Source organism: Rattus norvegicus, chromosome 4 (assembly GCF_036323735.1).
Source record: "Rattus norvegicus strain BN/NHsdMcwi chromosome 4, GRCr8, whole genome shotgun sequence".
NCBI classification, from domain to species: domain Eukaryota; kingdom Metazoa; phylum Chordata; class Mammalia; order Rodentia; family Muridae; genus Rattus; species Rattus norvegicus.
Genome location: NC_086022.1, coordinates 146,621,180 through 146,693,268, shown reverse-complemented (window position 1 = coordinate 146,693,268; position 72,089 = coordinate 146,621,180). Strand labels below are relative to the sequence as shown.

At 39.6% G+C, this 72,089-nt stretch overlaps 1 long non-coding RNA gene and 1 pseudogene across 1 annotated transcript; one reads left to right on the top strand and one right to left on the bottom strand.

Moving 5' to 3' along the window:
* Positions 1–5,234: 5,234 nt before the first annotated feature.
* On the bottom strand, positions 5,235–7,059 carry Eef1a1-ps16 (eukaryotic translation elongation factor 1 alpha 1, pseudogene 16; annotated as a pseudogene).
* A 17,989-nt stretch (positions 7,060–25,048) lies between these two features.
* Positions 25,049–64,248, top strand: LOC134486832 (uncharacterized). Its single transcript, XR_010066254.1, has 3 exons — positions 25,049–25,134; positions 25,288–25,435; positions 59,676–64,248. It is a non-coding gene; the product is annotated as an uncharacterized LOC134486832 (long non-coding RNA).
* Positions 64,249–72,089: the final 7,841 nt, after the last annotated feature.

Below are 72,089 nucleotides of genomic sequence, written 5' to 3'. Positions count from 1 at the left end.
ACCTGGTATCTTTCTTTCTGTCTGTTGTTCTCAGCTACTTCTCAAGCATCTTCTCTTATGTGGCATCTTTCCTACCATTCACAGTAATGGACTAAACCTCGGAAACTGTAAGCAAGATCCCAGTTAAATGTTTTCTTTAATAAGAATTGTACTGGTCATGGTGTCTTTTCACAGCAATACAACAACGATTAACACACCTAGGCTGTTTGATATTTTTAATCATAATGTAATATTTGACCTTTATTGTGAAGTAGGTTGCATGACTTCTCTGAGATCCCATTCTTGTGGCAAGCCAGCATAAGAATGACCAAATTAACTTTCTCTGATTCCAAGTCTGAAGATCTTTTCTGTGTGAAGTGTTTTGCAGAGGTGTCTGAAGCCCTAAAAGTAATTGTTTAATCTGTTCAACATACACTGGTGATTCTGGCAATAAAGAGGGCTCATCGTTCCTCTTCTCTCTTGTGAAGAGCAACTCTGGTCCTCCTCATATAGGTGAATGAAAATTGTGTGTGAAAAATGAGAAGGTTTCAATTGGGTTGGTCTGCTATCCCCAAAGTACTCTTGAGCTTTTTATGTCTCATTGGAATTGACAGCTTGCTTCCATCAGTATTCTAACATGCTCAGGATTTTACATCCTATAGCGTTACCCTCACTCTTCTCCATCTTCCTCCTATCATCGTCATCTGGATCATTGTCATCTTTGTCAATTGTCATCTTCATCCCCACCTCCATTATCTCCTTGTCATTATCCTTACTGTAATCTCTGTGTCTCTCTGCTATATTGATCATCTCAGTCTCTCCCATCACTATTTTCTCCATTCTAACCATCTCTACCCTGTTATCCCTGTCATATGCACTCTATCCTCTTTATCATCTCCATCATGTCATCTCAATCTCTGTTATCTCTGCTACCTCCTCTTTATCGCTAACATTCCTTTCGCCTTCATCTCTGACACATCTCTCCATCATGTTTATCATCCCCAGCTCTTTCTCTACTCTTTCAATAATCTCAATCCACATCCCAATTTCTCCATCCATTCTTCATCTCAGGCCCTTCATCAGATTTTATCACATTGTTTTCTGTCCCTCTTTATAGAAAAACTTAATAATTGTCCAGAAGTGTCTATTTCTATTACCTCCTATATACCAATCCTATACTCCTATCCCATCAATTCTAACTTCATTTCCATATTCCGTGGGTCTTTGGGGAAAATCTATGTGTAGACTGAGTCTCCTGTCTCTGAAACATACTTTACTCTAAAGGTTTGATTCATGGGTAATGGTCTAAATATAAGAACTCTCTATTCATTCATAATTTCTGAGAGTCTCCAAGCACTCCACAACCCCTTAGAATTCCTATGACTGCAACATTATGACAATTCATTCATAAGAGTTGTATTACAAATCTCAAGACAGAGCTGTTGTGGTTGCAGAAGTCCAAATAATAGAAAAAGACAAATAGTAGTGTTACACAAAGTAGCATAGTGGATGCTCCACCTGTCCTTCAAGACCTAAAGACTCAAACCCTAGCTATTGTGAGCCCTGCTGGCCAACAACCTTTGATTATTAACCCTCTCCAAGAACTGACTATGCTTGGAGCCAGCTCTCTCACTGTCATATCTGTTTCCCACAGCACTCCTTTCACACTTATTGGTCTGAAACTTCAACATGAAGAACCATCCCCCTGCAGTCCTGGAAACATTGTCTGAGACTTTAGCTGACACTGAAGCAGCATAGCTATTTCCTCTGCCCTGTTGTTTCCTCTATGTTCATTACTTAGGCAATGGTTGCAAAGAACTTAGTACTCATCACAGAGCCTGCTTCTGGGAGAACTTAACCTGACACTGTTGGCTATGAAGAGACCCTCTAATAAAAGAACTCATGGTCTTGTTGCAGAAAGGGATGTGTATGCAGCCATGAGTGCTACAAATGCTAGTGGATGCTCAAGTTGTTGAGGGAGTTATGGACTCAACTGCTGCATTCCAATGGGAATAACAACTCCAGCTAGGAAATAAGCAAAGTGGAAAACAAATAAGCAAAGTGATTCTGCTCTTTTCATCCCTTCTCTAGAGGAGGAAACCTGAGCCCTGTCCAAAATCACAGTAGAGATAAGAATTAAGGGACATTTTACCTCAACAGGATGGGAAAGATGCTCCAAGTTTCTCTTATTCATTTCTCATTTCTTTTTCACATCTTTTTCTTTTTCTTTAATCACCATCCCCCGCCCCGTCCTTTACACTTGCATAATGACTGGATTCTCATATCAAATAATGGATAGGCTCACAACAACTGCCGGGGAGACATTACCCATTCTATAATGGAGTTAAAGGGCAAATCTCAAGTTGTGGGTTTTAGGAAATCAATAGCCAAGTTGCTTCCAGACTTGCTGAAGCAGGTTTTACATTTATAATGTGAAAAACAGCAGGTTCAAAGAAAGAAGAGAGTTCATCTAAGTGTAGCTGGATTCCACCGTTAAACCTTTAATTAACCTGATGGCTTCAAGGAAAGAAAATCAATGGAGGCTTCTTACTTGTAGGAGAGAATAAATTAATATTTTATACATAAATGTTTGTCCTTTAAAAAATTAGTGTGGAGTTTCTTTTGTGAGTTCCCATGGCTAATTTTCTTCTAAGATTGTAAAATTGCATACTTTCTCAGGCAAAAATTGAAAATGTGCTAAGCGTATGTGGAAATTTTCAAAAGAATTCAGAATAAATATGTACGTGTGAGTGTATTTCTGTCCATACATATACACATCCATAGGCAGATATATGCATCAATCTAGCCTTCCACCCACTCATCCATAAATTATCTATCTTTATCATCTATCTATCTATCTATCTATCTATCTATCTATCTATCTATCTATCACCTATCTATCTATCAAACTACCAATCAGTCATCTATCTTCTTCTCCTTCTTCTTCTGCCCCTCCTCCTTCTCTTCCTCCTCCTTTTTTATCACCATCATCTATTTTATTACTTCACAAGAAAATTCCCAATGATTTATTTAAAAACTTTCATGTGTGTGGACTGAAGTAAAGAATGTGACAGCCTTTTTACCTGGACATAATTAGGTTCAGATTTATTCTATTGAGAGATGAGGATTTTTTCTGAATAGTTTATTTCATTGGGTACTACATATACAGTGAAATAGTATATGAAGTATTCTGGAAGAACACAAAGGAAATGCTTCCTTCTTTCTTGCTTATTTAACTCATACTTACCTGATGCTCAGTTAGTTGTGAATGCCATAGCATATTGAGCATCCATGGAGCAAACAAGTCTTTTATATTGTACAAGTTGTAAGTAAGCAGCATGGAGGTAACCCTACTGACGCCACAGCCACCTTATGAGCCTTCCCTTTCCCTCTGTACTTAGTACTAGAGACTGGATAAGGACTGTCTGTCTTAATGGAAGGCAGAATATGCAGTTTTCTTTTGTACTTTCCTTAGATCCAGCTTTATGACTGTAGCAGTTAGTGTGAAGAAAGAATTTCTGACTGGCTTTGAATTGTGTGGGGTTTGGTTTTAAGAACTAAGATTTGTTCTGTCTTGACTGTACATGCATTTGGAGAATTTAATGTTTACAGCATCGCTGAAAACTTTGGTGGTTCGGCACTAAGACTGGCTTCCAGGCGTGATTCCCAGGGTTCTGAAGACATTACAGAGTATTTTGAAGAGTCAAAGAGAAGAGCCAGTCATTCAGCAGGGCTTTGTCTCTGATATGAATCTTCTGGAGAGGCTGTAAAAAAGTCAATAACCTGATAAACATGAAAAATTATTCATATTTGTTTCAAAGGTTTGAGGTTCATTATCAAGGTGTTGAGGGATCTAGGGTCTGGTGAGGGCTTACACCTTGCTCATAACTGATGACTTCTTGTGTCTTCATATGATAGATGAGATGAAAAGACTCTTTTCAAGCTATGCTGTCATAACCTGATCACTTTATAAAGGCTTTAATATATCAGTACCATCATCATTTATATATCAATATCATCAATGGGATGAAGCAAGATTTTGGCACAAAAATTTTGGGTGGTGCAGGTATTCAGATTACAAAATTCTTCAATAGTTAATGGAAAAAAGAGATAAATGAGAACATTTCAATATTAATGATTTTTGTTCCAAAAGAAAATGAAGCAGGAAAATATGTGGTCCAGTTGGCTATAATTCTACCACTGTCTTTTTGAGACAGGTTCTCATGTAGTCTAGACTGATGACCTTGAACATCTGGTCCTTGTGTCTCCAATTAAATGCTTGCAGTAGACAACTACCTGAGTAATAGCTTCTGATAGGTTATTTGTTACCTAAATGTAAATCTTACAGTGACAGCATATGGAAGGTGCCTCTGGCCTGCTCAAAATTACTGAAGCATTTTAGCATAGCATGTTTGTCTCTAAAGTCATATATGATGACACCTAACCTTAGTTTAAGGTTGTCCTTTAGGAACGAAGTCAAGATAGAATCCTCATGAATGGGATGACTGCCTTTTCTCAAAGAGATTTTATGCAGCTCTTTCATCTCCTAGTCGTCAGGATTGTGTGAAATCAATTTCAATATTTAGGAGAGACTCAGTATATGGGACAGTTTTTATACAAGTTAGATATGACTAAGACAGTTTCTAAGAGAGATCTATAGTTGGTATGGTGTTGCATACCTGAAATCCCACCTCTTGGTGAGCTAAAGCAGGAGAGTTTTGAGGGCACGGCCAGCTCTGGGATACATATGTGGCACTGAATCAGTAAATATATAGAGCAGAATTAATATATATGTTAAGGTACAAATAATGAGTAGAATTAACCCAGGAAAAGGAAAAGGAGAATGGAGAAGAAGAGGCATGTATCAAGTGTATGGAGTAGAGGGAACACTATTTAGAATGCTTCTTGACAATGTGTTCTGACAGACCTTTGCAGACCTTCTCAGGAACTTTCTGAAATAAATGTTTATACTTGTCTCTGATGTAAATTTATTTGGGGAGATAGAGATTTTGTGATGTCTCAAAAGATGGTCTCAAAAAAGGGTAACGATTCCTCCTGGAGCTAGACTTATGTTCTCTTTTTGATGAAAGTTTATCTTTTTTCTCATTAAACTTGTTTTAATGGGTCTCAAAATTCTGTGACAGATTTTTGATCAAGTTGTTTCCATTAAAAAGTACTGATTTTGAAAACTAATAACTTAAAACTGCCACACACACACACACACACACACACACACACACACACACACACACACACACAAATAATGGTCCACAAAACCTTCTTTCCTTCTGAAGGTTTTACAATGCATTGTTATCATTAACCAGTCTTTTACTATTAAACTTAAATGGCCAATTGAGTCAAACAGTTCTGAGACCATTCTTCCCCCACTGATTAAGACTGGGGTGGCAGGTGTTAGGGATAATATTCATTTAGCTTTCTGAGCTTTCTGGGCAGACTTGGTGACTTTGCCAGTTCCTGCAGCCTTCTTGTCCACAGCTTTAATGACACTCACAGCAACTGCCTGCCTCATGTCACAAACAGCAAAACGACCAAGTGGAGGATAGTCAGAGAAGCTCTCAGCACACATGGGCTTGCCAGGGGCCATATCAACAATGGCAGCATCACCAGACCTCAAGAATTTGGGGTCATCTTCCAGATTCTTACCAGAACGACTATCTATCTATCTATCTATCTATCTATCTATCTATCTATCTATCTATCTATCTATCTATCATCTATCTATCTATCTATCTATCTATCTATCTATCTATCTATCTATCTATCTATCTATCTTTTCTTTAAGCTCGGTATGTGGGCTGTGTGACAATTCAGAACAGGAGCATAGCCAGCACTAATTTGGCCTGGATAGTTTGGGATAATCACCTGAGCAGTGAGGCCAGCTGCTTCCATCCTGGGTAATTTTTGCTGTCATCAGCAACATTGCCATGTCTAACATCTTTGACAGACACGTTCTTTATATCGAAGCCCACATTTTCCCCAGGAAAGCTTCACTCAAAGCTTCATGGTGCATTTCAACAGACTTGACAACTTCAGTTTAGACTTATGTTCTTAACCATTGAGCCATCTAAGTTCTAGAACCTCTAACTCTTCCTTCCTGTCCTAATTTGCCCTTCTATTGATTTCATAAAAACACTTGCTCAAACTGACTTGAGGAGGAAATGAGATATTTGACTGAAGGTTAAAGTCTGCTATCTAAGAAAACCTTGGAAAGAGCTCAAAGCAGGAATATGGAGGCAGAAACTAAAGCAGGGACCATGGAGGAATGCTACTTATTGGATTAATTCTCCTGGATTTCTCAGCCCATTTTCATATCATCCAGATCACCTACCAAGGAGTGATACCATGTACAGTGGACTGGACCCTTGCACATCATTAATCAAGGGGATGCCCCACAGACACCGCTAGAGGCTAGTCTAATAGAGGCTTTCTCAACTGACGTTCTATCTTCCCAGCTGACTTTGGTGTATGTCAAGTTGACAAAATTAACCCAATCTTCTATTTTATTAATAGACTCCTGCATTAAATAATTTTTTATTAAAATAAGTTTTCTTATACCCTGTATTTTTAGTTGAGCACATGGTCACTGATAATAATAATGTGTGTGCCTGCCTGCATACCTTCACACTAAATAAATAAATTTCTGTTGGTAATTAGAAGAGGAATACATTGGTGTGCCCATCACTATTCAGTTCAATTTCTCTAAAATAAATGTTATTTGGCACATTTTTACTGATTCACTTGCGACCTGCATACCACAGTTGGAGAGGTGTGTATTAATATCTTTCAAGTTTATCAGCATTTCCAATGGTATCACTTTGCATGTTGTTGTGATTTTTTGTGTGGTTATACCATTGCTAAGCCATGGATATATGAGACAACTTCAAAAAGCTGAGCTAAATTAGAATTTGTGCTAAAAGGAGACATTTTGGAGTTTGATGGTCTGAGAAAACATGTGATCCAGTTAGTTTGGGGATCCATAGGTAAAGCAGACAGAGGGGGAATTTAGAAGACACTTAGAAGGATCTCTCACTGGTTACGACACCTTCGCTTATGCTCCATTTTTGTTTTCCCTCATGGTGTTTATGCTCCTATTTGGGAAATCACCATCCACAGATTCTAATGTCCAGGAAATCCATTCTGGGAGTGTATTGTTTTAAGTGGAGGCCTAAGCATCTCTAAAATTTGAGTCCTCACTCGGGAGCTCTCCAGAACTCAGATAATTAGTGTGAGCCAAGGACTGGCTGTATTTTCATATTGCTATACTTGAGTGTTTTTTCCTCTTACTCAGTTCTCACTTGATGGATTGACTTGCTTCAACTCTGACAGGACTACTCAGGCTCCTTGGCAAGGATGAAGCTGTGCCTCTGTCTAGCACATAGTTTGGGTAGCAAAGCAGACTTGGCGTGCCATTCCACTGCAACTTGTAAACAATAATTAAGTGAACTGATGCCTCCTAATTCTGCTGTTTCACTTCCTTCTTTCAAAAATACATAAAAGAGTTTTATCTCTGAGTAATGAATGACAAGAATCCCAGCTCTCTGCATTTAAACCAAATGAGCTCAATGAAGCTGTACAGTTCCCACAATTGTCATTTTACTGTTTTGCATATATGCACAATAGAAGGAGAAAACAAGGAGGCTAGGGATTCTTGTGTATGCTGAAATCAGGGTGCTCAGAAAGGGATGTTTGGGGACCTCTGGATGACAGGATCTTTGAAGCCCAGTACCAGTTTACAAGGCCTTTGACTGGTTCTAAGACTGCTCCTTGCCCCAACAGTGAAGTGCTCATGTGACTAGGCATTATTATCTCTGTCATAAGAGGCGGGTGATAGCTTGTAGATGCAAGGTGTACAGCCAGTGATATGTTCAAAGGCACAGTCGGGAGCTGGCAGTGAGGTACTTCTGAGACTAGTACTGACTCTGTTGAGCCACTAGGGGATGCCTCTGTGCAAACTGAACAAAGTCTGGCAGCTCAGTTTGAAAATCTGATTTCTGTACATTGAAGTTTCCTTTCCAATTGGAATGATTCCAAGGATATGCTCTTTCAAGAAAATAGTGGCTATTAGAACAAAAAATAAAGATGTGCAAGAATATAAACAGCTTTAGTGGCAGTATTTAAGGGCAGCACACTAAATATCTATCTTTGTTATTATCACACCTCATATTCAATTGGATTTGTGGTAATTCAGAAATGTTATGTCTGGGGAGAAAATTCAGTTCTGTTTTTATATTTGCCTTGATTGTCATAGAAATATGGGAGTCTCTTTTAATAATTCATGGCCAGGATAGCACATTTACATGCCCTGTTTGCTGTTGTTTCTTGCCGAAGGTGTAGGAAGCAGAAATGATGTACACATCACAGACGGGGCTGGAGAAGCCTTGGAGAGTAATGACTTTTTTTATTCTAATGAAAAAACAAAAAGGAAGCAGATAGAGCAATTTATACTGTCTTTTAATACTCATGGTGACTTGAACTTGCCACATGTGGCCATTCCTGAGGCCAGTATTGAGAAGCTGAAGTCTTTTCTTGTCTGGTTAATAGTAATAAGACATACTGGGTGGAATTACCCATCAAAGGAGGCTGACTCAGGCAAGGTTTAAGAGACAAGGAAGGCTAGGAAAGATTCATTGAGGTGACCCAAGTTTCTCAGGACATAAACATAACAACTGTGTACTGGTTAATGTTTTGTTGACCCGACACAATCTATGGTCATCTTGGAAGAAGGAACCTCAATTGAGAAAATGTGTCAATTTGATTGGCTTGTAGGCAAGCCAGTGGGGCATTGTTTTGGTTAATAGTTGTTTGTTGGCCAGGCTACTGTGGATGGTGCTATGCTTGGGTATGTGGGTCTGAGCTGTATGAAAAAATCAGGCTGAGCAAGCCATGGAAAGAAAGCCAGTAAGCACTATTCCTTTGTGACTTCCACTTCCATTCCTGGCTCCAGGTTCTGGAGTCTACCTAGAGTTCCTGATGTCACTTGCCTCAATGATAGAGCGTGGCCTGAGAGTTATCAGATAAAGTAAACCCTTTCCTCCCCAAGCTGGTTTTGGTTAATGTTTTGTCACAGCAACAGAGAAACTAACAAAAAACAATTCTATGAAATAAGATGAACCAACTATGTATCAGTTTTAAAAGATGAAAAGAGGGAAATGATTATGCTAAAAGTGGGATGTAAGACCAAGTAAGGAATATGCAATGTGTGGATAATACTTTATGATGAGTTTAATGATAATCGTCACACAGATTCCTTCCCTTTGCTCTGGTATAAACTTCCCCAGTGTTTCCATATGTGCCACTACTACTAAGGGATCTTGGCCAACAACCTCTTTGCTAGAATCTATGGATTCTCTTTTCTACTTATGGCATTGTCAACAGCGAAGATAACTATCCAATTACCCATCTCTCTGTGGCTTTACAGGTGGGACAAGGGCCTGCTATTGATTTTGTTTGGGAAACCATAAAGATCTGTCAGCTGATTCCTTGAAGGGGAGAGGGTCCTAATTCTCAGGGGAGGCTGATTTGACATCCTTTTTCCTTGTGAGGCCAGAAGATTCATTGGTTCAAAGTTATTATTGCTAAAAATGATGTTGTCAATAATACCTGATGCTTATTTGAGCAAAAGTGGATGGTGATAAAACAAGATCCTAATGAATTTTAGGGTAGCATTGTTTATCATCAGTAATTGTCAACTGAAGAAGAATCAGTGTAAATAAGGCAAGCAGCAAAATCAGACAGAGACAAATTAGAATGGCGAATGGGCAGCAACTACATAAACTTTGACTTCCAGAGATGCTTCAAAAGTAGGCAGCGAGGAGGAACTGTTGACTTTGATGTCTGTCATGCAGGCATTTCTTTTTTTTTATTATTATTAACTTGAGTATTTCTTATATACATTTCGAGTGTTATTCCCTTTCCCAGTTTCCGGGCAAACATCCCCCTCCCCCCTCCCCTTTCTTATCGGTGTTCCCCTCCCTACCCTCCCCCCATTGTCCCCCTCCCCCCAACAGTCTAGTTCACTGGGGGTTCAGTCTTAGCAGGACCCAGGGCTTCCCCTTCCACTGGTGCTCTTACTAGGATATTCATTGCTACCTATGAGGTCAGAGTCCAGGGTCAGTCCATGTATAGTCTTTAGGTAGTGGCTTAGTCCCTGGAAGCTCTGGTTGCTTGGCATTGTTGTACATATGGGGTCTTAGTTGACTGGTTGACGTTGAGTCTTGGTGAACTTTTCCTAGTGCTTATTTTACTAGGTGTTTCTTGTTCTTGTTTCTCTGGTCAGTGGCTAACTTGGGAAAATCCCTGACCAAGATTGCTTCATAATTTCTTCTTTCCCTTTTCAATTATAGTTCTATGACCGCTTTATAAACCACCATGGTTCCTAGATATTTGGCCATGTTCGCTTTTTTTAAATTATGTTTTTTCTTCACATTTGAATTTGGGAAATATTTATTGACCACTTGAAAATTGCAGGTCCTTCTCAGAGGCATGCTCAGCATGTAGATGAACACAACAAAGGCCTGCCTGCCTACCTGCTTGCCTGCTTCTCTGCTTGCCTGCTTTGTTTCTTTGCTCCTTTCTTTTCTTTTTAATAACATCTCAGATATTCTTTGACCCTTAAAGTTTACATCTCTATGCTTCTATTACATGCCTCTTATTTCTCATAGAAATCTACTCAACTCTGAATTAATGCTCAGAACATGAACAGGTATAATGGAACTTGATGAAGTTACTTTACTTCTGTGTTTTAGATTTGAGTCACTGCTTTGCCCCCGTAGATCATGATTTGGCTTACATTCCTTAACTTTCCCATTATCATAAATTTAACTCATCCTCTAATAAAGGGAACACATGTACATCCAGCCCTACCAAGTTAAATTCTACTATGGAAAAAATATGTTGTGGAAAGTTCATATTCTTGCTCTAACACCACATTCTTCATGTATGAAGGCAGTAGGCTAGAGATACAGACTCATTAAATTTAAAGAATAATTTTTCTGTCTGTGTTTTTAGTATGTTCTTACGTGTAGTAATTTCATAGACTTGATTCTCTGTGAATCAAGCAATTGATTTTGATTGCAAGCAATACATTTGAGAAATGGCCAGAAATCTAAACTATACTTGAGGTTCCATGGATGTGATAAAAAATAAACAAATGAACAAAAAACAACCCCTCCCCCAAATTCCCCTCTCACAAAGCTTCAGTTGACTGGCCCATTGACTCATAATGTTTAAGGCAATCTTCTAAATTTTCTGTTTTGGTCTTCCCCTTAGATAAGGGGATATTGGAAATGAAATGTGTGTGTGTGTGCGCACACACATGCATGGGTGTGGTGGGTGTATGTTAGCTCATGTATGTGAGAATACATATTCTGAACAGCATAATAACATTATTTACACATTATTTTACTCCCCCTTTTATATTCCTATTGGGCTTCAAAGAACTTCGTTGATGTCTCAATACAATTTTCCTTAAGTCTGACTGCCTAGCACCTCAGAAAGATTCATGAAGTATTAGAGATGACCTTACCTTTCCTGAATATCACTGAGAAACGTAGAAATAATAGTCTTTACTTTAGCAAGTACTAATTATATTATGGAGTCCTGTAATTCATCATTTAAATGGGGATATGTTTACCAAATAATCATTTCAGAACAAAAGGGTTAAACAAACTTTCTTCAATGTAACATTTCCCCCACTTTGATATTTAATGAAACACTTAACCTGTTCTTCCTACTGACTTTTTTAGAACAGGGATGTGTATCCATTTTTTGCTGAGCCTTTTTTGTGCCATACTTATCTCATTTAATCCTTCCTCATCTCCATGTTATAAATGAGTCAACCAAGGCTAGATAAATTTAGTAACTTTCCCAAAATTATATCTGTAGATTAAGAGTTTTGGTCCTAGATTTAGAGTACTGAGGTCTAAATCTCAAATATAAAGTGGTGAAAATATTTGAAAAGTATCACAAGCATCCCGTAGACACTATATTTGTGTGATTTGGCCATTCATAAGTGACTTCAATAAGAGGTGCATACCAATATGTGGTTCTTTGCAGGAATGAATGATAGGTGCTAGACAGGAAAGCTGACCTGTGCCTAGGGAAATTTAGCAAAGACAGTCTAGACCTACATTCAGTGATCACAAGTAAACAAGCAGTAAGGTGTAAGTGTATGGATGCTTGAGTTTAAGAAAATTTTTATTTTCACCAATGAGTCATTACTAAGTGTGGCCAATGGACACCCTTCATAAAGAAACTATCATCAACCAGATACAATAAGGGAGTTAGTGAGTATTTCCTAGGGAAAAGTCAGGTGGGTGTATATTCCCTTACTAAAAAGTTTATGATCTGTATATTTTAGTAATAACAGGTAGAAATGGGATCATATTTTACACTCCAGACTTGGCTGCTTTGCACTGCATCTAGTAAAGCTTTGTGACATCTAGTGGGACATGGGACCTAATCTCAAAACAAACCAAACTCATAACCTTGTTTACTTTCTCAGCATCCCCAAAGCCCTGCTTTTTCATTTCTTGGTATATTTGATTTTACTTTGAATGAACAGAGTTTGGTCATCATATACTGTTGCGTTGAGTTATATAGGTGGTTGTGAGCTCCCATGTGGGTTTTTAGAATTGAGCTTCAGTCCTCTACAAGAGACATGAGTCTTCTTGGCCTCTGATTCATCTCCCCAGCCTATATAACATGCTGAAAGGCAACATTTTAGAAACAAAGGGTAGATAGGTAGTTGTTAAGGGTAAAAGGTGTAAGTGCCAGGGCTTTGGAATGGGGAGTTGAAGATGTGACGGGTAAAATAAGATTCCTCACAGTAGTATATATCTTTGATCCCAGCATTTGGGAGTCAGAACCAGGCAGATCTTTGCAAGTTTATTGGCCCATTTTGTGAGTTTGAGGCCAACTGAGACTATATAGTGAGGACCTATCTCAGAGATAGAGCCATGTTGGGAAGGAGAAGAGGGAGAGACGGAAAAGAGGAGAGAGGAAGAGGGAGAAGGAGAGAGAGAGAGAGAGAGAGAGAGAGAGAGAGAGAGAGAGAGAGAGAGAGAGAGAGAGAATATGAGTGGGCACACAGCACACAGTCAGAAGACAGAAAGACATGCCTTCTGATCTTTCACTCTCTTCTTTTTATTCAGTCCAGGACAGTGGTCCATAGGCTGCTGTTACTGTCTTCATTCAAGATGGATCTTTCTCGCTCAGTTAAACATCTCTGAGATCTCCCTAACAGTCAAGTACTGATATTCTAAATCCTATCAATTTGACAATCAAGATTAACCACCTCAGAAATTTTCTTGATGTAATAGAAATAACCTTGGACATGGATTTATAATAAAAGGCTAGATGCCTTGGGCAGATCACTTACTCTACTTGTACACTTTAGTTTCTCAGATATCCATTGCATAAATCAGTTCTACAGGGACTGTGTGAGGGTAGTGACCATGGTGAGTACAGAATGTCTTTGTTAACTTTGGGGCATCTTCCTCAACAAATAAATGTCTTCCTATGGGTACACAGTCTCATGCCTCAGTACTACTCTATTGTATGCATCATTCCTGAAATATCACACACACACACACACACACACACACACACACACACACACTACACTCATTAATAAATGATTTGATTACTTATCTGGTACAATAAGTGGCTACATTTAGGTTTTTCAAAAGAGCATAAGGCCAATACCCATCTGCTTTTGTTTCCCTCTTGTGACACTGGCATATGCGAGGGAACATTTGAGCTTGAAGAAAATTAAAAGAATCCATCACGCTTCTCCCTTTTGGCTGGAAAAGTTTCTCTGCTCCAATTATTCATGGTGCTGCAATGAAGCTTCCTAAGAGACCCCCATCACAGCAAACGTATGGTGCTCATTTCCACACATAACAGATTATTTGTTCACACACATCCCAGCTGCTGTACTTCTCTTGGAGCTTTTAAACATCCAAGCATTTGTATTGTTACACATTCTTGCTTCATAGGATAACTTTCACCAAGCAATAGAAACACCATAAGTTTTTGTTCTGATGTGGATGAGGCCATATCGAAAGTCATCATGCGGAGATGGAATCCCTTGTCTTGTTGTCTATAGTCTTTTTCTTCACATGGTAGCATCAGGATTCCATTCTCACACTTTGCTCATCTCTCCCTTACCCATATCTACCTTCTGCAAAATATGTCTTTGCTCTCTGTGCTTCTGTCTTCTTTGGGAATCTCACCTACTCCTTTCTGAGAATGACTCTCACCTTTACATATTAAGAGCTCCTCTTTTCTCTAGGTGTTCATCATGCATCCTTGATTCTCCCAGACATTGCTGTTTATTTATCCTGTCCTTACAATAAGTGCAATACCAAGGACCTTATGTTATATACAACACGGTTATTTTCCCATCTTCCAAATTAGCTTTCATCTTTAAGATTTATTTTCATGTGTGTGTGTGTGTGTGTGTGTGTGTGTGTGTGTGTGTTGTGGAGCAAGATCATCACCTCTTCCTTTCCTTTGAACTATTCACAACTATTCCCAGATTTGTTTGTTATTTATATATTGAGTGTTGTACTTATAGGTATGTATGTACACCATATATATGCTTAGTTCCCATAGAACTTAGTTCCCCTACGCTTAGTTCTAGGATCCTCTAGAACTGGCATTATAGATGGCTGTTGGCTACTCTGTGGGTACTAGGAACTGAACTTGAGTCCTCTGGAAGAGTAGCAAGTACTTTTTCTTAGTCAGTGGGTTATCTCTCCTGCTCCCATCAACTTATCTTTCTGATCTGTATTTGATTTCATGTGAGTTTCCAATGGATAAAGATAGTAGAAAGCTCTCTGATGAGCACCTGGTTCTCAGCTCTCCAACAGGCCTTTAATCTTCATAGGAACCATCTCTCATCTTTTATGCTTACCATCTTCAAGAGGACAGACCACAGTACACCTTTGTACAGTGCTTTTAATGGTTATTTAATGTAACTTTCCAATAGTTGGCCATCCATGGTGACCCACCCTCACATACATTTTTCTTTACAACTTGTATGAATACTCTCTTGCCCTTTTCCATTGTGTATTTGGAAGTCATTTAACCTAGTTAACAAGCAATGAAAGTAAAAGGAATAAAATGGTTTCCCTGAATCACCTTTCCAATGTTCTCCTCACCCCTTTCCTGGTGAGGAGCTCCGGCTGTTCTTTTCCTTCTACACTGGTTCTAGAGACAGTACTGTATGAACCAGCAAAGCCTCTAGAAATATAATTTACTCTTCACTCTTCAAAGATGCTCTTCTCCTTTCTGAACACGAAGGCAAGGCATCTTAGGTCACAGTCAGATCTAGCCCTGTAGGTTAGCAGGCATTTCTAAGCTTGTATGAAACTAGGCTGTGGAGAAGCTGCTTCAATAGGTTCTGCCCATGATCTTATGTGTTCGCAGTCTAGATGAGAGGCTGTCTGAAGAGAGTAGATCCATTCCCCATCCTGGCTTGTTTGCAATGTGGCTACTCTCAGGAGGGGAGCCTGTGGCTTCCTGTCATATAGGCCTCTCCTTGGGATGTTTATAGCATGTCTATTATTCCACAGAACAGCTAGCTCAAGCATGAGACCCATTGAAATGAAACTTTGGAGCTTTTTAGGACTTGGTTTCTGAAGTAACACCATGATCTGAGATATTTTCTTTGTTAATGGTGAGTCCGTAGGGCTGGGGAGAATCACTACACATGAGGATCTGAGTTCAGATTCCAACAAACCACATCGAAAGCTAGGTGGGACAGAAGTTCTGGTAATCACAGATCTTCGAGGCAAAGGGGCAGGTGACTCCATGGGTTCGTTGGCAAGCCAGCCCAGCTGAATCAGTGACTCTAGATTGTCTGTGTCAGAAAGTTATATGGAGAACTAAGGAAGACATCCATCAGGTATGCTGCAAGGTATCATATGTCTCTTGGACAGACTGAAGAGATGAATGCCATCTTTGTGCCGGACTTCCTCACCTCATCTTACTAAGAGAACTTGTGCCTTCCTGTGTCTTTGGTGTGCTTCTTTCATGTCATTGAGATATGGAGGTGAAAGTAACAGCATAGGTTTGACACAAACAAGATTCAAACAAAAAGCAACCAACCAACCAACCAACCAACCAACCAACCAACCAACCAACCAACCAACCAAAACAACAACAATGACAACAACAAAAACCCAGGACAAATTGCAGGAGGCCACCTCTGCTGGTGTTTCTGAACAAAGACGAGCTAAAGAGATTAATCTTTAAGTCCTAGCTCACAGTCATCCAAACTAGAATCAAGCAGGGGTTAGAGAACGCCATATTCAGAGGCTGGTAAACAGTGCCTGGCAAGTGGCAGGAATCAATGAGCATTTAGTCAATAAATGAAGGGCTGTGGTGGAGCACTCTCCCTGGGGTTCCTGTGGAAGAAGTTACTGAAGAGTTGTTGTCCCAAATAGAATCTTCTTGTTTATAGAAACTAGCAATGACCTGAATTAGAGGATGCTGGGCAGCCTCCATTTTCTACATATACTGTATGATTTGCTGATTTCCCTGTAAAGAGTCTTATTGGTGATTAAAAGTTTTGAATTTAATTTTGCATTTGATCAAAAAATGAAGATAGCTCATAAAAATATTTTGTTGCTGTTATTGCTATTGGGGTTTTTGTGTATTCTGTTTATATATATGTATATATGTATTCTGTTTATATATATGTATATATGTATATATATATTTCATTTAAATAGGATTGTATTCAGCACAGGATTGCCTAGAACTCTAGAACTTTCTATGTAGCCAGGGATGGCCTTGCCTTCCTTATCCTCATATCTTATCTAGAGTGCTAGGAAGGCAGACATGTTTCACTGTGTCTGGCTTTGGGTAGTCATTGTTTTGATTTGGATTTTTGCTAACATTCTCTTTTATTTTAAACCAGCTTTTAATAACTCAAACCCAGGTTCTTATGAAGGAACACAAGTTTCTCACAATGCCCTCTCTCTCATTTATTTCCTGTAGGTTTTATTTTTCCCATATGTCAGAGGTCAGTGCAGTATTAAGGAGAGTGGAGAGTAGGGCTATGGGATTAAGCAAAGAATAAAAGTTTACCTTCCTCAATAGGAACCTGTGTGTAGAATCTCTCTTTCTTCATTCACTCTTTCTGAAGAGAGCTGATCCAGCCTGAGGGATGGTACAATGCAAGACCCCTGAGAATATGAGTGATGTCAGCCCTTTGCATTGAAAGTAAGCCTTTCTCCCGTGTGGATTCACACTTGGAATTAATCACTGTGAAAATATAGTATACAAACAACATTGAACTTTTCCTTCCAGCTTGTAAAGAGTGGCATTGTGTATCGGTGTGTAGAGATGCCTTGGCAGGCGAACTTCACACACATTTCTTCCCTCTGCGACGCACACCCTACTGCCTTTCATAAAGAATGTGTCTTGCTTTTACCAACTACTCTGCAGCACTTCTCCAGTGTTCACAGATTTCTCCTGGGCTGTGTTGATCTGGCATTCTGAACAGTGTTACTTACGCTGAGCTCGAATAGGCTGTGACGAATACGTACAGACCCTGCCTCCTGAAGACCAAGTGTTGTAAATGTGCAGTGCAGAGGTTTCGGCAGTGACCAGAGCAACTCACAGACAGCTCCTTAACGGAGGAGCTTCACAGAAGCCTACGGGCTGCACAGACAGAACATTTTACAGTCATAAATATTCATAATGTTACTTATTATCTTCTTAAGAACAGTTCATCTATGAAAAGATGGAATTACTTCCAAATGGACAAAGAGTACATAGAAGTTATCCAATGACTGTTTTAAATAGTGAGAGTTTTTGTTATTGTTTTGGTTTGGCTGAACAGTACCTATTTAACATTCCCATGCATCAAAACAAAATAAAATGTGTGGAAATATTAGTAAGAGGATATTTACATAAGACAAAAGGTAGGATTTTCAGAAATCAGGTTGTTAGTTTAGAGAAGGTCTATTTTCTTTAAAAAATTTTAATGCAGTACTTTTATTCATATTTCACCCTTCCCAACACCTCTCTGATTCTCACCTTTACAACACACCTAATTTCTTCTTCTTCCTCTTCTCTTCTTCTTCTCCTCCTTCTTCTTCTCCTTCTTCTTCTTCTTCTTCTTCTTCTTCTTCTTCTTCTTCTTCTTCTTCTTCTTCTTCTTCTTCTCCTCCTCCTCCTCCTCCTCCTCCTCCTCCTCCTCCTCCTTCTTCTTCTTCATATTCTTCGTATTCTTCCTCTTCCTCCTTCCTCTCTCTCTCTCTCTCTCTCTCTCTCTCTCTCTCTCTCTCTCTCTCAACAATGCCCCTCCAAAATGAAAATCAAAGCAAAAAGTCATTTTCCACTTTGAAGCTTGAGCACAATCCTCCATACTTTGGTGAGGAACCACTGCTACACTTCTCGTTTTTAACTCATGCAATTTAATATTCATTGGGTTCAAATTAGCTCATGCCAATCATCATATCCTGTTCCCTGAATTATAGTAATCATTATTCAGTAAACAGATCACCCATGTTGAGTTTGTGGGCAAAAATCTAAGGCTTATCTTTGACCAATATAGAAAGCTAGGAACTATCTAAAGTCTGAACCTGTGGCAATTACTTCAGAAGCAGAAGGATTGATGGCATGTACAAAAGAAATCGCAGAGCCCAGAGACAAAGGCAATAGAGGGTTTTGTTTGGAGGTCACGATGCCACTGTTTGATATAAAATTTAAACATTCTGTTAGCTCCAGAGCCTCCTAGATTAAGCTACAAGACATTTATGATTTCCTTACAAACCATTTTGTTTTCGGTAGCTGCTAAATCAAGACTTCTAACTGATCCAGACACCACAGAAGGAGTGTCAGTGGGACCTACATTTTGAGGGGAGAACTCCATTGGACTTTTTTGATTTGAATGAACTGGCATTCCTAAGTCCTTTTTGTTTTGTTTTTCTCTTTGGCTGTTCTTGTTTGTTTTGGTTCATTGTTGAATACTGAACTCAACACCTTGTAACAATAGATGTAAAAAGCACATCTCTCATGTCAAAGGGGATATGTGACCATGGCTAAGGAACACAGATTTATGTTACCTTAAATTCCTTGCTTCATTGTGAAGGCAGTTCCGTGAAGTACTTAAAATAATAGGATAATAAAAGTCATAAATCAAGGCACTTTTTGAATATATTGTAGAAACATTAGGTAGGAAGGTTAAACCAAAGCTGCGAACCTGTTTGGGTCCTCAGATGCTCACTGACAGTGTTCTTTGATGGGAAGCCAGTGCTCTGCTTATAGTTTCCAAATGGTTTACTCAACTGTCACAAAGTTGTCAGGTCAGACAAAGAACAGAACGATAAAAGACTATGATAGGAGCTAACGATGTCACAACACAACTTAGTTCTGGTGTTCCAGCATTTCAACCTCTCCATAATCATTGAGGTTAAAATCCATGGATTAACCTTACAGAAGGGCCTATAGAAGATACAAGGCTCTTTAGGAGCTCTCATCCTCAGAACATTCTAGGTAACTGTAAGTTCCTCTCTCCTGAGCTACAGTTCTACGTCTGCACTCTACTTCCCAAACCCCAAACTTCTTTTTCATGCAACAATTTCTACTGACTTCTAAGTCTTCTGTCTTACTGAATATTTAGTTAGAGTTTGAGGCTTTCTTAGTTCTTTTGATATATTTAGTCTCTTTTAGTGTGGTGTGTGTGTGTGTGTGTGTGTGTGTGTGTGTGTGTGTGTGTGTGTATGTATGTATGTATGTATGTATGTCGATTAGAGGCCAACTTCAGGTGCCTCCCTTAATTATCCCCCATGTTATTTTTTCAGATGGGGATCTCAGTGCATCAATACAGCTAGGCTGGTTAGCCCATAAGCTTCAGATTACCCCTTTCCATCTGCCTTATCGAACACTAATCGCTACAGATGTGCCCTGTTATTCTTGGCTTTTATGTAAGTGATGGGATTTGAACCCAGTTTCCCATGCTTGTACAACAGCCATTTCATCCACTGAACACTCTCTAAGACACTATTTTAACTTCTTGTTTTCTTTAAAATGTAAATTCTGATTATTGATTACTGAAGATAATGTATGAACATATGCGTGTGTGTGTGTGTGTGTGTGTGTGTGTGTGTGTGTGTGTGTATGTACATTTTCAGGGTGGAAATATTCTTCTTTAAGCCTCAGGTACAAGCACAATTTACCCATAACTGTGACTACCATGTTGTTTCTTTATCTTCTACTTTCCATAGCCAAGTTGCATTGCCAAATTTAATAATCGGCTTTGGGATACTGTTATAAATCTTCTTTAATATCCTTCTTTATTGTAATAAATTTTTATCTCATAGTTTCACGTTTCTTCCCCTCTAGGGCTAATGAGGCTTCATAGGTATTTAAAATGATTTATCTGCTTGATTAGTTTATTATCTACCACTCTTATTTTCTGACCCTCCCCATTCCAAGAGCTGTAGCTACTTGTAAATATTAAGTCCTTTGTGTCAGGTTCACACAGTATTATGACACTGGAGTGTAAATATTTGAGTGACTGGAGGCCATTTAAACTTTTATTTAACAAGCCTTTCTCACCATTAAAAACTATATAATTATCATCATCTTCATTGTTAACATCACTGTTATCACCTTTATCATAATCCTTATCCTTAAGCAATCACCATCATCCCTATGGTCCCTACCACCACCACCATCATCATCATCACCATTATCACCATCATCATCACCATCATCATACCATCAATAGCATCCCTTTTACCATTGCCACCACCATCATCATCAGCATCATGCCATCATAACCAACACATCAGCATTATCACTATCATCTCTTCCACCATCACCACCATCATCACTATCCTCATGATTTTGTCCATCATTATTACCATCACCACTATTATTGCCATCCCACCATGTTAATTATCACCATCATTACTATCATCACTATTTTTCTCACTAATGCCCATCACCATCATCACCAGAATTCCTATTACCACCAGCACTATGTCTTCATTATTACCATCATCCCATTTTACAATGAAAAATCAGACTCATTGGGTAGCTGTCTCCTCTGAGTTATTCTCTCATAGTGTATACACACAGCCTGTGAATGGGCCTGACTATGCCTAGGTGTGCTGTGTTTCCCTCCTTTTTAACCCTATACAAATCAGGACTCTCATAAAGACAATAAAGAACTATTATGATAGTTCAGCATGTAAAAATGATTGCTATCAAGTCCGATGGCCTGAATTTAATCCTCAGAAGCCACATGGTAGTAAAAAGGAACAAATTCCTGCAAGTTGTTCTCTGTCCTCCTCTTGCTTGCCATGAAAACACACACACACACACACACACACACACACACACACACACAATTTTCTTTTTGTAATTTTACTAGAATAAAAATTTAAAGAAAAATAAAGACAAGAAGGCCATTCTTCTATGCTTTGAAAAGTGTTTACAAAAGAAAATTCAGACTATTTCTATGAAGCAGGGGCCCTGTTTAAATATTTTCTTTCATCTTTTGTCTTTCTCTTCTTCCTCCTTTTACTGTAAGAAAAATTTCCTCTCATATCATCTATACCTGACATCTTTCTGATTTTTTTTCTCAGCTGTTTGTTAGCTCCATGTCCCTGGCATTTTCCCAAGATGTGGAACTTTCCACCAACTAGAAAACTTCATTTTAGTGAGGAAGATAACAGTCGGGTGACCCTCACCACCATTGCAGTTCAATAGACCTGCTTAGCTGGTTTATAGGTATGCCACTCAGTTTAGTGTAGATCTTATTAGCTCTGTTCTCTCACTGCTTTCCTTCTGCATCTCATGCCTTGTTATGACCACAAATTCAACCCAATCCCTTTGTCCTGGACCCTGGCACTTTGAGAGTTTCACATCTTCACACTTGGTCATTTGCCATCTGTCATTTCCTGGAATGTCTATCCTGCTTGTTTCCCCTTTCTCTTCCCTTTACTAAGAACAGATGATCTGATAGTTGCTCTCTCAGTCCCATTGCTTCCAACTGCTTACTCCTATAATTCAACCCTATAGAGCTACAAGGCTCAGTGTCAGAGACCATGTATTGTTCATTCCCTACTCAGAGACTCTCAATGACTATCATTGCCACAGACCAATAATCTAAAACCAAAGGCTGAGTTTCAAGGTCTATGGCTTTGAAAAAAACTCTTTGCAAGATTACAATTATTTTTATGCTATTTTTGTGAATGTCTATGTGGTGTGTATGGATACACATATGCATGCCTACATGCATACAAACATGTGTGTGCTGATATGTGTGTATGTGTGCATTTCTGTACATGATTGTGCAGATCCAAAATTAACTTCTGTTCTTCTCAGTAGCTCTCCACTTTGTTTAGAAGTAGGGGGTCTCTTAATAATCTAGTTAGTCCTTGTTTCTGTCTCCTGGAATTTTATACAAGATTACCACCTATGTCCTAATGCTATGTGGATTCTGGGGACACAAATACTCACCCTATTGCTTGTGCATTGAGTTTTTACCCATTGAGTCACCTCTCAGCTCCAGATCCTACTTAGATTTTAAAGCTTATTGCAGATATAGAATGTTCTCAAAATGTTCTTTCTAGTAGAGGCCAGTTGAAGCCAATTTACTTCTTTGTCCTGATGACAGTTATCTTGTTTGGCCTTTTAAAGTCCCATGTATGCATTTTCTACTGTTGTTTCTTATCAAGTTTCAAGTGCATCTGAGCCTCTCACGAAGAGTATTGGGATGCACCTTGTCTTCTCTTCACACTTGCCACGCCTGCTTGAGGTAAAGGAGGGAATGATTGGTTGGAGCTGTGAAGATGCACGGTGCGTCCATCTCTTACCTGTATTTCCCTGACTGCCCATTCAAGTGGGAAGCAGGGTATTTCCGAGAACGTAGCTCATTTTGCTTTAGGGCTATTGATTATTCCAGTTCTGCCAACAGGGCTGACATATCATTCTCCAAGAGGCAGGTTATAATCTCATCTATAGTCCGTGCTCAGTGGTAGTAGATAAGACAAGTCCTCCGAGCATAGGCATACACCTCTGATCTTTTAGCTCAGTGATTCTGACAGTGAAAATTATTCTGCTTTATGGTGCACATATCAGAGGAGGAAAGTATCCCCCTTAGCTTCTGCTAGTATGGAAGCATAAATTCCCAAGATGCACTTGAAACAAATTATGTGGCTAAATTCTCTTCACAGATCTTTGCTTGCTCTTGCCACATTCACGGAGCTTTGAGAGGAAAGGGGAGAAGAGGAGGAGGACAGAGGGAAGAAAGAAAAGAAGAAACTGAGGATATACCAACAGGAGGGAAAGTGAGACTTGTTTCCTCCCGTGCCTGGTACTTGGAACGGAGACTGGCAAGCTTTCTTGAAGCTTGTCTAATATAATTTTATTTTATATTTATCTATTTTATGTGTGTGTGTGTGTGTGTGTGAGAGAGAGAGAGAGAGAGAGAGAGAGAGAGAGAGAGAGAGAGAGAGAGAGAGAGTTTGCCTGCATGAAGAGAGAGATTGCCTGTGTGAATGGAATGGCAGGATCTGAATTTGTCATAAAGTGATGGTCAGGCATCTTCCCTGATCACTCACCACTGCCACCCAATGTTGCAGTGTCAGAACTCTCCTTGAAATCTGAACTCACCATTTTACCATCTGGCCAGCTCACTCTGGGGATTCCTTATCTCTGTTGTGAACTTTTGAAGATTATAGGTGGATCACCAAGTCAACTGGATTTAACTTAGGGTCTAGGATCTGAACTCCAGTCCTCACCTCCTGCACAGCAAGAACTTCAGCTGCTGAGTCATCTTTAATCCCATATATTATTTTTAAGATGTAAGATATAATATTTAATATTAAGATTAAGATGTATAATATATAAATACATAAATATTTAGTTTGAAAAGAAAGTAGAATTTGGCTTTTTATCCTGTAAGCTCCAGCAACTCTCCGACAATTATTAGAATGAGAATTCTCAGAATCATCACTGCTGCCTTCAGCGATGGATAATTATTTCTTGGTGAGGGCTGTCTTATATACAGTAAGTCATTTGACATTATCCTTATATTATATAAAGTTCATGTTTATACTGTCACACCAAATTAAAACAACTGATAATAGACCCGAGCTTTGTCAATCCTTCTCCAGATTTATCCTATGCTCTAGAGGTTCTTGTTCCTTAAAGATTGTATGTTGGAATCTAACTTCTAAGGTGATGATATGAGGAGTCAGGACTTTGGTGGAGTTGGTTTGGCCTGAGGGTGAAGCCCTCTTGAAAGCATTTGTACTTATATCAAAAAGGATTCACAGAACTGGTCTGTTCCTTTGAGTCATACGGGGACAGTGGCATGTATGAACAAATGTGACATTCTTAGACATCAAGTCTGCCAGCACCTTGGTCTTAGATTTCATCTCAGAAGTGTATAAATGAACATTCTGTATTTGTTAATTGACATGTATCAGAGGAGGGAATAGAGCTCAATTGGTAGACTGTTTGCCTAGCACACAGGGCATCGCAGGTTTCATCTCTAGCACTAACTGGATATGGTGACCCAAGCCTCTAGTCCCAGTATTTAGGAGGTAAGAGTCTCAAGTGTTCGAGGCTATGCTATACTACATAGTAATTTGAAACAAATTTGATGTACATGAGGCCCCAAGGAAAAGCAGCAGCAGCAGCAGCAGCAGCAGCAGCAGCAGCAGCAGCAGCAGCAGCAGCAATACAACCAAAAAAAATCTAATTTAATATTTCTACAGTCTCATCAAGTCTTGAGAAGGGAGTAATAAAGTGCACAAGTAGAAAAATGGTGTAGACCTCATAGAGACAGGGGAGGTAGAAAGGAATAGAGGGATTGCAGAGGGGAAAATGGGAAGGGGATAATATTTGAAGTGCAAATAAATAAAATAACCAATAAAATATATAAGAAAAGAAAAATGCTATAGGATGAATTTCCCTCCCCCAATTCAGGCATTGAAATCCTTAAGCCCATTATGATGATGTTAGGACAAAGGGCCTCCAGGAGGCAATGGGGTTGAAGGAATTGGGAGCATCATAAAGGAGTCCTCGGAATTCTCCTTTGTCCATTCTGCCTCTGAGTGAGGGCAGGATATCAGAAGAAGGGTGGTTATGAACTACTAGGTGAGTGCTTATTCGTTAGAAAATACTCTAGAATGAGGAAACCTTCCAACCTCCAAAACCACAAGAAATAGATTCCATTCTTTTATTTTTGTCTTATTTTGAGAAGTAAACTTGTTATTTATAAACCACCCATCTTGTGTTATTTCATTACAGAGCTTTGTGGACTGACAGGAGGCTAATCCGAAGAGATAGAAAATAGTAGCAAGGAGACAGGGGCTCCTCAGAGTAAATGAGGTATCAGAGCAGGCACTGAAAGTACATGGCATTTGTATAATCATGCCCTCATCTTCCTGAATAGCAAGTATGACCTATTAATTATTGTAGTCTGTCTTGAAGAGCCAAACCAACTCTCCATGAGGCTATTGCCAATAGATTTAAATTGAGAGTGTTTTTAAGTCTATTTATCAATCTAAGCTAGCTGAAGTCAGGTACTGAAATCTCTTTTTGAGTGACTATATACTTTTCCCTTTTTAAAGATATATTTTTATTTTATGTGAATGAGTGCATATCTGTGTATCACGTGTATAAGTAAACTATACTGCTATGCATAAAATACATTTTATTATATTATAATAAGATCTTAGGTCATAAGATGGTACAGTCTTTGGGATGTGTGTAGGTGAGGAGGCTTTTGCTACCAGCCTTTGCTTCCTGCTGTTCATGTGTCAAGTGCACTGGGCTGCAGTCAGACCTGCTCATTGACTGGCTGCTCCAGCACTGCAAGAACAGAGAAGCACAGTTGTTTCATAGATTGTGCAGCATGCAAAGTCAGACATGTTTACTCTCTGGGCCTTTGCACAAAAGTTTTCTGATCCATAATCTATTCCCTGCCATACTTCATGAGCAACCTTAAGTAAGGATCTGGCACTTCCTCTAAGAGTACAGAAAAGCGTGAAGATATTTCAATGCAGAAAGATCACTGTAGTTGCAAAGAGATAAAAGGCAAGCAGGCTGTACATGCCCCAGAGGAGTGCAGGGCATGGGGGAACTAACTTTTATCTCCCAAATTGGCTGTTTGCTCCACTCCGAAGGGAGAGGATTTTGTAAGTGTTGTTAACTCTCTCAGTGACGGGTTGAGCACAGTGCCAATAATAAGCACTACTGACTGATGCAGTGCAGAGCTCAAACTGACAATCAATGCGATGTGCCACCCTTAGGAACTTCATTTGCATGCACATCAAACCACAATTCTTATGCTGGGACGATGGCTCAGTCAGTGAAGTGCTTGCCATGCCAAAATGAGGACCTGATTTCAATCCTTGGCGCTCAAGGAAAACCTGACCATGACAGTGCATGCCTGATCCCTGCACCAAGTAGAGGGAGACTGGAGGATCTTAGCGGGTCACTGAGCAGCAAGCCCAGCTGAATCAGCAAGCTTTAGACTCAGTCAGGAAACTGTCTCATAAAATAAAGTGACAAGCCATTGAGGAAGACACCTGACATCAACCTTTGGTTTCCACAGTCCTGCACACACACACACACACACACACACACACACGAACATGTACATATACAGAGATATACAATATGGACATATACACCAATCAACACATGAATCTATTACCACAAACCTGTACTCAATAAAGCAAGGTTTATGAAATAGATGTTATGCTTTCAACAATTTCCTTAACAGCTCAGCCATGTTTTAAAACTGAACATAAGTCTACAACATAAAGGTTGGTCCTTGGCCACCCTGAATACAGAAGAGAATTTCTTGTTCCTGTTTCCTGTCTGAACAAAACTGTAGGAGGTGGCAGCTCTGAACTTGGTACCTCCATCTCTCCTGCTTGTAGCAGGAAGAAGGTAGGACTGTAAAACTCTCTGTAATGTGTGTGAGCATGCTCTTGTCCAGCGTTGGCACAGTTGGCAACTTTTAGTTCTTCTGGCCGACTACCCTGCTTCTGTCCCTTGCACAGAGGGTCTTGTTACATCATACTCATACCATGTTTGATAAGAACATAATATGAACAAATAAGATTCCACAGTCACCAAAGTGGTTATTGGGTTTTATACTGTTTTGGATTTAATACATTTCTCCTTTGCATTTGTATAAATAATTGGACATCGCTGGCTGGTCTGTAATGAGGCCAGTGTTTCCTACCAATTAGGCATGATTATGTAGACAGTGGCCTTAGCAGCTGGTGAGCTTGCTTGTTGTGCCATGAGTTGGCAAGACTTGAATGAACTGCAGCTCCCCATTGATGAGAACTGGGATCTCACCAGGACAAATGGGCATACTATCCAATCCCTGAGGAATGAAACATGAGGTGTTGAGAAAGGGCTGGCTCCCATTATTCTGGAGGATGTCACTAAATGGCATATAGAAAAGGGAGTAATATGTGACTTTAAGAACAGATAAGCTATTCACAGCAGTGGGATGAGCTAGTGACACATCTGCATGGAAGTGTACCTTCAACCCCCCACAAAACACTTTGCAGGGTGGGGATATCGCTCAGTGGGTTTAATTCTTGCTTTAGTAGCATGATGGCTAGAACTTGGTTCACTAACATACACCTAAGACGCGAAAATGGTAGTATGTGCCTATAATATTATATCAAACAAGAAACAGTCATTGGTCATGAATACTACTGAGAGAAGTTGAGTCAGGGCTTTCTGATCCTCAGTAGCTTCTGGATTGTGACTTGTTCTTCCAAATAACAAACTTTCTCACCAAGGCAGCCTGGTGACACTGACATTCTTCTTCCAGGGAAAAACTGAGGGTCCCAATCATGAGCCGCTGTCATCAGCACTGCTGTCCTCTTGTCTCTGTGCTCCTGACATTGTGGCTCTCGGAGCCTATGATCTCTCAGATCGTATTTTTCACCAAGGGAAATAACATGTGCAGTACTGCCTGTCCCTACGTTTGTCTGTCAATTCTCCTCTGTTTTTTCCTTGGCTTCTTGAAGCACATGTGCTAGCCCATTACTTCACAGTTGGATTTCCAAGACTCTGAGCTTTGGTAGCACCCTTCTGACTTTTAGTATAAAGGAATCCAAGGAAGTAATCTGATATATACACATTAGTATGGATTTTATTTTACTATGTTTGACATGTGTTTGTGTGGTGTCCATGCATGTATGCATGATTTTGTTTCTTTGGGTGTATAAGTACCTTTGTTTTTGCTTGTGGTGGCTCAGAAGCTGGCATTGAGAGTCCTCCTTGAATGCCTTCAACCTTATTTATTACAGCGGGGTCTTTTATACTTTCGTTAAAAACTGAAACTGAAATTAATGTAGCTACCTTGCTTGTTAAGGGATTCCTGCCTATGTCATGAATGTTCTGTAATGATAGGCAGGCTGCCAACTCATTCACCATTTAAATGGCTGAGGAGTGCAGTGTGGTCCTCATGCTTGCATGACAAAATACCTTACCTACTAACCTACCACCAAAGCCTCAGGACTGATTTTATGTCTGCAAAATATATATAACTCATGTGTCCTGTGTATGACCTGCGGACTGTTAGGAAAGCAACCCTTGCTAGGATAGCTTCAGTTTTCTCACCAACATAAAGATGAGAGACTGAATTGCTATCCATGGTACCTAATACTGTACGTGTCTGTGTCTCGATGTCTGAACATACTCATGGGAATGTAGGCTGTGTCTGGTTTGTTCAGATGTATTTATCCGTCTCTAGCATAATGCCGTGTGCACTACAGCTACTCAGTGAATATTTGTTGAGTGAATGAGTGTTTGCAAATATTTAGCTTCTGAGGAATTAGATTCTGAGCTCATCCTTGCAAGTAAGATATACACACCTGAAGTCTTAGGCAAATATCTGTCAGGAGAAGACAGCCATGCCGTGATCAACATCGAAAGTTAGATGGGAGATGGTCTTTATATCATGATGGTGTTGATACTCACCATCAAAGATAATTTCAGCTCCACTAAATTAAAATTTGGCATTCTGAATGTTCTGGGGGAGGTGATTAAATGTTAACAAATTGTTTTCTTCTTTAATCACTTTCTATTTGAGATGATAGATCCTCATGACTTTGCAAAATTGTCAAATTTACAGTAAACAAACCCAAGCTTAGTATTATCTTCGACTCTCACTTCAATATAACAGCCTCAGCCCCACTTTTATATTTTATTTTTCTAAGTTTTTATTGGTTATTTTGTTTGTTTACATTTCAAATGTTTCAGCCTTCAAGGTTTACTCTCTGAGAACCCCCGCACCCATCAAATTCCCCTCTCCCTGACTTCACGAGTGTGCTTGGCCACCCACCCACTCACTTGAGCCCAACAGCACTAGCATTCGCTACTCTGGGGCATGAAGCCTTCACAGGACCTTCATAGGGTCCCTTTGATGTTAGGCAAGGCTATCCTTAACTACATATGTGCCTGGAACCATGGGTCCTTCCATGTGCATTCTTTGGTTGATGGTTTAGCCCCTTAAAGCTCTGGAGGGCCTGGTTGGTTGATATTGTTGTTCTTCCTGTGGGGTTACAAACTCCATCAGGTCCTTCAGTCCTTCCCTTAACTCCTCCATTGGGGGTCCCCTGCTCAGTCTGATGGTTAGCTGCAAGCATCTTAATCTGTATCAGTAAGGCTCTGGCAGAGCCTTTTAGGAGACATCCATATCAGGCTCCTGTCACCAAGCACTTCTTGGCATGAGTAAAAGTATGTGGGTTTGATGGCTGCATATGGGATGGATCCCCAGGTGGGACAGTCTGTGGATAGCTTTTCCTTCAGTCTCTGGTCCACTCTTTGTCCCTGTATTTCCTTTAGACAGAAGCAATTCTGGGTTAAAATTTTGAGAAGGGTGGTTGGCCCCATCCCTTAACCAGTGGCTGTGCCTAACATCTGGATGGCATCTGTAGAGGTTCTCTCTCCACTTTGTTGGGTATTTCAGCTAATGTCATCCAAGTTGGGTCCTAGGAGCTTCTTTCTTGCTTTACTGGTGTCCAGGAATTTCTGTTGGCTACCCACAGTTCCTCACCACCCATTGCTACACACCTCTGTTCAATTTCCTGACACTGTACATCTCCCAATCTCCTCCCACATCTGCTCCTGCTCCCCTTTTTTACTCTTCCACATCTTTCTTCCTCCCAAGTCTCACTCGCCCTCTACCTCCCATGATTATTTTGTTCTGCCTTCTAAGTTGGACTGAGGCATCTACACTTTGATCTTTTTTCTTCTTGACTTTCATAGGGTCTGTAAGAGGTATCATGAGTATGCCAAACTTTTTTCCCTAATATGCACTTGTCAGTGAGTACTACATACCATGTGTGTTCTTCTGTGACTGGGCTATCTCACTCAGGATAATATTTTCTAGTTCTATCTATTTGTCTAAGAATTTCATGAAGTCATTGTTTTTAATGGCTGAGTAGTATTCCATTGTGTAAATATATAACACTTTCTGTATGCATTCCTCTGTTAGAGGGGCATCTGGGTTGTTTCCAGCTTCCAACTGTTATAAATAAGGCTGCTTTAAACATAGTAGAGCATGTATCCTCTTATATGTTGGAGCATCTTTTGGGTATATGCCCAGGAGTAGTATAGCCGGGTCCTCAGTTAGTGGTAGGTGCAATTTTCTGAGGAACCACCAGACTGATTTCCACAGTGGTTGTACCAGCTTGTAATCCAACCAGGAATGGAAGAATGTTCCTCTTTCTCCACATCCTTGCCAGCATATGCTGTCACCTGTTTTATTTTTTTTTCTTAGCCATTCTGACTGGTTTGGGGTGGAATCTCAGGGTTGTTTTGATTTGCATTTCCCTGATGACTAAGGATGTCGAACATTTCTTTAAGTGCTTCTCAACCATGTGAATTTCCTCATTTGAGAACTCTCTGCTTAACTATGTACCCCATTATTTTAATAGGGTTATTTGATTCTCTGGAGTCTAATTTCTTGAGTGCTTAGTATATTTTAGGTGTCAACCCTCTTTGAGATATAGGGTTGGTAAAGATCTTTTCTTAAAATGTGAGTTGTCCTTTGGATCTATTGACTGTGTCCTTTGCCTTACAGAAGCTTTTCAATTTAAGGAGATCCTCTTTGTCAATAGTTGATCTTAGGGCATAAACCATTGGTGTTCTGTTCAGGAAATTCTCTCCTGTGCCCATGTGTTTGTGGCTCTTTGCCACTTTCCCTTCTATGAGATTCAGTGTATTTGGTTTTATGTAGAGATACTTGATCCTCTCAGTCTTGAGATTTGTACAAGGAGATAAGAGTGAGTCAATTTGCATTCTTCTACATGCAGACCTCCACTTAGGCCAGCAACATTTGTTGAATATGTTATATTTTTTCCACAGGATGGTTTTAGCTTCTTTGTCAAAGATCAAGTGACCTTAGGTGTATGGGTTAATTTCTGGGTCTTCAAATCTATTCCACTGACCTACATACCTGTCTCTGTACTGATACTATGTGACTTTTGTCACTATTAATCTATAGTAGAGCTTGAATTCAGGGATGGTGATTCCCCCTGGGTTTTTGTTGTTCCAAATGAATTTGAGTATAGCTCTTTCTATCTCTGTGAAGAATTGAATTGGAATTTTGATGGGGATTGCACTGAATCTGGAAATTGCTTTTGGTAAAATGGCCATTTTTGCTATATTAATCCTGCCAATCCATGAGCATGGGCAGACTTTCCATCTTCTGAGGTCTTTTTCAATTTCTTTCTTCAGAAACTTCAAGAACTTCAGTTCTTGTCATACTGATCTTTTACTTGCTTGATTAGAGTCAAACCAAGGTATTTTATATTATTCATGACTATTGTGAGAGGTGTCATTTCCTTCATTTCTTTATCAGCCTGTTTATCCTTTGAGGAGAGAAAAGCTACTGATTTGTTTGAGTAAATTTTATGTTTTCTGAAGCTGTTTATCATGCTTAGTAGTTCTCTGGTGGGATGTTTGGGGTCATTTAAGTATAGTATCATATTATCTGCAAAAAGGGATATTTTGACTTCTTCCTTTCCAATTTGTATCCCTTTTGTTGTCTAATTGCTCTGGCTAGGACTTTTAGTACAATATTGAATAAGGAGAGAGAGGGGGGCAGCCTTGTCTAGTCCCTGATTTTAGTGGGATTGCTTCAAGTTTCTCCCCATTTTGTTTGATGTTGACTACTGGTTTGAAGTATATTGCTTTTGCTATGTTTGGGTATGGTCCTTGAATTCCTCATCGTTTTAAGACTTTTAACATGAAGGGGTGTTGTATTTTATCAAATGCCTTTTCAGCATCTAATGAGATGATCATGTGTATTTTTTTCTTTAAGTTTGTTTATACAGTGGATTCTATTGAAGGATTTTTATATATTGACATATTCTTGCATCAAGCTTACTTGATTATGGTGAATATTCCTTTTGATGTGTTCTTAAATTCAGTGTGCTAGAATTTTATTGAGTATTTTGCATTGATATTCATAAGGGAAATTGGTCTGTAGTTATCTTTCTTTGTTGGTCTTTGTGTGGTTTGTCTATGTCTTTTTATTAGGGAATTTATTCTATTGATTTTAAGCGATATTAACTGCCAGTGGTTGTTTGCTTCCTGTTATTTTTGTTGTTAGAAGTAAAATTAAGTTTGTGTAGCTATCTTCTTTTGGGTTTGTTGAAAGAAGATTAATGTCTTGCTTTTTCTTGGGAATAGTTTTCCTCCTGTGTTGGAGTTTCCCATCTATTATGGTTTGTAGGCTTGGATTTGTGGAAAGATATTGTATACTTTGGTTTTGTCATGGAATATCTTGGTTTTACCATTTATGGTAATGGAGAGTTTTGCTGGGTATAGTAGCCTGGGCTGGCATTTGTACTCTCTTTGGGTCTGTATGACATCTGCCCTGGATCTTCTCTGTTTTATAGTCTCTGGTGTGAAGTTTGGTGTAATTCTGATAGGTCTACCTTTACATGTTACTTCACCTTTTCCCCTTACTGCTTTTAACATTTTTTCTTTGTTTTGTGCATTTGGTGTTTTGATTATTATGTGACAGGAGGAATTTCTTTTCTGGTCTAATTCATCTGGAGTTCTATCATCTTCTTGTATGTTTATGGTTATCTCTCTTTTTTTTTAGGTTTGAGAAGTTTTCTTCTATAATTTTTTTTGAAGATGTTTACTGGCCCTTTAATTTGGGCATCTTTGCTCTCTTCTATACCTATTATCCTTAGGTTTGGTCTTCTCATTGTGTAGTAGATTTCCCGGATATTTTGGGTTAGGAGCTTTTTGCTTTCTGCCTTTTCTTTGACTATTGTGTCAACGTTTTCTATGAAATCTTCTGCCCCTGAGATGCTCTTCAATCTCTTGTATTCTGTTGGCAATGCTTGCATCTATGTCTCTTGATATCTTTCCCAAGTTTTCTATCTCCAGTGTTGTCCCCCTTTGTAATTTCTTTATTGTTTCTATTTTCATTTTTTAATCTTGAACAGTCTTGCTCAATTCCTTCACCTGTTTGTTTTTATCCCCCCTGTTTTTCTTTAAGGTACTTATGATGTGTTTACTCTTTAAAGGCTTCTACCTGTTTACCTGTGTTCTATATGTAAGACAGTTATTTATATCTTCTTAAAGTCCTCTATCATCATCTTGAAATGTGATTTTGCATCAGAATCCTGCTTTTCAGGTGTGTTGTGGTATCCAGTACTTGCTGTGGTGGGAGAACTTGAGTCTTATAATGCCAGATAGCCTTGGTCTTTGTTACTTATACTCTTGTCTTTGCCTCTTGCCATCTTATTATTTCTTGTGTTAGTTGCTTTGCTGGTTTTTTTTTTTTTTTTTTTTTTTTTTAGTCCCTAGAAGCTCTGGTTGGTTGTTGTTGTTTTTTTTTAAATTTATTTAATACTTAATAATTATTCTTCGGTTTCCAGGCAAACATCCCCCTCCCCCCTCCCCTTCCTTATGGGTGTTCCCCTCCCAAACCTCCCACCATTGCTGCCCTCCCCCCAACAGTCTAGTTCACTGGGGGTTCAGTCTTAGCAGGACCCAGGGCTTCCCCTTCCACTGGTGCTCTTACTAGGGTATTCATTGCTACCTATGAGGTCAGAGTCCAGGGTCAGTCCATGTCTAGTCTTTAGGTAGTGGCTTAGTCCCTGGAAGCTCTGGTTGCTTGGCATTGTTGTACATATGGGGTCTCGAGCCCTTTCAAGATCTTCCAGTTCTTTCTCTGATTCCTTCAACGGGGGTCCTATTCTCAGTTCAGTGGTTTGCTGCTGGCATTCGCCTCTATATTTGCTGTATTCTGGCTGTGTCTCTCAGGAGCGATCTACATCCGGCTCCTGTCGGTCTGCACTTCTTTGCTTCATCCATCTTGTCTAATTGGGTGGCTGTATATGTATGGGCCATATGTGGGGCAGGCTCTGAATGGGAGTTCCTTCAGTCACTGTTTTAATCTTTGCCTCTCTCTTCCCTGCCAAGGGTATTCTTGTTCCCCTTTTAGAGAAGGAGTGAAGCATTCACATTTTGATCATCTGTCTTGAGTTTCATTTGTTCTAGGCATCTAGGGTAATTCAAGCATTTGGGCTAATAGCCACTTATCAGTGAGTGCGTACCATGTATGTCTTTCTGTGAATGGGTTAGCTCACTCAGGATGATATTTTCCAGTTCCAACCATTTGCCTACGAATTTCATAAAGCCGTTGTTTTTGAAAGCTGAGTAATATTCCATTGTGTAGATGTACCACATTTTCTGTATCCATTCCTCTGTTGAAGGGCATCTGGGTTCTTTCCAGCTTCTGGCTATTATAAATAAGGCTGTGATGAACATAGTGGAGCACGTGTCTTTTTTATATGTTGGGGCATCTTTTGGGTATATGCCCAAGAGAGGTATAGCTGGATCCTCAGGCAGTTCAATGTCCAATTTTCTGAGGAACCTCCAGACTGATTTCCAGAATGGTTGTACCAGTCTGCAATCCCACCAACAATGGAGGAGTGTTCCTCTTTCTCCGCATCCTCGCCAGCATCTGCTGTCACATGAGTTTTTGATCATAGCCATTCTCACTGGTGTGAGGTGAAATCTCAGGGTTGTTTTGATTTGCATTTCCCTTATGACTAAAGATGTTGAACATTTCTTTAGGTGTTTCTCAGCCATTCGGCATTCCTCAGCTGTGAATTCTTTGTTTAGCTCTGACCCCCATTTTTTAATAGGGTTATTTGTCTCCCTGCGGTCTAACTTCTTGAGTTCTTTGTATATTTTGGATATAAGGCCTCTATCTGTTGTAGGGTTGGTAAAGATCTTTTCCCAATCTGTTGGTTGCCGTTTTGTCCTAACCACAGTGTCCTTTGCCTTACAGAAGCTTTGCAGTTTTATGAGATCCCATTTGTCTATTCTTGATCTTAGAGCATAAGCCATTGGTGTTTTGTTCAGAAAATTTTTTCCAGTGCCCATGTGTTCCAGATGCTTCCCTAGTTTTTCTTCTATTAGTTTGAGTGTATCAGGTTTGATGTGGAGGTCCTTGATCCACTTGGACTTAAGCTTTGTACAGGGTGATAAGGATGGATCGACCTGCATTCTTCTACATGTTGCCCTCCAGTTGAACCAGCACCATTTGCTGAAAATGCTATCTTTTTTCCATTGGATGGTTTTGGCTCCTTTGTCAAAAATCAAGTGACCATAGGTATGTGGGTTCATTTCTGGGTCTTCAATTCTATTCCATTGGTCTATCTGTCTGTCTCTGTACCAATACCATGCAGTTTTTATCACTATTGCTCTGTAATACTGCTTGAGTTCAGGGATAGTGATTCCCCCTGAAGTCCTTTTATTGTTGAGGATAGTTTTAGCTATCCTGGGTTTTTTGTTATTCCAGATGAATTTGCAAATTGTTCTGTCTAACTATTTGAAGAATTGGATTGGTATTTTGATGGGGATTGCATTGAATCTGTAGATCGCTTTTGGTAAAATGGCCATTTTTACTATATTAATCCTGCCAATCCATGAGCATGGGAGATCTTTCCATCTTCTGAGGTCTTCTTCAATTTCTTTCTTCAGTGTCTTGAAGTTCTTATTGTACAGATCTTTTACTTGCTTGGTTAAAGTCACACCGAGGTACTTTATATTATTTGGGTCTATTATGAAGGGTGTCGTTTCCCTAATTTCTTTCTCGGCTTGTTTCTCTTTTGTGTAGAGGAAGGCTACTGATTTATTTGAGTTAATTTTATACCCAGCCACTTTGCTGAAGTTGTTTATCAGCTTTAGTAGTTCTCTGGTGGAACTTTTGGGATCACTTAAATAAACTATCATATCATCTGCAAATAGTGATATTTTGACTTCTTCTTTTCCGATCTGTATCCCCTTGACCTCCTTTTGTTGTCTGATTGCTCTGGCTAGAACTTCAACAACTATATTGAATAAGTAGGGAGAGAGTGGGCAGCCTTGTCTAGTCCCTGATTTTAGTGGGATTGCTTCAAGTTTCTCTCCATTTAGTTTAATGTTAGCAACTGGTTTGCTGTATATGGCTTTTACTATGTTTAGGTATGGGCCTTGAATTCCTAGTCTTTCCAGGACTTTTATCATGAAGGGGTGTTGAATTTTGTCAAATGCTTTCTCAGCATCTAATGAAATAATCATGTGGTTTTGTTCTTTCAGTTTGTTTATATAATAGTTGATGGTTTTCCGTATATTAAACCATCCCTGCCTGCCTGGGATGAAGCCTACTTGATCATGGTGGATGATTGTTTTGATGTGCTCTTGGATTCGGTTTGCCAGAATTTTATTGAGTATTTTTGCGTCGATATTCATAAGGGAAATTGGACTGAAGTTCTCTTTCTTTGTTGGGTCTTTGTGTGGTTTAGGTATAAGAGTAATTGTGGCTTCATAGAAGGAATTCGGGAGTGATCCATCTGTTTCAATTTTGTGGAATAGTTTGGATAATATTGGTATGAGGTGTTCTATGAAGGTTTGATAGAATTCTGCACTAAACCCGTCTGGACCTGGGCTCTTTTTGGTTGGGAGACCTTTAATGACTGCTTCTATTTCCTTAGGAGTTATGGGGTTGTTTAACTGGTTTATCTGTTCCTGATTTAACTTCGGTACCTGATATTTGTCTAGGAAATTGTCCATTTCCTGTAGATTTTCAAGTTTTGTTGAATATAGGCTTTTATAGTAAGATCTGATGATTTTTTGAATTTCCTCTGAATCTGTTGTTATGTCTCCCTTTTCATTTCTGATTTTGTTAATTTGGACACACTCTCTGGGTCCTCTTGTTAGTCTGGCTAAGGGTTTATCTATCTTGTTGATTTTCTCAAAGAACCAACTTTTGGTTCTGTTGATTCTTTCTATGGTCCTTTTTGTTTCTACTTGGTTGATTTCAGCTCTGAGTTTGATTATTTCATGCCTTCTACTCCTCCTGGGTGTATTTGCTTCTTTTTGCTCTAGAGCTTTTAGGTGTGCTGTCAAGCTGCTGACATATGCTCTTTCCTGTTTCTTTCTGCAGGCACACAGCACTATGAGTTTTCCTCTTAGCACAGCTTTCATTGTGTCCCATAAGTTTGGGTATGTTGTACCTTCATTTTCATTAAATTCTAAAAAGTTTTTAATTTCTTTCTTTATTTCTTCCTTGACTAGGTTATCATTGAGTAGAGCATTGTTCAATTTCCACGTATATGTGGGCATTCTTCCCTTATTGTTATTGAAGAGTCGTGGTGGTCTGATAGCATGCATGGGTTATTTCTATCTTTCTGTACCTGTTGAGGCCCGTTTTTTGACCAATTATATGGTCAATTTTGGAGAAAGTACCATGAGGAGCTGAGAAGAAGGTATATCCTTTTGCTTTAGGATAGAATGTTCTATAAATATCTGTTAAGTCCATTTGGCTCATGACTTCTCTTAGTCTGTCTAGGTCTCTGTTTAATTTCTGTTTCCATGATCTGTCCATTGATGAGAGTGGGGTGTTGAAATCTCCCACTATTATTGTGTGAGGTGCATTGTGTGTTTTGAGCTTTAGTAAGGTTTCTTTTACGTATGTAGGTGCCCTTTTATTTGGGGCATAGATATTTAGGATTGAGAGTTCATCTTGGTGGATTTTTCCTTTGATGAATATGAAGTGTCCTTCCTTATCTTTTTTGATGACTTTTAATTGAAAATTTATTTTATTTGATATTAGAATGGCTACTCCAGCTTGCTTCTTCTGACCATTGGCTTGGAAAGTTGTTTTCTAGCCTTTCACTCTGAGGTAGTGTCTGTCTTTGTCTCTGAGGTGTGTTTCCTGTAGGCAGCAGAATGCAGGGTCCTTGTTGCGTATCCAGTTTGTTAATCTATGTCTTTTTATTGGGGAGTTGAGGCCATTGATGTTGAGAGATATTAAGGAATAGTGATTATTGCTTCCTGTTATATTCATATTTGGATGTGAGGTTATGTTTGTGTGCTTTTCTTCTCTTTGTTTTGTTGCCAAGATGATTAGTTTCTTGCTTCTTCTAGGGTATAGCTTGCCTCCTTATGTTGGGCTTTACCCTTTATTATCCTTTGTAGTGCTGGATTTGTAGAAAGATATTGTGTAAATTTGGATTTGTCATGGAATATCTTGGTTTTCCATCTATGTTAATTGAGAGTTTTGCAGGATACAGTAACCTGGGCTGGCATTTGTGTTCTCTTAGGGTCCGTATGACATCTGTCCAGGATCTTCTGGCCTTCATAGTTTCTGGCGAGAAGTCTGGTGTGATTCTGATAGGTCTGCCTTTGTATGTTACTTGACCTTTTTCCCTTACTGCTTTTAATATTCTTTCTTTATTTTGTGCGTTTGGTGTTTTGACTATTATGTGACGGGAGGTGTTTCTTTTCTGGTCCAATCTATTTGGAGTTCTGTAGGCTTCTTGTATGCCTATGGGCATCTCTTTTTTTAGGTTAGGGAAGTTTTCTTCTATGATTTTGTTGAAGATATTTACTCGTCCTTTGAGCTGGGAGTCTTCACTCTCTTCTATACCTATTATCCTTAGGTTTGATCTTCTCATTGAGTCCTGGATTTCCTGTATGTTTTGGACCAGTAGCTTTTTCTGCTTTACATTATCTTTGACAGTTGAGTCAATGATTTCTATGGAATCTTCTGCTCCTGAGATTCTCTCTTCTATCTCTTGTATTCTGTTGGTGAAGCTCGTATCTACAGCTCCTTGTCTCTTATTTTGGTTCTCTCTATCCAGGGTTTTTTCCATGTGTTCTTTCTTGATTGCTTCTATTTCCATTTTTAATTCCTTCAACTGTTTGATTGTGTTTTCCTGGAATTCTTTCAGGGATTTTTGTGTCTCCTCTCTATGGGCTTCTACTTGTTTATTTATGTTTTCCTGGAATTCTTTCAGGCATTTTTGCGATTCCTCTCTGTAGGCTTCTACTTTTTCTCTAAGGGAGTCCTTCACGTCTTTCTTGAAGTCCTCCAGCGTCATGATCAAATATGATTTTGAAACTAGATCTTGCTTTTCTGGTGTGTTTGGATATTCCATGTTTGTTTTGATGGGAGAAGTGGGCTCCGATGGTGCCATGTAGTCTTGGTTTCTGTTGCTTGGGTTCCTGCGCTTGCCTCTTGCCATCAGATTATCTCTAGTGTTATTTTTTTCTGTTATTTCTGACAGTGGCTAGGCTGACCTATAAGCCTGTGTGTCAGGAGTGCTGTAGACCTGTTTTCCTGTTTTCTTTCAGCCTGTTGTGTGGACAGAGTGTTCTGCTTTCGGGCATGTAGTTTTTCCTCTCTACAGGTCTTCAGCTGTGGGCCTGTGTCTGGAGTTCACCAGGCAGGTCACTTGCAGCAGAAAAGTTGGTCCTAACTGTGGTCCGGAGGCTCAAGTTTGCTCGTGGGGTACTGCCTCAGTCCTCTCCGCGGTGGCAGCAACTGGGAAGACCTGCTTGCTGTTTCCGGGAGCCTCCGTGCACCAGGGTTCCAGATGGCGTTTGGTGTTTTCCTCTGGTGTCTGCATGTGCGCAGAGTGCAGTCTCTTTTGGTTTCCCAGGCGTGTCTGCCTCTCTGAAGGTTTAGCTCTCCCTCCCACGGGATTTGGGTGCAGAGAACTGTTTATCCGGTCTGTTTCCTTCAGGTTCCAGCGGTGTCTTAGGCGCAGGGGTCCTGCCGCTCCTGGGCCCTCCCCTACGGGAACCCAGAGGCCTTATACAGTTTCCTATTGGGCCAGGGATGTGGACAGGGGTGAGCAGTGTTGGTGGTCTCCTCTGCTCTGCAGCCTCAGGAGTGCCCACCTGACCAGGCGGTGAGGTCTCTCTCCCACGGGGTTTGGGAGCAGAGAGCTGCTGCGGGCTGGGATCTGCGGGTCGCTTTGCTGGTTTTGATTGGAGCTTGTCCTTCCTGTGAGTCTGTGAGCCCGTGGTGGTCCTAGCTATGACAGCACTCCTGTAATCTTTGGTGTGTTAGAACTCCTGGGAGACCTGCCGTCTCTGAGCGGGACTAGGGTGCAGGATGGGACTTGGTTGTGGATATCTGTGGCACAGGGTCAGCACCAGGGCAGAGATGTAGACCAGTAGGATCCTGTCCTGGCTGTTCCAACATTCCTGCATTTTTTGGGCTCTGGGAAGTTCCTATTTCAGCCTGGTATTTGGGCAGCAATGGTGGTCTCACCTGCGATCTTTGGTGTGTCAGCACTCCTGGGAGACCTGCTCTCTCCAGGTGGGACAGGGCAAGCCCCATATTAATGGTTCTTATTGAATAAACTTTCTTCAGCATCTCTCATCCAGTTAGTAAAGAATAACCATGCTGATCAGTTGACTGAGTAGGTAACCTCTTCCTCCTTTCATGGTGGTGATTAACATTGCAGATGTCACAGACAGAAATAGTAAAATTACCTGAACAAACTTGAAGTTGTTTCTACAAGACTCTTGCCATTTCTCTGATGTTCCTTCCATTCAATCTGTTTACAAATAGACTTACAGAGAGAAAGCCAAGACAAATTTGTAGCACGTCCTCATTTGACATCCACAGTCAGTAGACTCCAATGACTCTTAAATAGTTGAAATGGCTGGTTGTATAATGTGTGGGAAGGCTTTTTATCTCTGAGAAGCAGATCACCAAAGCTCATCAATAAAACTCCAGGCTTAATGTTATTTCCCCACTGGGGAAAATATTGACATCATCATCCTAGGCCCCAGGGAAGCTTGATTGTACCAAGAACAAAAAGGCAGATACTGTGAAACAGGTCACAAAAGTAGCAATATCCTCCCACAGAGATCAAGCAGGACGCAGATGTCCCTGTGTGGTCTCCAGACAAGAGAATGTGGAGGTAATGATCTGGAAACAGACTTGTCTGACATCCCTTCTGCCTTCTGCCCCCACCTGTCCTGTCTGACTCTCTAGCAAGAGGAAATTCCTACTTGACTTTCAGCTACTTAATTAGCATTCAACAGATAGAGGCCTTATATCCAAAATATACAAAGAACTCAAGAAGTTAGACCGCAGGGAAACAAATAACCCTATTAAAAAATGGGGTTCAGAGCTAAACAAAGAATTCACAGCTGAGGAATGCCAAATGGCTGAGAAACACCTAAAGAAATGTTCAACATCTTTAGTCATAAGGGAAATGCAAATCAAAACAATCCTGAGATTTCACCTCACACCAGTGAGAATGGCTATGATCAAAAACTCAGGGGACAACAGATGCTGGCGAGGATGCGGAGAAAGAGGAACACTCCTCCATTGTTGGTGGGATTGCAAACTGGTACAACCATTCTGGAAATCAGTCTGGAGGTTCCTCAGAAAATTGGACATTGAACTGCCTGAGGATCCAGCTATACCTCTCTTGGGCATATACCCAAATGATGCCCCAATATTTAAAAAAGACACGTGCTCCACTATGTTCATTGCAGCCTTATTTATAATAGCCAGAAGCTGGAAAGAACCCAGATGCCCTTCAACAGAGGAATGGATACAGAAAATGTGGTACATCTACACAATGGAATATTACTCAGCTATCAAAAACAACGACTTTATGAAATTCGTAGGCAAATGGTTGGAACTGGAAAACATCATCCTGAGTGAGCTAACCCAATCACAGAAAGACATACATGGTATGCACTCATTGATAAGTGGCTATTAGCCCAAATGCTTGAATTACCCTAGATGCCTAGAACAAATGAAACTCAAGACGGATGATCAAAATGTGAATGCTTCACTCCTTCTCTAAAAGGGGAACAAGAATACCCTTGGCAGGTAAGAGAGAGGCAAAGATTAAAACAGAGACTGAAGGAACACCCATTCAGAGCCTGCCCCACATGTGGCCCATACATATACAGCCACCCAATTAGTCAAGATGGATGAAGCAAAGAAGTGCAGACCGACAGGAGCCGGATGTAGATCGCTCCTGAGAGACACAGCCAGAATACAGCAAATACAGAGGCGAATGCCAGCAGCAAACCACTGAACTGAGAATAGGACCCCCGTTGAAGCAATCAGAGAAAGAACTGGAAGATCTTGAAGGGGCTCGAGACCCCATATGAACAACAATGCCAAGCAACCAGAGCTTCCAGGGACTAAGCCACTACCCAAAGACTATACATGGACTGACCCTGGACTCTGACCTCATAAGTAGCAATGAATATCCTAGTAAGAGCACCAGTGGAAGGGGAAGCCCTGGGTCCTGCTAAGACTGAACCCCCAGTGAACTAGACTGGTGGGGGAGGGCGGCAATGGGGGGAGGGTTGGGGGGGGAACACCCATAAGGAAGGGGAGGGGGGAGGGGGATGTTTGCCCGGAAACCGGAAAGGGAATAACATTCGAAATGTATATAAGAAATACTCAAGTTAATAAAAAAAAAAAAACAAAACAAAACAGGAATCTTCTCCTGCTCCAGCTCCAAACCCTCACTAGTTTCTCACTCCCTCCCTTTCAAGTCTAAACTCTTTCCTAAAGTCTTCAAGGTTTAATTAGCCTCAAGTCCACTTACCTTGTAGATAGCATCTTAGACTTTCTTTCTGAACTTCCCAGGCTTTCTTTCCCAGCATCTTAAGCTGTTTTCCCCTCTCTCCCCATGTTCCAATCCCTTTACTACTTCTTTACACACTCTGTCTTGTTCTGCATTTGTATTCCTCATGCATTTTGCTAACCAAGACTTTTCCTTTCAACAACTGTTCCTGTTTCAGCCCCCATGTCCCTTCTCCAAAGAGGACATCATTGAACCCAGCCACAAGGAAGATCTCCCATTTTCCCACACTCTATGTATCCCTCCTATAAATACTTCACATTATTGGACTATAGCTTAATTGTGTTTGATTTGCATCTACGTCCATCGTTGGATTGTAACCTTTAGCATGATGGGGCTCATCAGTAGAAAGGTAGTTGCTATACCTTTCATGTTTCACACAGTTGATTAAAAATTTTTTTTCTACCAAAGAAATTTCCATTTTCCAATATATGGTATATGCCATCTCCTCTGAATAGAAATCAATCCTTTTATAGCTGAGAAATTATAAACATAAATTTATAGGATTAAGTGAAAGATGAATATTTTGATGATCTCTGACATTCAGAGCACACTTTGTTTATTGCCAGAGAGGTAGCCTGTTGAGTTCTGGCCATGCCATGATCAGGTTACAGTACCTGCTTCTTAATGATCAGACTTCAAAAGAATGCTAACTACATGCTTCATGCTGGGGATTTGATAAGAAGAGATAATTGTGAAGAGAGTTCACTGGGGCAGAATGGAGAAGTAGTACCTTATAGCATTATTATACTAGCCAATAGTGATGAAGCTTCCACTTGATTTCTTGAGTACCCAGTTGATTTCTTCATGTTCTATAATGTCTATCAATAGAGTCCTACCAATAATAGTCTACTCTAGAGGGTAGCCAAGAGCAATAGCATTCCCATTGCTGTAATATTTTTGGGCCTAGGGAACATCAATGACCAACAATCACAAAGACAGTGACACATTTTTGACTCTGAGTTTTTATTTGTTTATCTGTATTATCTAGTATGAATAATATTGTCACATTATAGGGTAATCCCATCTGAGAGGAGTAGGGGGTTGAGTTACTAAAAGATGCTGCAAAAAATATTAAGAATTAATAAAACGAGGAAAAACCCCAATCCTTGTGAAATATATTTGCCAAGTGTAATTCTTCTTACTGTGAGTATCCTCAATCTTTGGTTACAACAGTAGTGATCAGATATGAGTTCTGAGCCTACTCAGATACAAAGCCTGTGATTTCCACAGCATCCTAAACTGTCTTAAGTATTCAGATAGTGAGCAATTTTATGGCTCAAACACTTTATAAATATAAATCACCATTCTCATCCTACCAGAAAATTTGAGGCAAGAAACAATTTTCTTCTCTTTCCTTAACTTATTTGAGAGTTAGTTAGGAGGTTCTAGGAAGAGAGCTGAGCTACTCATCCTGACCAAACCAGTCTCCTTTAATCTGGGAAGATTTTCCTTTTTGATCCTTTAATAGGGGCATCTATGGGACAGTGAGAGAGAAAGAGAAAACTAGCTTAGCCAGCCAGATGAGCTGGATCAATCCTGGCAATCCATGGGGTCTGATGACAGACTTCATTGCTAGGTTGGACTCATGTAAGACTTACAGTATTTGACACCATTAAGAATTTACTGTAGGGGTTGGGGATTTGGTTCAGTGGTAGAGCGCTTGCCTAGCAAGTGCAAGGCCCTGGGTTTGGTCCCCAGCTCTGAAAAAAAGAAAAAAAAAAGAATTTACTATAATCTTATCAAAATTACAGTGAGTTTTCAACATTCTTCCATCTTTCTAGCTTAGTAATTTAAAGAAATCTAACTCAAACAACAATTTTATGACTCTATTCTAATAAATATGTTCAGAACACATTGCTGAATATTTATAAAAAGATGGACGAGAAAGAGAATGAGTATTTGAATACCAATTAAGTAATCACCAATGATTTGTTTTTCTTCAACTGATATGATACAGTGCTTCCTTCCAGCAATAGAAAACAATGCTTTTGTTATGATCAGGCAGAATCAAACACAATCATTTTTTTGTTTTATTTTATTATTATTGTTAGTATTATTTATACTATGACACGTGTTTGAGAATACTTGGGCATGCGTGTGTTATATATGCATCTGTGCCTCTGTGTATGCAGGTGCACTGCCTTCTGCAGACACATTTGGAGGCTACATACTGATACCAGGATGTCTTAATTGCTTTTCCACCTTTAGTTATGGAGACTGCGTCTCAGTGTACCTGTAGCTTACAATTTTAACTAGATTACCCGCCAATTGAACACCTGAGATTTAACTGTCTCTGCTTCCAGTTCTGGGGTTACAGACTCATGCTACCACTCCTGGATTTATGCAGGTCATGAGGATCTAAACTCAGGGACTCCTATATGTCCAGCAAGCCACTGATCCATCTTTCTAGATCAATATCCATCCTAATATTTTCAGAATATTGTAGGATATTCATAGAAAATAAGGAGAAAGATAATGAGTATCTGAACATCAATTAAGTAATCAATAACTCTATTATAGATTTATTTAATAAGTAAATTATAGAATGGAAAATCCATAGCATTAAACTATGCAACCTAAACAGTGTGTTCTGAGTTAGGACTCTTTCTGAGATAAAATTCATATAGTAGATAAAGGAGAGAAAGGGTCATATCTTTAGAGATGTTTAACTGGGAGAGACAGTTGTTTATCTTTCCCTGTCCATTAATGGGTGACTCCAAACTTATCCTCAATTCATTCAAGGTAGAGGGATCTATGAAGGTTAAAAGGGAAAGAATTTATGACAAATTTTATCGAAATCTGATCAATACTCCCTAGGTGTACAAAAAAATCCCTTTTATGGGGATTCTGAGAACTATCCTCTGTCTCTCTGTTTCTCTCTGTTTCTCTCTGTTTCTCTCTCTGTTTCTCTCTCTCTGTTTCTCTCTGTTTCTCTCTGTCTGTTTCTCTCTCTCTGCTTCTCTTTCTCTGTTTCTCTCTCTGTTTCCCTCTCTGTTTCTCTCTCTCTGTTCCTCTCTCTCTGTTTCTCTCTCTCTGTTTCTCTCTCTCTGTTTCTCTCTCTCTCTCTCTCTCTCTCTCTCTCTCTCTCTCTCTCTCTCTCTCTCTCTCCCCTCTCTCATAGTATTTGTGATTGAATCTAAGGCCCCATGCATGGTGTGTCATTGTGCTATATCCCTAGGCCTATTTAATTCTTAGAGACAAAACCTCTTTAAGTTACCCAAGGCTGGCTTTGAACTCACGTTGTTGCCCAGGTAGGCTTTGAATTCTTTCTGCTTCAGACTCCAAGGTAGACAGCATTATAGGTTGTGGCCATAAGTCCTGCCCTGCTTAATTTTCTTGGCCTTTTTGTTAATAATAACAAAGGTAATGACATAAAGCTGTCAGCGCTGCAGTACCAGTTTACGTAGAGGATCCAAACTCTTTAACACTTACTGCAGTTTTCATACCCAGCACACATACCAAAAAAGTCACTTTCTCTTAGGAATATCTTTGATGAAGTAGTAGGATAATTAATCTTATTAAGTTCTCATACTATGTACTATGCTAATAATTTTATAGTCTACAGTTATAACCTTGTGCAGTGTACAATATACCCCATGTTATACCTTAAACTGTATAAAAAGAGACACAGCAAGTGTGGGTCTCTTCTTAAAGGGCAACACATTAACACTTGTTTGAGTTGCCAGCAGTGTAGCTCTTTTGTTCACTGAGCACTGTTTTACCAGAAAGAACAACAGGCAGACACGGCACAGTTGTTTAGACTGTAGAACTTGGCAGATGCTTTCTTTAAAATGAATGAGGCAAGTTTGTCTCTCCAAGAGAAACAACAGACAGCATTTGTGGCAGATGACAAATGAGATCATCTATTCAGACAGGCTCAGAAATCTAGAAAAACTCGAATCTTCTAACCTCAACATCACAGCTTGCTAATGTTAAGAACATTTTTTTCTTCTTTCCTGTTTTCACATAAATTTGTTACATATATTAACTTGTTATAGGCTGTTATTTTTAAATAATAGGTCCTTTATGCTTTTCAATTTTAATTTACAATATGGAAAACAGAAAACCTTTATATCCATGTGTTAAATGTTCCTAGGGGCCTTTGGTAGATTTTCAGAGGATACATTGAGACCCAAAAACGTAAAAAAAATAGTGTATATAGGAGACATTGTAAAAAAGTATTTTATTTATGATTTTTCCCATTATTTCCAGATTTCTTTTGATTTAAAATAGCACCTTATAATTGTGTAAATGTCTAGGGCACCATGCTTTATTGTGATTTATACACAAGGTAGGGAAATTATAGTCAGCTGCTTACCATGTCCAGACCCCTGCCCCACCTTTAACATGGTTATTTGTGAAAGTACCACATTTCTGGAAATCCCTCAGATGGTCATCTTCAATTAAAGGTACTGTGCAGGCTAATATTGCCAATTTGACAGGGTCTAGACCCACTGGATAGGCAAGCTTCTGAACGTGGCTATAAGGGAATGGGTAAGTGTACATAAGAAACAACATGTTATGAAAGCTGCTAAAGTAAAACACAATTTGCACATAGAGAAAAACCAATCAGACTAACAGCTTAATAAGGTTAATTGTTCTACTGCTTCATCAAAGATATTCCTAAGAGAAAGTGACTTTTTGGTATGTGTGCTGGATATGAAAACTGCAGTAAGTGTTAAGAGCTTGGTGCCTCTATCTGAACTGGCACTGCAGTGCTGACAGCTATATGCCATCACCTTTGTTATTAACAATAACAGTGGATATTTTGAAACCCAGAAAAGCCTAGAGTGATGCATTCTAGGTCATAGGCAAGCCTCTGAGTCTGTCTGTAAGGAAGAGTTTGATGAAGTTAATTGAGTTGGGAAGATCCATTCTTACATGCAGGCAGCATTATTCCCTGAGTGGTCACCCTGGGTTAGTAAACAGGAAAACATGAGTTGATATCAGCACTCATTTTCTCTGCTACTTGACTAGATACGATGTCAACACTGCCTCAGATTTCTACCCTTATTCCTTCCCTGCCAGGATAGACTGGATCCTTAAACTGTCATCCCACAAAAGCTTTTCTTCTGTAAATCACTTAATCAGGTGTTTTGTCATAACGCCAAGAAAATTTAAAGAATCCAGACATTTAGCAGGCCTTTGAGAGTGCATGTGTGGACATCGTGACTTGCTAATCTCATGTAAAGAAAGCAAGAAATAAGTTCTTGATATGAAAGAGAAAAGAACTAGCTCACACATGTGCTTTTCCCAGGCAGCGGTTTAAATAAGCTCAGGAGTATTTGCAGTAGGATGAGCAGACGAAGTGTGTATGGCTGCAGTGTCCCCCACAGTAGTGTATCTCTCTGTGTCATAGAACAAGCTCAGGTTGTCCGTAGCTGCTTTGTTAAGAGAGATTATTTCCAGCTTTACCATTGTTAATTATATGTTACCAGGAGTTTATTTAAAATATTTATAGTTTGAAAATGACCAATAATTCACTCAAATACTGAATATCAGCACATATTAGCAGTATGTAATGCTAATTTCATTTAAAAATAAAGTATTTAAATTTACCACTTTAAAAATTGTTTTAAAATCATATACTTATTCAGTGTGTGTATGTGTGTGCATGTGTGTGCACGCTTATGCGAATAGGTGTGCATGTAGGTTTGTGTATGTTTGTGTGTGTGTGTGTGTGTGTGTGTGTGTGTGTGTGTGTAGACAACTTGTGGGAGCCAGCTTTTTCCTTCTCTCATTAAGTTCCTGAATCTCCAACTCAGGGTGTAAGGCTTAGTGATAGGTACCTTTAACCCCTGAGCTGTCTCACTGTTCTGCTCAAGTTTTCTTACCCAGAACTTTTATTGTAGTTTATTAAATTTACTTCTATTGGTAACTTTTCTACTATAACCAAACGTGACTCTCAAGTCACCCCAGTATACCATATTCCACAATGCTAAACTACCTCCCCAAACAATGCCACCAACTGGGCACCAATCATTAAATTACCAAAGCTAATGGTAGAATATTTGATGTTTAAAATACAAAAATACCCATATTAGAAATTGAAAAATGTCAAATAAATCAAAAGGAAAGAAGTCATATTTATCCATGCAATCTGCTCATGGGGATGAGTAAACTCTCCCATCTAAAATATATTTCTTGGCACATTTCAGTTGGTTATTTAGAAAAATTGTAGGCCTCTGCAGACACAAGATCAATTCTGAAAGAAAATTACAAAGGCATTACTAATTTTTGTATCAGTAAACCTGGAAGGCAGGAGCTTTTCAGATAGATTCATTTACTCACCTGGGAAAGATACTCAGATAGTAAGGAGGGGTTGGGAATTTAATACCTCAGTTCCATGGAGGGGGTCAACCATGGTCTCCTGGTGACTGGAATGAGGGAAATGTAATCTGTGAGGTAAGACAACTCTACTTTCTGATCTCTTCTCCCTTCCCTCTTCCCAACTTGTTACTTGTAAAATGGCGGGCCTTGTCTTTCAAAATTAGGCACATCCTCTTTCATGGAGAAAATGATAAAGCAATCCAATTAGGGGAAAGGAATCCCTTTTAGGAGTCCCAGGTGAAGACCCAGTTGAACAACTGGTACATATACACAGAGGGCCCGGTCCATCCTTCATGCTTTCTGGTTGGGTAGTTCAGTCTCCATGTGCCCCCATGGGCTCAGGCTAGTTGACTCTGTACATTTTCATGTGGTTTCCTCGACTCCTTTGCCTCCCTTAATTTTTCCTCCCACTCTTACAGGATTCCACAGCTCTACTCTCACTGTTTGGCTGTGGGTCTTTGCATCAGGTTCTAAGAGTTGCTGGGTGAAGCCCCTCTGATGACATTTATGCTAGGTTCTTGTCTGCAGATATAGCAGAATCATCAATAGCATCAGGAGTGGGCTGCCTCTCATGGCATGGGTCTCAAGCTGGGATAGTCATTGGTTGGCCCTTTCCTCAAATTCTGCTTCATTCCTCACCCCTGCACATTCTATAGGCAGGACAAATTGTGGATCCAAGGATGTATCACTGGGTTGGTTTCCCAATCCCTCCATTGGAAGTCTTGCCTGGTTTTAGGAGATGACTGGTTCAGGCTCCATATCCCCCACTGCCAGGAGTCTTAGGTAGGGTCACCTTCATAGATTCCTGCTAATTTCCATTACTCTAGTGTTTTAGCTTGTCCCAGAGATGCCCCTCACAATCAAGTTGTCTCTTTAGTACTCTTTTTCACTGTCCTCCCCCAACATCACCCTGAAACTTTTTATAGAGAAAATAGGAAATTTAAAGCTTCCCTCTATCCAGAATATCAGGGTCCAACTTCTGTTCTTAATTTTAATCTATGTAGATTATACATTGAATTATTTGTGAAACTATATTGTAAAAGCATTGACAAAAATGAACCCAACTCCAACCTTGTTGGTAAGACCACATATTCAAGAGTTAAGAGATATTCTAGTATAGTTTGACTTTACGACTTCTAGTCATGTGATCATATGGAAGTCACATGGTACCTCAGGGAGTCCTGTGTCTTCCTAACTCACAACAATTTGGGAAAGAGTGAATAAAATATTCAGTGGGTCTGTAATCAGGGTGAATGAGTACAATTACCCATGGTCAGCAGGTGCAGACCTGAAGGCAAGGTTAATCAGAGGCGAACACATGGGATGCCTGTTCTAAGCAGCAGATTTGGATGCTCCATAGAGAACAGCAGCTATGGCCTTCACTGTGGAAGGAGTAGGAGAAAAGCTTTTTTCTTCTCCACTCTCCTCTTTGACACTGGTTCTCCTCAGTCAAACTTGGTCAGAATTCCCAGTATAGGGAATTCTGTTGATGTAGCCCTAGTGTATTAGTCTTCTAAAACCAAGGATCAAACCAGGAAGAGCAAGTAGAAAACAAGAGCCCTAGAAAATGAATTAGCTGTTGTTCTGAGGAAATAGCTTGACATTTTCTTTGGGAATTAAATGTTTACTTACCATATGTCCTACTAAACCCTTTCTGGATATTCACTAGGGACGAAGCATATAGTTATACACAAATCCTTGTGGAATACCTCCAGTTGCTCTGTTCATCATCACAACATATGGAAACTACCAAAATGCCCTTCAACAGATGGATAGATTAATACACTCTAGAGCATTGATGCAATGGGATATATTCAACAGTGCAAAGAATCGCTAAGACCACAACCGAATAAATGCATCTTGAAAAAATTGGCTTGAATAGAAGATTCCAGAGTTTGAATGTGAGAACGCCATTGATAAGAACTTGTAGAAAACATGAAGCTGTAATAGTGTGAAACAGTATCCTGGCAATTAGGTGTTAGGGTTGGGGAAGTTGTGTCTGTACAGAGATGGGAATAAAATGTTTATTGATTACAATAGTGGTTAAACTATTCTATGAATGCATTAAAACTCATATACCATACACCAAAGTGAAGGTCACCATACACCAAAGTGAAGGTCACTATATTACATGTTAATTTAAAATTATGGACGTGAGGGAAATTATAAACATAGGTTGCTACAATAGTTCCTCGTAAATACTGAAATAGACTTTTGTAGATATTGAAAACCCATCTTAAAAGTTGAGTTTGAGAAATCATCAATCTAGATTTAACTATGGTTTTTACTTTCATGAATGCCTTCCAAAAGGACACTGTAGAAAAAGCGTGATAGAGAGAAACAGAACAGATTTGGTAATAGGATAACACATAACAGACCATGGTGCTTGAGAGTCTGTAAAAGACTGTCTCCGGATGGACTTGAACATCAGAATGGAAGACATGGTTCTATGATCTGTCAGAAGCAGAAATCTAAGCCTTCATATGAGCACACAACCTGAAGATGATAAACCAGACTACAGTTTGGCTGGGTTATAGATCAAGACAAGAGATTTTCTGTCCTTTGGGCTCTAATATTAAGGAGACAAACCTATGCTGTACCCTTCTTGATGCAAAGGGACCAGAAAGACTCCATTCCCTCTAAAGTGCTGCAAGAGTCCAGTGAAGACACAACTGTTCATGCACATTGCCTGCCTTGTGCAGTGCCAATTACTCAGTTACATAGCATATGGTGTCATATAGGGAGCACTTGTTCATGAGCTGTATATTTGTCAGGTCACTCCATCTTGCCATGCCTCAACTTACAAATCTATAAAATGGTTGTGATATTTTTATGCAGTGGTATTTGGAGGAGAGGTCTTCATGATGCTTATGAAGTATGCAAACATGTTAAAAGTCAAGACTGACTATTTAAACATATTTTTAAAAGGCAGAGCAGGGCCATGAGTAAGACTTTTTCATTCATTTATCTGCTGCACTGAAGGTTTGGAAAAACACTGTGTCAAAATCAAGGTTAGTGTCTGAGGTTTGTGGGGTCAAATGCACAGAAAGGATGATCAAGAGTTTCTAGGCCACTGGTTATGTTGGCCCACACCTGTAATCCCAGCATCTGGAAAGCTGAGACCAAGAACCTGTAAGTTCTCTTACTGAAACTGGAGCTTGCCTATTTGACTAAATTGCCTAGGTAGAAAGACCCACAGATTCTCCTCGTTAATACTAGGTGTGTTGCCATGCCTGGCTCATTTTGGGGGAGCATGGATGCTAGGGATCTGATCTCAGGCCCTCCCCCATGTTTGTATGTCAAGAAATTTACCAGCTAATCATTTTCTTCAGCCCCCGATGCTCTTAAAATTCATGCCCATCTCAAGACATCTTCTCACTAAGTGCTCTTATTTGTATCCGTGATGGCTATTTGATGACTCACTCTCAAATGCCTGGCAACACAGTTCGACTACATCATGCTTTGATTGGAAACGTGAGGAAACTGTGCGCCTCTTGGAAAAGGTGCAGAGTTTGGCAAGATGAAAGCCGTAATGGAGGACCTCTCTGATCTCACGCGAAGTAATTGACAAATGCGGCTCTGAGAGTGTCAGCCTGATGAATAATTGAAGAAAAGAAAAATCAGTGATGATGATGACACCATAAGCTTCAAAAGAGAATAATTTGATGATATGAATATCAAAGGGTATGGGGGAACCTATGGAGAAATTGAAATCTCAAGGATTTTCACAGAAATAATCATCTTTATTGCTGAACATTAAAGGGCGCCGCATCATGCTATCATTTAATTTCCTTTTGGAAAATGATCTTAAAAAGTTTAATTCTTTGTGCTTTTAAATGATCATCAATGACGGCACCATGACCTTGTTTTAAAGATAAAACATAAACAATTTTCATAAATTTAATTTTTCAAGAAAAAGTTTGAACTCTCTCCCTAATTGTAGCTTTGTGAGCCATAAAGGAGTGTCACAGGAAGCATTCTGAGTTTTAAAACTTGGAGAACTCGTCTGGGGGTTCTGGCAGGGGAGTGCAGTTACTCCTGAAGGTGGGTCCTCCTGTATTTGGGAAGGCCATCTTTTTTGACCCACATTATTTAAATCCAAGTAACTTCCGAAAATGACATGGATCAGATCAGGAATTGCACCTGATCATGAATCTGCAGGACTCTGGCCCAACAGAGTGGCCGTCACCCAGGAGGGAAATCACACCAGGCTATAGGCAGTGAGTGTCCTGCACCCATTTTGAAGCTTCAGGAGAAACACACAAGGAACAGTGTAGGAGGAAGAGACGCTTGTTCAGCACGACATCAGCCCAATCATCTCTGGCATCTCTGGGGTGATGGATGTCACAGCCAGGTAGATTCCAGACACCCAAGTGTTTATCCTTGCATATGACACATTTTTCAAACAATTTTTATTTCTGTAGTTACTTCCATTAATTATTTTTTACAAAATTATTTTTAACTGATACACGAAAATTGTTTGTTTTAAGGTACGGTGTCATATTTGAATATGTGTATCCAATTTATAATATTTCAACCCATCTCTTGGACCATTTACCTATTTTCACATTTTGCCTGGGTACTGGGATAGGTTAGGCAGAGAATACTATGGTGCCAGTGAGTTGAAGAGACTTACCCAGGATTACTCATCATAGCAGCTGAACTGGGGCTCTGTTGGAGCCAATTTCTTTCCCTGTGCTTTGGCATTTTTCACTGCATTCCAGTTCTCTTTCTCTCAGCACTTTTGCGTCTTGAAGTCTTTAGGTTATGCACCCGCAGCTACTAGCTGCTCGGGAACACACCTTCAGAAAGGATGGATAGAAAGACAAAGCGATGCCTCACGGAGACGAATCACTTCTCCACCCCCAGTGACCCTTCATCTCTCTGCCTTTGCTGAACTCCTGCTGATGCATGTCCAGTCAGGGTGAGAACACATAAATATAATTAAACCAGCCAGGGACAAATTTCCCTTAGCAGAAAGGGAATTGCATTTCTCAGGCATGTGGGCAAAAGAAGGTTGATTAAATGGAAAATGCTTCCACAAAAGAGGCACCGTAGGGGAATACCACTTACACATCTGTGAGAAGGGAGTTCTCCTGCATGGACATAGCTCAGAGCATCTGTGTTTCTGTTCACTTCATCCAACTGCCTATCTCGTTACCGGACTACTGGTGTGAAGACTGGAGACACTGGTTAAACCGATGTCCCATTATTCAGCTCATCTTGAGATGCTTTCAAAGTTTCCAGAAAGGAACATGAAATCAGATCAAACAGTAACAGGTGGCTCACGCTGCATTTTCATGCCACTGGATGTTGACAAGGATGGATAGATTTTAAAAAGGTGTTATCCTTGAGAACTACATGCTACCATGTCTAAAAATTGACCTGATTTGATAACTGGGAAATTTATTTTTAATTTTGTGTCTCTGCGTCTGTGTGTGGGAATGTGCACATGACTGCGGGGTCCAGAGAAGCCAGAAGAGGCTAACAGTTCCCCTAAAGCTGTAGTTACACAGGATTATGAGCTGACTGATTTGGGTTCTGGCAACAAAACTTTGAGCTTTTGTAAGAAAATCAAGTGTTCAACTGCCGAATCAAGTGTTCACCCATCTAAGCAGTATTTTCATAATTATCTTCTTACAATTTAAAAAAAACCTTCATACTCATTATTTATTTCTTTTACCTCAGTATTTTGGAATTGTTTTTTGTCTTAATTTGAAGTGCCATCTTGGGCATTAGATTTCTGCTTCTTTGTGAACTCCCATTAGCTAGGAAACCTAGATGATTATGTCCCCAAAATGTATTTGTTTTAGGAGTTAGCTTGAAAGTGGAAAGTACAGCATATCCCCAGCATGTAGTGCAGTCTGACAGGCTGAAGTCCCAAGGGTGAGTTGCAAGCTGAGATATAAGTCAATCTGTGGGCAGCATTATTTTCTGCTGATGGGAGGTCAGTCTTGACTTCACTACATTTTTACAGCACCTCCCCATATAATGAAGTATGACCAGCTTGACTCAAAATTTTATTCTTAAAATATTGACTTTTGATAGGTACCTTCAAACTTCTAGAATAGCATTTGACTATTATATACAGCCACTATGATCTAGCCAAGCTGGACTGTGGTGGACTGACTTACTTTAGCCATCTACGTTGTCTCTGAAAATATGAATTCAAATTATTACGATGAAAGACATGTGGTTTAGCTACTATTTTATTACTGTGAACAGACACTGTGACCAAGGCAACTCTTATAAAAGCAAACATTTAATTAGAGACTTGCTTCCTGTTTCAAAGGTTTAGTTCATTATCATCATGGCTGGAAGCATGGCTGCATGCATGGTATTGGAGCAGTAGCTGAGAGCTATATCTTGATCTTCAAACCAAGAAAGAGAGCCAGGCTGGGGCTGGGATGACTTTTGAAACTTTTAAGCCTGCCACCAATGACACACTTCCTCTAACAAGGCCATCCTCCTAATCCTTCTCAAATAAAGCCACTCGTTGGTGACTACACTTTCAAACATATGAGACTATGAGGGCCATTTTTCCTCAAACTACAACAGTATGGATTTATCCTTCTTTCACTTCCTCCATGAGCTTTGTCCCAGAAGGAAGAAGGAAGCTGTGTAATAAATTCACTTTCTAGTTAGCTTTCTCTGGCTGTGATAAAATACTCTGACCAAAAGCAACTTGGGGAAAGAAGAATTTATTTGGCCTAAACTTCCAAGTGACAATCTGTCATTGAGGGAAGTCCAGACAGGAACTTAAGGTAGAAGCCTGAAGCAGAGTCAACAGAGGACTGACACTTGCTGGCTCATTCTCTGGCTAGCTCTTTGGCTCACAATTAGCTAAGCCCATCTGTTTAGGGATGCAGCCACCCGTGGTGGATGAGACCATACCGCATCAGCCATCCACTAAAACAATCCTTCATAACCATAGCCATAGTCCAGTCTAATCTGGGCATACCCTCGATTGATACTCTGTCAGATACTATAGGCTGTGTCAAGTGGACAAATGACAGCATCTAAATCAGTACTGTGGATATGAAGATAGAAACTATGAATCGTTAAATGCTTGATGTGATTTAGTCGGTTAAAAATGAGTGAATGGAAGGTCTTCCTTTCACTCAGGTTTGGCATTTTAAGGCTGAAAGTGTGAACTGAGAAATGGACGTACAGCTGGCCGAGATCATCTGTTTATGTTCATGTACTTCTTTCTTAATCTGTGCTAGTGCACCAGAGATAAAGCTACAGCCTGGAGTACCCAAGTTATTTACCACTAGCTCCATCCTTAATCTTTTGCTTTGAAACTGGATCTCACTGGATTGCCTAGGTTAACGCAGAACTCAGCCTGTTGCCTGGGAAGGTCTTGAATTTAACATTCAGCTGTCTCGAACCCCTAGGTTTCTTGGCTATCAAGTCTGTTCCACAAGGCTCTGCTTCATCTGCCTATCTTAAACATACAAAGATTAATGTTTATGGCTAAAGTATGTATGTCAAAAGGGGAACAGATGCCCCTGGGAAAGAGGAGAGGGAGAGTGAACAGCATAGTAGTGGCCTCCGAGGACCAAGTCACACCTTTCTTGTTTTCAAAGGATCTGATATAACCAGGAAAATTGCTAATATCTAACAAAGTTAAATTGAAAACATGGCTATGACCATTTAATGTATCTTAATAGCTGCTGTATTAGGTAGTGTGTGCAAGGATGTTCATTTTTATTATTTTATATGCTTACTATATGCTTGAAAACTTTGGTAATAAAATCACTAGAGCATCTGCTTCCTTTTTTCTTCAGCTCCCCGTGAACACACATGCTCATCTCTTCCTCTCTCACGCAGCTACACTAGATATCAAGGTCCCAGATACATAACAAGAGTTATAGTGTCCATTGAGAAGCAGGGTGGGAAGGAGAGGTGGAGCTGTGCATCAGAAAATCCCATTAGGGCTTTGTGTATTCATCTATTGCCGAAGCTGAGCCCAGACTATTTAGTGCTCAGCAGTCAATCTTGAGCATCCTACCAGGGACACATTATGTAAATGTTTGAATGAAAGATCAAAGAATACATAAGCAGTTAGCTCAAGCCTCTTCCTTCCCAACTCTTCTGAAGGGAAAATAAAAAAATGGCCATCAGACAAAGAAGGTAGCTAGTTTTAAATTTATAAAAATCATTTCTTGGGTTGAATTACTGATACAACCAGATGAATCAGAACATACGCAGTTTTGTTCTAATTCTGTTAGCACAACACACTATATGTGTGATGGTAGGAGATATACACCATTGCTTTTGTGATGGGTTATTTTATGTTGTTATCTTTATTTTTTTTTTTTCTTGGTTCTTTTTTTTTTCGGAGCCGGGGACCGAACCCAGGGCCTTGCGCTTCCTAGGTAAGCGCTCTACCACTGAGCTAAATCCCCAGCCCCTGTTGTTATCTTTAATAATGCTGATGAGTTCCTTGACTTGATGTCTCATGAAATAGATTTGAGAAGAAAACATTTAAAATGGGTTTTCTTCGAGGGCTAGGCATTGCCACATGAAACTTTGATGTTTGCATGTCTCCTTGGTGGGAACTGAAGGGCTTGCTCCAAATAAAAATGAATCATACTGAAGTAGAATTCTAGTAAAAGGCGAGAATTCTATCGTATACACTCCTTTAACCACTACAGTATCGTAAATAAGAACTGTCCCTCATAGGTTCATCCACTTGAATACTTGGTCCCAGTTTGGTGGCACTCTTCAGGGAGGTTTAGAGAAGCAGCCTTGCAGGAGTAAGTATGTCCCTGGGGGCAGATTTTGAGAAATTAAAGCCTCACGCTCTTTCCAGCTCACTTTCTCCTTTGACCTTGCACTGAACAATGTGATCTTTTAGCTTCCTGCTCTGGCCTCCATGCCTGCCTCCTACAATGGTGTAGCCTTATCCCTCAGGACTGTAAGCCTAAATAAATGTCCTTTTATACATTGTCTTGGTTATGAAATTTTGTTGCTGCAATAGAAAAGCAATAAAGAAATGAAGATTAGAAAACAAAAAATGCACACAAAGTCCTGTAGTTAACTGGGATGTATTCAAGCCAAGGGAAAAAAATTTCCAAATAGCAAATGAAGAAGTCTGCCTTTCATCATATTTACCACCTTTATGCTTGGAGGTTACTAATAAGCAGAGGGATATTTACAATAGTGTGAATGTCACCTCATATTTGTGCATTCGATAAATATTGAGTACTTACAATGTGCTAGATATTACTTAGATAATAATGAATTGATGATGAGAGTGAAGGCTCTGTTGCTTTTTGTTTACACCTGGTAGAGTTCTGTAATCACAAACAAACATGAGCTTGAGCCACTTAAAAGACAGAGAAGAGAGGCTTAGACCTAGCGTAGCTACTTGGAGAAGCTGATGAGGCTTCTCTGGAGAAATGATGTACAAGGTGTCGTCAGAGGTGGCAGACTATAGAAAACCAGCACACCAAGAGCACACACAGCTACTCTTTGAGCTTGAGACAGGCACGTTTCTGTTTGGGAAAGATGTTTCAGGCAAGGTAACACACCTGTCTCTGAAAAGCGTGTATTTGGGAAAGGAACATAAATATAAAGTAAATATAACAATAAATGATTTCATGCTTATGGTGGGGAGGTATTGAGTAGCCATGGTGGTTGGAACGAGAATGGCTCCCATAGGCTCATATGTTTGAGTATTTGGTCCTCAGTTGGTAGAACTGTTAGGGGAGGATTAAGAGATATAGCCTTGTTGGAGGAGGTATGTGACTGAGAACAGGCATTGAAGTTTCAAAACCTGATGTCATTCCCAGTATACCCAATTAGTGTTATCTCCCGTCCCCACCCTTTCCCCTTTCTCAACGTTGTACTTGTGGATCAAGATATAAGCTCTCAGTTATGACCCTGGTGCCATCCTATCTGCCTTCTCCCATGCACTTTTGCCATGATGGTCATGGACTCACTGTCTAATGTAAACACCCAATAAACATTTACTTCTGTAATTTGCCTTGGTCATGGTGACTAATCACAGCAAAAGAAAAATAACTAAAATAACAGCCAAGCGAGACTTTGCTCTGGCGTCTGTTTTCAAAGAACCTGATTCCTGTTGAATCAGAGCTGAGTGTTTTGTAATGAGTGTGTAAGGAAAGAACAAGGGGTTGGCACTGATTCACATGTGGGTATACTTCAGGGAATGAGAGGCTGTCATACATAGGTCAGATGGTGAATGTTTCCCCGAAAGGCCCGCAAGTTTAGAGCTTGGTTTTCTGGTAGATCTATTGGGAGAAGGTAGGACCTTTAGGCCATGCAACCTAGTAGAAGACCCCTGGATCATTTGTAGTAGGCTCTTAACTGTAATTACAGAGTCCAGTGTACTATCTCCCATTCTATTTTCTTGCTCCCTAGATCTTGAAGTAAATGGTTACTATGTACTATATTTTCTGCAACATGGTCTGCTACCTCTCCGAAGACTCAAGCAATGGGGATGACCAATCCTGGACTGGAATTTCTAAAACAAACCCTTCTTCTTTGGAAGCCAAGTGCCTCAGACATCTTGTCACAGCAACAGAAATGTGACCAATAGACAGCTATCTTTCAATCATTCTCTAAGGATGGGGTGGCAAATTTGGCTTGGTTGATGGGATGATGGCTCAGATTCAGTCACACATTCTCCAAAGTTCCAACATCAGTGACCAGAAACTTGAGGTCAGCATGAAATGACAGCAGGATTTATCCAGCAAGAGCAAGCAAGGAGAAGACACACACCAAGGGTTCATTTTTGACGATGGACACATGGAGGTGCCAAACACAGTTGTGAGGAGGGCGACTGTTGAGAGAGGGCCGGGCCAAAGCTTCTAGGGAGTCCCACTGCCAGCAGGAGCAGAGAAATGTGGCTGAGCCTCACAGGGAAAATTACTTTTGTTTTGTTTTGCTTCAATTGGGACCAACATTTTCAGGCTTCTGTGCAAGCCAAGAATGAGCATGGTGACTAATGAGACTGGCAGCCAGGGTGACACCAGGCAGGGAGGCCTCAGTAAGACATTCAAGGCAATTGAGTTTTGATTAGAGCAGCGGGGGACTGTTGAGAGTTTAAGCAGAGCAGTTTTGCAAGAGAAAAATTATATTTTGAAGACAACTTCCTGCCTGCAAAGAACACAATGGATTGAAAAAGAGCTGAAACCATTGCAGGTGAAATCCGTAACATGCCTAGGAATGTGATAGGCATTTTATACATTAGTTCCTCCATCTTTACCATGAGCTCTCAAGGTGGGTGATCTCCTGAGACTCAATGTACAAGTCAGGGTCTGGAGACTCCAGGTGCTTCAGGGACTTACTCAAAGATACCACAGTGCTGGGACCTCAGAGACAGAGTCAGGGCTAACATCCAGGCTGTTAGAGCCAGGCCTCTGAACACATGTGCTCCTGGCCATATCTTTATGTGCTTGTTAGATTGAAGAGGTTTGTAGACATTGCCTAGTTCAGACCCAGAGGGAAACAGAATTTGAAGCATTAAGGAGAAATATCTTGTAGATGGAGTCATAGTTTAGTGCGCTGGGGGGATGTTGCTATTTAAAGTCCAATTCAGTAATCCTTTGTAAAGTCAAAAATCCTTCTGTAAAGCAAATAGTTCACTCTCCCATTTAGCAGGGGAGAACATTGTTCTCCAAACATCAAGCAAATCCATAAAACTGAAAGACATCCAATGATGTTCTTATTGTTAAATGAGTGGAGATATGGCGAAGTTGTTTCGAAAGAAATGGGATCAAGAGACCAGCCTTGGTATGGACTAGATGCTATACTTTAAATTTTTCCAGTATGTCAGTTAAAAAGGCGTGTTAGCCTTCATTTTAAGAATCTGTGCTGAACAGAATATTAATTTCTTCATTGTATATTTTGCCACCTAAGAATATTTTTATCCCAATTGAAGCAAGGGCTCTAGGGGGACTGTAAATTTCAAGACCTCACCTGCACAGGTTTTCCCACACTGGGTATATTTGTCTAGTCAATCAGAGCTATGTAACCTTGTACTTCGATGCCTTCCTTTATGGTTTGTGTGTTAGAGAATAAAGTAAAGCTAAGATTCAAACAACATGAATTCATAAGGAAAGAGTCTATATATAACTCAAACCAGAGAAGCACCATATAAAGTAAACAAAGAGAAGTAGGCTAGTATCCAATGATTTGTATATGCTTGGCCCAGGGAGTGGCACTAATAGGAGGTGTGGCCTCTTTAAGTAGGTGTGTCACTAAAGGCATGGACTTTTGTCCTAGCTGCCTTCAGATGAAGAGGTAGAGCTCTGAGCTCCTCCTGCACCATGCCTGCCCAGATGCTGCCATGCTCTCACATTGATGATAATGGACTGAACCTCTGAACCTGTAAGCCAGCCCCAATGAAGTGTTGTCCTTGTAAGAGTTGCCTTGGTCATGGTATCTGTTCACAGCAATCAAACCCTACCTAGGACACCAAGTTCTATTTCTGTTGCTGCAATAAAATATCCTGACAAAAGCAAATTATAGAAGCTGTTTATTTCCTCTTACAATTCCAGGTTACATTTCATCATTGTGGGGAAGTCAAGGTAAGAATTTAAAATAGCTAGTCATATCATGGCTGTAGATAAGAACAAAGTGAAATTGATGTGTACATGCTTGCTTGCTTGCTTGGGCTCAGCTCAATCTCTTCACTCACATATAGTTTAGGCCTCAGAGCAGGTGCTGCCCACAGTAGACTGACCTTTTCAACATCAATTTAATTAAGACAATCTCCCACAGACATATCCATAGACAATCTCTTATTGATACCCTCTTCCCAGGTTATTGTAGGTTGTGCCAAGTTGACAATTAAATCTAAACACAACAGCTAACCATATCCAACTTCTGCACGATCATCCCCTTTGAACTAGCTGGATTCATTAAGCAACATATTTTTTCTCTTCTGTATACTTCAGGTCTCACTTCTAAAAGGTGAGTAATACTACCTGCTCCTCCTCAGTGTAGCAGAGACGACTCTTGAATCAGTTAGATATTGTGGCATAACAAATGACACAGAACCACTGCCCATTAAAATGATTCTGTTGCTAGACAGTCCTGATAGGGGGCGGTATTCTTCTAGTCTCAGCTCTATTCCTACTCTGTATCTGTTCTCAGTTTCTGAGATAGTCCTTCTCACCTGTATGTATGTCATACACCAGCAACCAATCACATCCTTTCCTCTGAATACCCACTACCCATGTTATTGGTCTAATATAAGATGTTTAAAAGAATAGTAGCTAAAAAAAACCCTTGATTTTATTTTGGATCTATTATTGAAATCTAGATATATTTTATTTCTGAAAATATAGTTTGCATCCAAAATATTCCACAGTATACCATGTATGTCATTAGCAAAGAGTTTCAAAAGCAAATGCCTGTAATCCCTCCTGTTGGAAGCAGTATTTCACATCCCCAGCCAGACCCTGAAATTTTCAAGCTTTAATAATCTGGTTTAACAACCCCTTATTTGTTATTGAGTTCTTCTTCGCTGGCTCTCATTTTGTAATTACTTGTATTTCTTTTTGGATGGTTCACCCTTTAATTACTTTATATTTAAGGAGGAAAACAATCGAGATCATTCAATTCTTCTCATGAGACCACAATATTTATCCTTTTCAGGAATAAATACATTGTAGATTTCCATGCTTATTAATTTTTGATTGTAGAGAACATCAAGTTATGCAAGGTATGCAGTGAATACATTTAAATTCATCACTTAAACAAATTCCATCAAGCCTATTAATGCCAATTTGATTATTTCCATTATTATATCAGTAGAGATATTACCAGTGATGGGTTTGTTCTGTTTCTAAATCCAGCTGGAGAATTAGCATAAGCTTTTCCTTCTGTTATTTCAAAGACAAAGAATGTGAAAAGAAATAAGGGTTTTATTTTTTTTGTAGGGAGGTAGTAAGGGGATTTATGGGACATTTGTGATATCCACATGCTGAGGGCAGATACCAGCAATGTCATTTCTAATAGTAACCAGAAAGGAGCACTGCCTGAGTTCAGTCCTCTCCCCATTATTTTTATCAAATAGAAGTCATTCACAACTGTGGTGAAAAAAAATGTTTTCTGTTGTGTGTTTAAAAGCCTTCATACATCATTCATCAGGAGAAGAAACACATTTGCTTTGACCCCGTTCACATTGAATATCAAAGTTGGTAGCTAAACACCAATTAATCACATTAGCCTATGAAATATTCTTCAAATACTGGGTAACAAAAGACTCCAAAGTTTAGTTTAAAAAGAAGAGCAAAGATTTATCATCTCTGATCATGTGTCTGGGTTACAAGTACCTAGAACCTTGGCTGTGTCCTTCTGGCTCAGGCTATCTTGCTAGACTTCTGTTATTTGTCAGTGGGCTTGCATTCATGGAAAAGGCGGCTGTTAGAAGATTAAGGTCTAAATTAAGTTGCTCACACAACTGTTGCTGCTGGCTCTGAAGGACACTTAAGTTCTTCTCTATATAGCTGTCTCCATGGGGCTACTCAAGTGTCCCCTTGATATAGTGACAGAGTGACAATATAGGAACAAAAAGCAGAGGCCATACTTCCTTTTACTGCATTACCTTGTTAGCAAAGTGTAGTTACTTCCATTGTACCCTGGTTTTTATGTACTTCATCTCTGGTTTAATATATGAAGACACAACAGGATACAAAGATAAAAATTTCAGAGATCACCTGAGGTTGTGTCAGGGGTTTCCTTCCTCTTATGATTACCGAGTGACAATTGAATACTGAATAAATCCTTCTGAATCACTCACTGGAGACTGGATACTTTAATAATGTATCTGCTTGGTATTGCGCAACCCCATTAACAAACAGAAAGCTGGTTACTTATATCTTCAGACCCTGTGACTTACACTTGAGATTTATGCAGTGCTGTGTTAACTTTTTATTACCTTCCCGAGAAGAGGACAGACCTTTTTTTTCCTGATGTTTCTCTCATAGTCATATCTTTCCTATGGATATGTAAAGTCAAATGATTCTTTTACAGTCTTATCGTATTGTGGATATCCTTTTTATGAAAAATATATAGTATCATGTATTCATGGGTTCTGGATCAAATTCAGGTTGCCATGTTTGGTAGAAGGTATCTTTACCAACTGAGACATCTTGCAAACCCTGATTTCTGATTTTTGGATTAGGAAAAATTCAACTGGTACAGTCCATGGGAATATTTCCAAATCCATAATATAAAAAATGAGAAACATTATTTATCCTACAAACTTCAGATAAGTTTTTTTCCCTTAATATCCCAGGAATTTGGATTCAGGAAGCCCTATATCCCTCCAGGAGGCTAAACTATGCATTTGCTCAAATCTCTTTCCAAATATTGTAAATGATCTCTATGCAGTGCCCTAAATATTTTAAAGCATGGCTCCTGCACTTATAATATTTAATATGATATGAATGCTTTGCCAACAGTAAACATAACTGTACAGAGAGTATCAAAAGAATCCCTCTGTACAAGCAGTCATTCTTTTTCTGGAATCTTGTTTATCTACAGTTAAATCCACAAATTTAGGACCAATGGGAATGTAGAATCAACACTTCCACATATTAAAGACAGATAAGAGTGTTGTTTAGAAGAGGTTAAAAAAGAATTACTCCTTACAAAAGGTTTACACAGGCCCCCAGAGAATATTCTTGTGGTCTGATTTGCAAATAGCCAAATATAATTAAAATTAAGTCTTAAAATAATGGTTAAGTTTGGCAATTATTTCCTTTACTAAATTGCAACCTTTAACTATCTCAACTTTCAAAAATACAGGTGCCAACTGAAACCCTTGGATATGACATTGCATTCACTTTATATCATTTTTCCTACTTCTTGCAACAGTCTAGGTTGGGTCTTTTCTTTTTCTAAAAATGTTTTCATGTATATATGTGTTTATGTGTGTGCACAAGAGTGTGGGTATAAGTACCACATGATTCATTAGTACTGAAGGACAGAGATGGAAGTCAAATCTTCTATAGCTGGAGCATCAGGTAGTTGAGAACAACTTGATATGCCCTTGGAACAAAATCCAGGTCTTCTGCAAGAGAAGCAATTGTAGGGATAATCTCTTATGCATTTTGTTAAAGCATCATCTGCCAATAAAAGTCTGGTGGCCAATAAGCTGAGACAAGATTAGGAAGTGGGTCATCTATCAGGGAGAAAGGAACTCTGGGATATAGTCAGGAATGGAAGATTCCGAAGGAAGACTGAGGAATTTGGACCTATAAAACTGAGGAGAGGTAACCAGCTATGAGGCAGACACAGAAGAGTATAGATGGGTTATGAGCTAGTTAGGGACAAGCCTAGCTTAAGGTTTAGTATTTACTGATAAATAAGCATTTGAGCCTTTATTTAGGAACTAGGGCCTGGGTGGAAAAGCCTACAGCTACCAATGATGCATATTGTGGTAGGCAAGTAATCAAAACTTAGTTAAAGACTCAAGCTTAGAACAAAATATTCAGGCGTTAGCAGAGCCCAGGGTGGAAAGTAGGGAAGAAACACCTCTTGAACCAATTTCCTAGCCAGATAGAAGGTGTTCCTTTTAAGAGAGAGTAAACCAAAAGCCACAGCGCTCTTCCCAGGTGTGGCACAGGGACTGAGCAGCCTGGACCCATAGGAAACCAGTTTGTGTTCACAGGAAAAGTCTGCAATGGCAGGAAGTCAGAACAGACAGCTACCTGGATCTACCTTCCTTTCCAGAGTGGACAGAGTTCAGAGGATAGGCCCAGTGCAGCATGTCAGGGCTCCTGGGCCCAGAATCGCCAGTGGGTGTCTGCAGGTGAAAGCCTACACAAATGTCCAGGGTCAAACAAGGAAAGGGTCTGATCTGAGGGGTGTGGAGCTAGGAGGCAGCAGCCTATGTGAAGTGCAGCAGGGATACTCTGGCAGAAGCCAGCTACACATATGTGAATGTGGCTGGAAAAGCTGAAAAGTCAACAGACTTGGAAAGAAACTGGGAAGTCCTTAAGGAGAGAGTTAGAGGTTAAAAAGAAAAATTTTTTTGAGTTAAAAATGTAGAAAAATGGAATGTGCATCTGGATCCTGTCTGATTTTATTTCACTTATTAGCATACAAATAGTTTTTCATTAATGATTACAATTTTATATATCAGTTTTAAAGAGATCAGAAGAAAGCAGATCTAGATAAGGAAGGGACTGAAAAAAATCTTGCTAAATAACAAGCAATAGAACAAAATTTAGACAGTCCTCTCAATCATAAAGCGATTTCAGATGAATCCAATCTGGAACCTACAACAACAGTAAAGGTATTTCCAGATGAGAAAAATTCACAGAGGCTTGAGCTATTAGAACGGCAAGCCAGAGAAACAATACACTGCATTAAAAAAAAGATTCTGTTGAGTGAAGTCACCTTAGAACAATGTCATATACTAGGTTGTGTGTTTCATTTTGTAGAGTTTGGAAAATCAAAATATATGCACATATGTTAATACATTATACAGTTGATGCATGCTCAAGCAGCTTCTGCCTTGAGTTCTGAAAAGAATGATTGTGAGATTGCTTATTTATAAGCGATGACTGCCATCTTGGAGAGCCTTTACAGACTGAAGCGGATGATGCTTTGACATATGTATCCATTAGAATACAACAATATTTGAGTCATTACGACATGAACCATTTTAAGAATCCGTTTTACAAACCTATAGGTCAACCAATTGTAAAATGCTCTAACTGCATTAAAGGAAAATGCTCATAGAACAGAAGGGGAATATGGGACCTCCTAGAGGCATATTTAATAATGCTTTACTGACTTAAAAATTTAAAATGCCAATAAGACAGATAATACAGCTGCTGTAATACACTGGTTTTAGAAAATACTGATTAATTAGATCAGTCTATTTATGTGGTAACCAAAGAATGGAAGGAAGGGAATGTTTTACATTGGGGAAGAAGTTTTGTCTGTGTTTCAATGGGACAAGAAAAGCTATGGATTCCATCAAAATTAATAAAGATTAGATTTGACCAGAGGAGACCTCCTGAAAATCTTGGCAAAGGATGTGAAGGAAGAAAACAAAAATGGATGGAATATATGCTGATGCCTCTACATGGGAATAGCTCTGAGACTGGTTGAGACATCCAAGTGTCTCAGCATAGCTACCAAAGCTTGTTCCCTCAGGAATTACTATTATATGCCATCCCTTCATATGTCATAGATGAAAATTTATATTACATTTTAGCTATACAGTCCAAACAGATTTATAAAGTTTGATGCCTTTCTCCTGCTCAAACAAAGAGCAGGGAATTATCTTTAACTGAGTTGTGCACACCACACATTTCATACAAATGTTAATGCAGATGTGTATTTTATGGATGGAAGTTAATATATGTTTACAGAACAAAAGGACCAGATACCAAAGAGGACAAGACAAGTATCCCAGATGTTCTAACATGAGACAGCCTCAGTTGCTTTTTCCTCAAAAAATCTCCATTCAGAAAACTATGGCTAGTTAGATTGCTGTACATCACAGACTGCTTCTGTCAGGACTGCTGTTGAATTCCATACTTTCACATCACATGGAGACTGGACAACAAATGATACAGCTAATGTTGTATTACTGAGCACATATCCCAATTTTCTTAGGGCTACCCAACAATAATAGGGAATAATGACACCTCATTCCCATAAAGTGGTATGGGTTGTTTTGGTCCTGTAATGGGTGATGGATGTGCCATTATTTAGAGAGGTTGGTTATAAGTTGTTGATGGTCTTGGTCAGGGAAGAAACAAAATATAGGAGGTTTGATTCAGGGATTTTTTAAAAGATATTTTCTGTACTCTATCCTTCTTTCTCTCCCATCTAGTGTTATGGGAGAAAAAAGGGGGGAGAAGGAATGAAAAGAAGAAAGGGGGATATAAGAATGACAAGATAAAAGGGTAGATTGTTGAATCTAATATTAAACTAAAGAACATCAAGAAGCCAAATAATTTTACATTGCTATGGAATTTTGTATATCTATACAGATTCAGGATTATATTTTGCTGCAATATATATACATAATATATATACATATATATACATAATATATATTACACACAATCTTAAACAAGAGTTGAAATTTAAGCTCTTGTTTAAGGTATTATACTTATACTCACAAAACTTATTTTAGGATAATTATGAAATACAAGCTAGTAGTCAGTTGATCATACTCACAATTGGGTCATACACCAGTTTAGTTAATTACGGAAATATGATTCCTAGATTTAGCAGACAATAAACACTGAGATGGATAGTTATTGGACAGATAGATAAATAGATAGACGGATAGATAGATGGATGTCTTCAAAAAGCTCAGAGGTCTACAAAATATGGCAGTTAAAGCTGTCTTATTAATAAAAAGGCTTTCATGACACTGAGCTGCAACTGCTCCTGACAATGCTGCATACCAACCACTTCATAGTAGATGATGAGCATTCAAGAACTTCATATGGAGTTGCTTCTGTGTGGCAAGGTATCTACTGGGCAAAAAACTGCCCTTGCTTCAACTACAACTGAATGCTGTGCAGATTAGCCAGAGAGGACACAGGGAAGTTGATTTCTGAGCTTTGCCAAGACAAGGTAGGCCAATCCTGCAATATTCCTGCATCACAAAAATGTCAGGTATTCTAGGCCAGAAGCCTGAATATCTCTTATATTACAGAAGAATCTTGGGCAAGTGTCCAGTTAGTCAGCAGCCTCTATCACTTCTGTAGATTTAGAAGCTGGTGACTCTGCATTTCCTATTTACTCAGGTAATAATTATCCTTCTCAGGTCTTTGATGTGGTTGAGGACTAAATATAGTCTCACGATTAAGCTTAGGTTGTTTAGGATTTAAGAAAATGTTTTAAGGACTAAAACAATATTTATGGGTTGATAAATACAAGTTATGACAGAAAGTGAAATAGGTATAAAGCTTTGGACTCACCAAGATCGAATAAATAATAGGGTGCTTTCTCCAAGGTTGTCAAGTACATTGTGAACATAATTATCACATGATAGTTTCTGTAATTGTTCTCATTGTATATAGTTTATTGATGTTCGAGAAGGAGCCTTTCATTGGACTTAAAGGGGGAGATGTAGGGATAATCTCTTGTGCACTGTGTAAAAGCATCATTTGTCAATAAAAATCTAATAGCCAATAAGCAAGTCAGGATTAGAAGGTGGGACATCAGTCAGGGAGAGAGGAACTCGGATAAAATCAGGCATTGGAAATTTGCCACTGAGACACTGAGGAAGTTGGACGTATGAAACTGAGGAAGATAACCAGGCATGTGGTAGACATGGAAGAGTATAAATGAATTAAACTAGTAACGAGCTAGTTGGAGAATAAGCCTAGCTTAAGGCATAGGCATTTATTCATATAAAAGGCATCTGAGACACTGGGAACTGGGGCATAGGTGGAAATGGGGTTACAAGCAATTACTCTTAATTACTGGATGGTCTCCTCAGCCTCAAATGTGTCATTTTCTGAACTCGCTGCCCACACTGTTTACTCTTTCATTTTAACTCCTTTAACCTTTATCTTTAATTTATTTTAATTTTCACTTTATCTGTACAGGTGTTTCACTTCTATCCATGTCTAGGTGTCATATAAGTGCCTAATTCTTAAGAAGGCCAGGGGTTTTGGATCCTCTAGTACTGGAGTTACATGCAGTTGTGCGTCACCATGTGGATGTTGAGAATCTACCTGAGTCCTCTGGAGGAGTGACAAGTGCTCTTAACTGCTGAGCCAATTCTCCATCTCTGCATCATCATCATCATCATCATCATCATCATCATCATCATCATCATCATCATCATTGCTTAGTTTTTCCTATAAAGGACTTTTCCCCTAATTTTTAGTCTCATGTCATTTCCCATTCCCTAATTATGAATTAACATATCCCAAGAGCCAGCTTGGACTTGCTGGCTTCAGCTCTAAGGCAGGAAGTCTTCTGGGCACACAGGGAGGGGAGGAACATATGAACACACACGTTGAGGTATTCCCCTTGTTCATCCTGTCAGAGGAATCTTGGTGACTTCATGTGTGTTCTCCTTTATTTTTTCAGGGATGGATTTGAAGCAAAAATCTTGAAACCATTTTCTGTTTAGAGTCCTGCCCTTATAAATCCTCTGAGGAACAGATGAGTCCCCACCACCAAGTGTGGTCTGGATCCTCATAGTTATCTCCATGCATTATTTATCATCTCATGACTTCCCTGAAATATTCATTCGTTCATTCATTCATTAATTTTTGATATAGTCAAACCGTGATAATAGAAAACAATAGCCCACAACTTTCATTTTGACTCCCACTGTGTTTTATAACATCCAAACACCAGGAGCCTCCAGGATGGGAAAAGACCACATTGCTCAAGTGTAGAATACATATGGGAGGTCTGAGTGCATAAGACTTTTCCATACCCCAGTCCTTCCTGATCAAATTGGTAGGGATCAAGCATATTTGGAAGAGTAGACAAAATCCTGGGATAAGGGGGATTCTAAGGAGCTCCCAAGATACCACCCATGTCATTCCTGCAACTGACTCTGATAGACAGATGGCACAATTCACATCATTCATGCAGCACTGATGACCATGAGGAGCAGGCTGTCTCAGGTGCACCTGATCTGTTTCAATTGTTGGTTTTCTTTTTGAGGATAGACAGAGATTTGAACTCTGGCAGAGATTTCATGTAAGGGATCTGCTCCATGGCTGACATTGAAGATGAAACTGGCAAGGGCATATGGGAAGCTATGAGAGTTGGTGAAAGGCCTGGCTGGTAGCCAGCAATGAAACCGAGGTTTTCATTTTGCAATCACAACGGGGTTATGCAGCTCCTTGTGTAGCTAATTAGCTGTCAAGGCAATTGAGGTCAGAGGGTATTACATCCTGATAAGTCACAGCTGGTAACACCACAAGGTATGGGGGTTCCTTGTGGATATAAGGCTTATTGGAATTCCAAAGGAGATAGCACAGAATGCCAGGATGATCAGTCCAAGGTGTTCATCAGGAAAACTAACTGACAGAGGACTGCAGCTTATCCAGGAGACAGAAAAAGAAGGGGTGTTCTATCTCATAGGCATGTCTGTAACAAGGGTATTGGGGTGAGGACTTAGAGAAGGATTTATAGAGCTGTGGCTCAGGGCTGGGGCTTACTGCTTATACTGATTTCAGAAGCAATCTAAAAATCCTTATCAGTGTCAGGGATGGTCAAGACTAGGAAAGCATGAAGAAACTCAGGCATTGGGATCTGTGTTCAGGGTACCAGAAGTAGGGAAGTAGAGACCTTCCTGAAGAGAATCTCAGGCTCTAGATTTCATCCCACGAAACTCAGATCTGACGTATACTACAACTTCTGACGTATAAATTGAGATAGCAAACAGGGCCATCTTATTGCTGTCCTGAAAGCTTGTTACATAGCAGTGAAAAATGAATTTAAGTCCTATCCTGTACTTTGTTTTGGGCATTTGTGAGACAGAAGATGAGAGAGGAGAGATCATATATGTCATCATTTCTGGAATCTTAGAGCTTGGTCTAAGGCTCAACTCTATTCCAGTATAAGCCAGATGTTTTCAGTCACATGTGAGGCAATCGCTCTGGGCCTGTATCCACACCTTCACTGTTGTTTGTCCCAAAATTGTTAAGTGGATCATGAACAAATAATCCCTTTATTTTATATGTTTCCTGTGATACTGGACATTAAACCCAGGGTCTTACACGAGCTTGGCAAGCTCTTTACCACTGAGCCACATCCTTATCCCTCATTAAAAAGTAATAAAGAGGCAATCACTGGTGTGATGGTCATGCATGA